Source organism: Schistocerca nitens, chromosome 6, assembly GCF_023898315.1.
Source record: "Schistocerca nitens isolate TAMUIC-IGC-003100 chromosome 6, iqSchNite1.1, whole genome shotgun sequence".
Taxonomy (NCBI): domain Eukaryota; kingdom Metazoa; phylum Arthropoda; class Insecta; order Orthoptera; family Acrididae; genus Schistocerca; species Schistocerca nitens.
The window spans coordinates 692,801,429-692,873,517 of record NC_064619.1 but is presented as its reverse complement, the minus strand read 5'-3'; positions in this window follow the sequence as shown (position 1 = coordinate 692,873,517).

Below are 72,089 nucleotides of genomic sequence, written 5' to 3'. Positions count from 1 at the left end.
ACATCAACACCAACTGGGACATAACTAAATCCGCAAATGCGAGAAAAAATTAGATTGTCAACCCATGTTGCCCAGGGATCTATGCACGGCACCCTTCGTGAGTGCCCTCCGTATGTCATCTTCCGTTAGGGGTTCCAATAGCGCCTCTGCATCCGGACCATCCACCTCCGTTTGCATCTGTCGCAAAATTTCTTCTCCTATCCGATTGTCCTTCCGCGTCCCAGTGAAAATGAGGCGGTAATGCTCCAGAAACCCAGCAGCAATGTCCTGTTGTGACCTCAAGGGCGGACCATTGTCATCATGGAGCACTTTGATCAAGGATAGGCGATTACGCGCATGTCCCTTGGACACATAATGCATACCAATACGTTCTCCATCGACGTTGTCCAAGCACCGAGCACGGATCGAAAGTCCCTCCAGTCGACGTCTCGTGATCGATAAAATGCAGGCCTGAATGCGATGGACTTCCGCTTGACGCTCGGGCGATTGGGCGCTGGAGGACAGGTCGCGGAGGACCATGTAGTAATAATCAAGTGTATCTCGGAGCCATTTCGCTTTTTCTTTGCCATTCGTTATGAGAGCTCTTCGTATCGCCGGTTTTGACTGCAGCCACCATGAAAGACCCGTACGGTGCAGCGGCAGACGGCGAGTGCATGTCTGCCAAGTTTCTTCGATACTCTGGCGACATTCGAGATCCACCAATAAGGATGAATTAATATAAGAACGTTGTGATTAAAATTCCTCTGGGTATTATGCCGCGTCATTGCTAAAAACTAACAACAATAATAAATTAAACCGACGTTGCGGCCGAATTTCAACGGCCTTCCTCAGGGCCGAAATGTCGGTTTTAGTTTATTATTGTTGTTAATTTTTAGCAATGACGCGGCATAATACCCAGAAGAATTTTAATCACCAAGGATGAATTAAGTTTCCATGAACTTCCACTCCTCAAGATCTGCTGTCGTGGGAGGGTTAGCGTGCATAAATATGCAAGATGATCCGTAAAAGCTGCGAGACAACGTTCTGCAGCCAACACGTGATCCCTTAGAAACATAAATCCGATCCAGCCTGCTCGCCGAGTGGCTAGTAAAAAACGTGTAGCTCTCTCGCTGCCCATGGATCTTTTCCCACGTGTCCATTAGTGCCATGTTCCGGCAGATCGTGTTCAGTGCGTGGCAGGAGCTGAAATTAGGAGTTTGATCCTTCGGTGGGAGAACACAGTTAAAATCCTCTCCTACTAAGAAGTGGTAATATATCCCATGGAATAGGGGGCCAATTTCCTCCGAGTAGAAACTTGCTAGCGGCCGTCGTTTGTGAGATCCGGAGGGTGCATAGATGTTGACGATAAGAATTCCGTTCACGGTCATAGCCAAACCCCGAGACGAAGGAAGGTAATCGAGGTCACACATCGGAATCCCTTCCCGGACTAGTATCGCTGTGCCACGTCCTCCATCTGGAGTCGGCGCTAGATAAGTGTTGTAACCACGCACGTCGGGAAAAGCAGCATTGCAGGTTTCCTGCACCAGCAGAATATCCACTTCTGTGGCGTAAATCATATCCCGGAAAAGTTGCATTTTGCAAGCGAACGTGCGGTGTTAATGTTCACTGTGCCAACCTTATACGCTTGGTCCGTTGTCGTTGTCATGCTCGTGTCATGTCATAGTGAACTCCAAGGGCTTTAGTCTACTATTCGTGCTCAAAAGGGTGCCCGCCAACGGGTTGTCCTCCGTTGTTTTCATTCTGTGGTGTGCATCCTGTAAGTGAGCTGTCATCTATTGGGGGTGCCAATTCCTGTATCTCTTCGACTGGTTCCGCCCACTCCCAGTGGTCATCAATCCCAGAAATGTCCTCTGATGTATTCCGATGTAGCTGCCGGGACAGCGGTGTCCCTGACTCCTCCATCGGCAGTGCTGGGTCAGTCGGTTTCAATGAAGAGGGACCGTCTGAAAGGCAGGACATCCGGTCACCATCTGAAGGAATCTCTGTCAGCGTCCTATAAAGGCACGTGTTCCGTGTCAGATAGTTCTTCGGCCAAGATAACTTCCGTGTCCCCTAGGCTAGGGAGGGACGTATCACCCTAACTATGGCGATGCTTTTTGCGACGCTTCGGCGATCGCTGTTTGCGTGCCCTGACCCCTACTGCCGTAGGTGACGCCTCATTGTGTCCGTAGATCGTTCGTTGGTCCGTCGCTGCCATCACTGTCTCGACCTCTTTCACGCCACGTGCTACATGCGAGAGCGCGGAAGGTTCCTCCCTCATATGACGTGACGTGGGTCTAGGGGCATTCTCTGTGTCACCTCCATGCTCTTGCATCAACACGTCCTTGTCACGCTCCGAACTTGGCAACACCTCCCGGCGGGCCACCGACACGTCCGTGATCGGCAGTTGTCTGGCAGCTTCTCGCTGTGGCAGTTGCATGATGGCAGTTGCATGACGCTGCGTTATATGCACTCCGAGGGGATATGTCCTTCTCCACCACAACCAGAACATGTGCGTGGCTGGCCATCGTAAGTAACAATAGCTCGACATCCTCCAATGTATAAATAAGAAGGGATATGTTTGTTAAGGACGATCCGCACCTGTCGGACGTCGTTTAACACGGGATAGGTGCCAAAACTTGCCCAGCGTTCAGGCGTATGACTGAGTACCGTTGAATATGGTCGCAGCGATTCAGCAACCATCGATTCTGGTACCCCAAGCGGCAATTCAATGATCCGAATGACTCTCACAAGTCTGAAGGAGCTACTGTTACATCGCTGATACGGCCATCAGAGTGTCGAAATTTAAATCCTCTTTGAGCAGCGACGAGAGTTCTTTCACACGCAGATTCATCGGTCATCTTGACGTACATTGTACTGCTTACAATGGGCAGGTGTATTCTAATTAGGTATGTAGCTGGTAAACGAACTTCTTCCCTCAAAAATCGTTCTATTTCGAAAGCTTTGGGTCTGGCATATTCGATGTCAAACGTAAACTGGAGTGTAGTCTTTCTAAAATAGTGTGCCATGGCGATCTAGTCAGACAACAACACGGGTGAGTGCTGGCGGTGTAAACACTTGACCAAGCGCGCCCGCGGCCGGAACAACAGGTCCGTGCTGCGCCACCGCCTAAAGCAGACTGACTCTGGTCGCCTGTTTTGTAAGCAATGCGCTTGACCATTACGCTACGCCGTTAACGACCAACAGAGTGCTGAATAAGGTATATAGTGGTGTCGGCAAATCTTTCGAGAGCATTTTCTCCTTTCCTAAGGCCCACTCAGGCGAAATATTTAAGGCACGTGACGTGGAGACCCACCTCCTTCTACACACGCAATTTGGGCGAAATCGGCGTGTCCCGATTGGCGACCTCCCCTTATCAATGCTGCATAACTGGCAAAAAAATTTCCGGACTAAGATTCTTCATACGTGTAAAGTATGATATCAAATACTATTACACTACTTTTAAACACTGAATTTACGATTATGTTACTTATAAAGCTTAAATTACATATTGTTCTAAAGCAATTAATGTAGGCCGAATCAGTGAATTAAAATTTGTACCAAGGCCGGGATTTACTAGGCAAATGCGGTAAGGAGACATCCATTAATTACGTGAGGGGTTTTCTGTTTTCTTTAAAATTTGAATCTCCCCTGCCCCCTTGGTGATATCTGGTCAGATGTAGTGGGACCCCCCCCCCCACCCTGTCCATGTGAGATTTACCGCGTTACCACGTAAAAATGAATTTTTTTTTATTTTTTTATTTATTTATTGTTCAGTGGGACCAAATTAAGGAGAAGTTTCCATGCTCATGGAACGAGTCAATACATGAAATTATAACACGATAGTAGAAACAGATAAAATGAGACATAAGAAACATATTCAGGCGACAAATCGTAAGTTTAAATAAAGAAAATCAACAATGTAACACTGGAATTAATTTTTCAGCTCCTCCAGGAGCTCCTCGACAGAATAGAAACAAGTGATTAAAAACAATGTTCAGAACGGACGGACAGACAGAGAGAGACGGATAAACAGGCTCGACAAAAACAGTATTAGCCTGTTTGATGGATCCCTAAGAAAATTGACCTTTTATTGATATACATATTAAATATCATTGAACCTTCACTTATTCGTACACTGCAGACGAAAGACAACATTGTTTGTACCTTTCTTCGAACTGTTTGATTTGTAGCTTCTCAGTCTCTTAATTTGTGGGATCATCAAGAGAACTCTTGTCGGTGAACATCAGCTTAGATTCATTCTATAGACAATTAACTTCTTGTCTGAACGTGTGTTTTCACTTGCCAGCATGCCACTTAACATATAAATTGTAAAGTTTTGATACAAGTTTATGTAGAACGCAATGACATCGACATTTTACGCGTTGCAGTGATTTCGACCGGCGCGGTAGAGAACTCTTGTGTGGCATTTCTTTCAAATCGGGGAATCCCTGATATGCACACTTGTAAAGCTTTCAGATCAGAGAGGCCATGAAGAATAATGGGCACTTTAATATTGTCTGTTCTCGGGATTTATTATGTAAAACAAAATGTTTTCTTTTACAATAAAGAATATTCTCTGAATTACAGAGTGGATGTGTATTTTCATTGCCCCCTCCACCGCCCCCCCCCCCCCCTAAATTGAATTTGGTAAGATTTTGCCAGACCGCTCCCCTCTCATTTTGAACTCACGTAATTAATAGACATGCCCTAACCGATGCACCATCCTGGCACTGCAGCTAAAAGACCTGCACGGATCACTTAAGTGCATCTCCCTCCCTAATACAACTTGTATTCGTATTGCAGACGCTTTCCAGCATTGGAATAGCGCCTTTGTGTTGAACGAAATGGGGATAATCCTGCCTGTACCTTAGAAATAGGTGATATATTAGTGAAATTATATGTTCCAAATAGATATTAAGTCTCACGTTTATCTATGATAATGAATACAAGCAAAAGCAATGAATTAAAATTTTTACCCAGGCCATGATTTGAACCCAGGCCTCCTGCTCCCAAATCAGAATTGAGACATCTAGAGTAATTCGCGCCAGGGTAGCGCAGTGTTTAGTGCACCTGCATAGTGAACGGAAGATCCGGATTCAAATCCAGGCTTTGGTACAGATTTCAATTCATTACTTCGGCCTGTTTTCACTATCACAGAAGAATTGAGGCTAAATATTTCTCTGCAGAGGATAATTGGAAATTTCCGGTAAACAGATTTTTTATGTGAGACAAAATTACATCTCGAAAACAGACTGTTGACCTTACCAAGGAGGAGGATATTAGCGAAATAAGTCGTATGCTCTTGAGTTCAGATTGTGAAATCGCGTATTCTCAAATCGATGAAGCCGATGAAGAGGACTGTATCGTTACAAATTTTAAATCCAAAGAAGAATCTGAAAGCGAAGAAGAATAATCAGATGCTCTTACAGGTCAAATTCAACGTCCCGTTGTGCCAGTTTATGATTCTGATGAAGGCAATCAGTCACAGCGTTTCCAAGGTTCTGATACGTCGAATCGTAAACACTCCGAATAAATTCAGTGGGAAAAATAAATTAAGTGCAATGGCGAAACAGTCCTTCTTTTTTGCAGTCCTCAATGAAATCTTGCAGTACGATTACCAGGAAACAAAAACGAAGCAAGACAGATAAAGTATTTTGCTTACAGTGAGCGTTAAAATATAAATTGAAGCTAAGAGATCCAAATACAACAGAAATACGGATGAAAAATATTAAATGGAGGCTGAACCTGACGAAAATAAGGCTTCATACACCGATATTGAAACCGAAACTCTTATAGTATTATTGTACTGTGCTGGCGTCATTAAAATGGGAGATGTCTTTACAAAACCAATTTTGGCCCAAACAGTGGAGTATTTCGCGCTACATACCTGAAGTACGTTTCAGATTTTTAGCGAATTGCTTCAGAGCGAATTGCTTCAGATATGATGATAGAGAGTGTAGTGCAGAGAAACTGAGTGACAATTGGTCCCGTGTCGGGAATTACTTGAGCACTCCGTACACAAACTGAAACAACTGTACGTACCTCTAGAATAAATCTCTATAGACGAACAATTAGTTGGGTGTAGAGGCTGCTTCCACACACAATGAGGCCCTTTTTAAGCTCTATTATGTGCTGATAACGATGCTGCCGACGTGTACGCATCATATCCATGTCCTTCAGCGATCACTCAGGATCTGATGCTGATCAGGTCCCTGAGATACCCTAGCAGGCCTACTAACGACACTACACACGAAGAACACGAACTGATGTACTACCTGTCATAGAACCGCCATGAACCGTGAATTTACTTTCAAAATCTTTTCTGAAAGAATTTACTTTATTTACGAGCGATTCATCAAGAACATTAACACATTTAATCACACTATGTGAGCGTGGAACTAGTTACCAATGGGTAACTGATGAAAACAAATTTCTTTCAAGAAATGGAAATTTTATTCCTAAAAACCCTTTCTCTTTTTTTTAAAAAAAAAGAAAAACAAATTTAAAAATTATAATCAGAAAGCACCCTCTAAATATCAAGTTACAATTTATTCAGAGGCAGAAATAACAATTTTTTTTGACAGTATGAGCTTTCGGGCCGAGAACCTTGCCGCTCCCTTTTAACACGGCCGTAGTCACGACCGGTCACAACAACCTCCAAAAGACTACACTGGTGCAAATCTGCAACACACCAAATTACTTTAAACTAAAAATTTTAACAACTCACACAAACACATAAACTATGCACCCCGTAGGAGGGATGGAAATGGTACAAAACACTCACATTAAACAAAATTACTTGCCACCGAAAGTGCAACTTGTTTTTAAAAGAAAACTCTTACGGTGGAAGGGTGGCAACTTTATATAATAAAATGACCATTTAAATAAAAACCCATGAAATGCAGCCTTACATAAAAATGTACAAACGTGCTCTACATTACACATATACCGCCTCTCAAGGTGATAGGCAAGATAAAAACATATTTCAGGAATTCGGCCTTTACACCTTAAGCAATAAATTCGTTAGCACCGAATCCGACAAACATGACAGAGGCAGCTATTAACGTATGACAGACCGACAGACAGACACTAACTGCCTAACAAATGCGGACGAGAGACAGACGAGCAAGCTGACCAAGAAAACAAGTAGAATTTAACAAGTAAAGGAAACAACACACCACGAATCACTTTGAGAGGCACCCACATGCCTTGCTCATACTGTGGCATCAAGCAGTCAGGCCTGCAAGATGAGTGGTCTGCCACTTGAACTAGAATAACTAGTAACATGAACTCTAGTACTCACAATTAAGTTACAAGTTATTCTCCTGTTTGAATATTACGCAACGGAAACGCACATCTGACTATTAGTAATTTACACAACTCTGACTGTTCACTACGCACTGGCAATACCACATTTTCTTTCTTATTTACCGGCTTTGATCAACACGTGGCCATCGCACTGAATATGGATGGCGCACACATTATAAATTCTGGGTATCATGACAACATACAATTCGAATGAAAAGGCCACCAATCTTTTTTCTTTTCACTATCTTATTTATTCCGATAAATTCTATAACCTAAACACACAAATTCTATAACCTACAACAATAACACATGAGAAATTCCGCCCAGTGGGCATGGCTTTACATTGGTGATTCTATATCTTATGGTCTCGTAATTATTTAACGCTACAGTGCACTTCCTGGATAGGATGGTATATCTTTTGCTATATCTCACACTTCGACTTTCACACCCATCATCACGAAAATTTCCTCCAGACCAAGTGGTACAAAAAGGAACATGCATAACCCACTGCCTCTGAAACTATCTTGTTACTCTCCCATGCCAACCACACATACTTAAATTTCATGAAATACATCACACTGGCAACATACAATACAAAGAATAGTCACAACGTTATAATCGCATCACTTTCAGCTTTCCCACTTCAATTAGTGTCTATCCCAGTTTCACACGACACTGCCCCACTTCGTAACTTTTCTTTCCTACTATGAACTCTGGAGGATATATGCACGTCTTCCTGTGCAATGCAAGCCAAGTGGCGTTGCTGGATAGACGGCTGACTCACCTTGCTTCTCTCTCAGAGTATTATAGTTTAAATCAAGCGTCACACGGAAACATAACACGCAAAGTAATATTAAGAACATATTCATCACACACGCGAGTCCTCAACTGATACCATGGACGAGTACTTCTCTTTATCCTTTGTCTCATACACAGATTGAGACTCACACAGTACTCACCACGTGGAAGTTCTCGTCTCTAATTTCAAGTCCTGCACACGCCATTTATTAAATATTTCCAACTTATAGTACACACGCTATTAATTCAGCTTAAGCACTCGGAAGTATTTCAGCTTATTGCTACACGTGGTTTCATTGTGACCGTTGGTCACTTCCGAATATTACTACGATTACCTTAATATTACCTACCTGACATTTAATTCTCCCCACAAAAGTTCCTGAAATAGAGAAATTATTATTCCAAACTACTCTTAAGTATTTCACATGCATACCATGTCTCCACTCTTTTGTCTTTACGGAGCACACCTAAGACAGGTCTTACCAACACTAGATCCAGCGGCAGAGTGCTGAAACATGGCCGTTCTTCAGGTCAGCTCGCACCTCTGTCGAGGTGGGGGCGCACCTTGGTACCGTATTGGTCAGCCACATTTCAGGCGCTCAAAGCTCAGGTAAATTTCATCTCTTTGGTTCCACCAAAGGTGGCCAATGTACCGTCTCAAAGATGATCACATATTGCACATTCACTATCTGTGGTTAGCAGACGACCATACATTCATTCATTTCGCAGATCTCACGAAACTGGATGTAGGGATTTATTTTGTGGGAGTGCACATGTGATCAATTAAATAAATAAATTGTCGTTCTTTCCTACACTGGTATCCGGCTTTGGTGTATTAAGTGAAACTGAGTTATTATTACAAGAATAACGAAGAATGTTGAACCTATTTTCAATGTCGGGCGGTACTGTACCCTTTCAACTTAACTTCTAATAAACTGCGATGTCTGGCGAAGACCTGGCGCAGCACCCCCAAATTCGCTCTCCCGAACCGTCCGCTGCCAGCCGCTTCAACGGACGCAGGAAGGCGCGCCGGTCTCCCGTCTCACGACGTCGCAGCTCGCACCGGACAGCTGATGCCGCGGGTTGACTCCTGTTGTTCTCGTGTCGGCCGCGAAGCCACTAATCCTCGCTATACGGCGCGGCCTACCGGACTCACGAGGCGACCTCACATGAGCCAACGCTCAAGACGGACAAGTCATCTTGTGTCCGAATGCGCGACCGACCAACCGATCGATTCGACCGCCAATAACCATTGCCTGAACAAACTCGAGCAGACTGGCAGCCTAACACATACTAGCACTCCGGACGACAGACAGACACTGACTGCCCCACACTGACCCGGCTGACCAACTGACCCCATACTCGCCCCTGGTGAGCTCATAGCGCCCCTTAAATGCACGTGAACAGGCTACCTTTCCCCTTTCACACCAGACGGAGACACCAAAGCTGCGATTGCCACAGCGGCGCCACCGCCAGAAACGGAGGGCGACTGCTTCACACTACGCGCTGCGGCGTGCTCTTCGAAACAGTAAATTTTACCACGGCTCAAACTGCAACTTCTTCTTCCTTAGCGTTTTTTCCGCGTGCTGGCACGGGTCTGCTGTTTTGAATCGTTGTCGCCACTTCTTGCCATCTTGTGCCGGATCAGGGTGAAGGCCTGAGCTCTTGAGGTACACTCCTGGAAATGGAAAAAAGAACACATTGACACCGGTGTGTCAGACCCACCATACTTGCTCCGGACACTGCGAGAGGGCTGTACAAGCAATGATCACACGCACGGCACAGCGGACACACCAGGAACCGCGGTGTTGGCCGTCGAATGGCACTAGCTGCGCAGCATTTGTGCACCGCCGCCGTCAGTGTCAGCCAGTTTGCCGTGGCATACGGAGCTCCATCGCAGTCTTCTTTAACACTGGTAGCATGCCGCGACAGCGTGGACGTGAACCGTATGTGCAGTTGACGGACTTTGAGCGAGGGCGTATAGTGGGCATGCGGGAGGCCGGGTGGACGTACCGCCGAATTGCTCAACACGTGGGGCGTGAGGTCTCCACAGTACATCGATGTTGTCGCCAGTGGTCGGCGGAAGGTGCACGCGCCCGTCGACCTGGGACCGGACCGCAGCGACGCACGGATGCACGCCAAGACCGTAGCATCCTACGCAGTGCCGTAGGGGACCGCACCGCCACTTCCCAGCAAATTAGGGACACTGTTGCTCCTGGGGTATCGGCGAGGACCATTCGCAACCGTCTCCATGAAGCTGGGCTACGGTCCCGCACACCGTTAGGCCGTCTTCCGCTCACGCCCCAACATCGTGCAGCCCGCTTCCAGTGGTGTCGCGACAGGCGTGAATGGAGGGACGAATGGAGACGTGTCGTCTTCAACGATGAGAGTCTCTTCTGCCTTGGTGCCAATGATGGTCGTATGCGTGTTTGGCGCCGTGCAGGTGAGCGCCACAATCAGGACTGCATACGACCGAGGCACACAGGGCCAACACCCGGCATCATGGTGTGGGGAGCGATCTCCTACACTGGCCGTACACCACTGGTGATCGTTGAGGGGACACTGAATAGTGCACGGTACATCCAAACCGTCATCGAACCCATCGTTCTACCATTCCTAGACCGGCAAGGGAACTTGCTGTTCCAACAGGACAATGCACGTCCGCATGTATCCCGTGCCACCCAACGTGCTCTAGAAGGTGTAAGTCAACTACCCTGGCCAGCAAGATCTCCGGATCTGTCCCCCATTGAGCATGTTTGGGACTGGATGAAGCGTCGTCTCACGCGGTCTGCACGTCCAGCACGAACGCTGGTCCAACTGAGGCGCCAGGTGGAAATGGCATGGCAAGCCGTTCCACAGGACTACATCCAGCATCTCTACGATCGTCTCCATGGGAGAATAGCAGCCTGCATTGCTGCGAAAGGTGGATATACACTGTACTAGTGCCGACATTGTGCATGCTCTGTTGCCTGTGTCTATGTGCCTGTGGTTCTGTCAGTGTGATCATGTGATGTATCTGACCCCAGGAATGTGTCAATAAAGTTTCCCCTTCCTGGGACAATGAATTCACGGTGTTCTTATTTCAATTTCCAGGAGTGTATTTATGCAGGGTGTCAAGCCATCGCTGCCTTGGTCGTCCTCCTGGCCGTTTCCCATTTACATTAAGGTTGAAGCTAGTCTTTGCCACTGTTGTCTCGTCTGCTCTAAGGACATGCCCGTACCAACGTAGGCGACTTTCTGTCATTTTCTCTACTGTTGGTGCAACACTGTATAGCCACTGAACTTCATTATTTGTGACATGGTCGTACGACGTTAATCCCGACGTCCACTTAAGCATTTTCGTCTCCATTGCTGCAAGTCTTTGCTTTACTTACTGTGTTGAAGGCCGCCATTCAGCTCCATATAGTGCAACTGGACGGATTTCCGATCGGTATACTTTTGGTTTGAGCCTGTTTGGAATTTTCTTTTCGCTTAGTACTCCATTAACGGGACGCCTTTTGATCCATGCGCTGCTAAGGCGGTTGGTTGTTTCTTCACTGAGATTTCCATCGGCAGGTACTTAAAAGTTGGGAGGTCAACACTATTGATTCTGATGCTTACAGAGTCATTTAAATCTGTGGAAAAGTAATGTGTTTTCAACACATGGAGCCGTAGTCCTACATCTGCAAGGCGGTCATTCCAGGCTTGGACTTGTCGATCATTCTTTTCTTCACTGGCGAGTAGCACATCAGCAGCATACAGTAACGTTCAGGGAATGGTTTTCTGCAGGTTTCTCGTGACGGTATCCATGACAGTGGTAAATAGGAGTGGTGAGAGAGCAGATCCCCGATGAACTCCCACGGAAATAGAGAAGTAATCACATAGTCTGGCAGCTGACTGTTTCAGGCTCTTCGGGGGATGGTGGAGCAGTCTGAACTACCTAACGAGCTCTACTGGTACTCCATGCTCTCGCAGGGCGGGCCAAATTAACTCGTGTGGCACTCGGCCAAAGGCCAGTTCGAGGTCGAGAAACACAAAGTGTAGATGTTTTGACTTCTCACAGTGCTTTTCGATAAACAGGCGAGCTGCATGGATAGCATCTGTCGTCCCACAACCCTTCACGAATCCATTGATTGTTGGAGAGGCTGGTAATTTGTTGGATCCTTTTATCGATGATGCGCTCGAATACTTTCACGATGTGTGACAGAAGGCGTATTGGGCGGTAGTTGTTACATTCAGCTGGACTTCCCTTCCGCTTCCCAATTGGAACTGTTGTCCTACATGTCCAGTCATCTGGAATCTTACCCTTTTTATTAAAGTAATCTGTCAACCACTCAGCTGAATCCCAATGTTTTGATTCCCTCAAGTCTGCGGGAAGATCATCTGTCCCCGTTGCCACTAATGATTTACATAACCACCGATGATGCGTACGTGGACCAAGTTACGTAGATAGCCCACTACGTCTTCCGTGTGCTTCACTCTATGCTGAGATGTGCTGAGATGCGAAAACATATTACGTTCTCGGTTCAGAAGTGTGTGCAGGTACTGTATCTATGTTAGAAAACATAGCGGAGGCTCAGTATTATTGTGAAAATTTCATTTCTTCTTCTCATGGACCAACGGAAACTGGACTAAGGACAATTGATTTACATCCTTAGAAACAGCAAAAAACCTTATAGAGAAGAATATTACCATAGATCGTACCATGCAAAAAAAGAGATGTTCCTCCACCAGTTCTCAGTAGCAAGGGGAGAGAGCCAAATTCTGCAATGTTCTGCTTTAGTGGACAACTTACCACGTTGTCCAACTGCCTCACCCAAAACAAAATAAAAATAGTGTTCTTATGCTATCAACTACGCATGAAAAAGAGGATGCACCAAATACAGTAGTTCTCCGTAAATTATTCAGTTTTATATCTCTACCAAAGGAGGTGTTGCAACTTTGAAGCTGTTAAGTCATTAGTATTCTTGCGTTCGGAAAACTCGTCGTTGGCCTGTCTGCCTACCCTACTACTCATCAAACATCAGTGAATATAGTTATAGGAGTTCTTACCTAAAAAAGTGGGCAGTGGAGATGATCAAATGACACATGTTAATAAGTTGGGAAAAACCAACTTTAAAAAGAGAACTCCGTCAAACCGTTGGTCGTATTTTAGGTGGAAGAAGCCCAAAGGATACCAGACGTATTTTCTGCACTAGAACTCGTGACCACAAATCGAGGGTTAAATGTGATTCTAGAAATTTAAATACTTTGGACCATCAATGAAAAGTGTGTACTTCGTATGTTCGGTAGCGTAATGTTTGCATCTGCACATTTTTCATTTTTTATGATTAAAGTGTTTATTGTATTACTGTGAAATAGAAAAAATAATACATTTAAAAAAATTTATTTCGGGTACACCAATACTCCAGTGTAGCATATCCGACGACAAAAATAAGGTTTAAGGTACACTGTCACGTGACACATGTGGCCGCGAGAAAGGTTAAAATAATTGTTGAATAAAATGTACGGGTCACTAACGATACGTGTCAAAGATAAGAAATCAAAGTAGAGTTCTGCAGCACATTGCTACAAACGGAGAGAGATTTCTCAAATTGAAAATGAAAGGCGGAGACGGAGCCCTCTGTTAGTATCTGGTAGATACGTGGAACTGGTAGGCAAGTTTCTGAAATTCTACTTGTGGATTACATTGTGCAGAACCCATACGCGGACCAAGCTAGAAAGGAGAAGGGCAAACTTGCTCCGTTTCAAATTTAATGCAACCTATGGATGTTGAAAGTTAAATGGAAACATCACTGTAAGAAACAAAGAAGGAGAAACCAGAACTATTATGGGAATATATCTTCTGCAGAATATCTTTACCATAAAAAGAAGAACACTAATGAAATCTGCCGAATGAAGACTGATATTTCAAGATTTTAAAGAGGTCAGTCATTTGAGATAGGTGCAAACTCGCATTTTCCATCGTTGGTTATCGGTAATCTTCTGTTCAATCCTTAAGCATTTAGGAAAAAGTATTCATTTGTTGCCATCCTTCGTGTCATTGTCTGTATTTATACACCACCTGGCAAAAACGTGAAACTATGAGAAAGAGAGGAGGAAATTAGACGAAATTTCATGGTTTGAGAAGATACATGATGTAATTCCAGTAACTGCAAAACAGAGTCAAATTTGCACTATGGGCCCAGTTATCAGTATGAAGTCACAGCCCCCCTGGCCTGGATGCACGCACTGATGCGGTTGGGAAGGGTGTCGTAAATCCGTAGCATCCTCTCCTGAGGGAGATGTCCCTCAAATGTTGTAACTGGTCCTCGATATTCTGATGTAATACTGGCACGTATTTGATGTCGGAGCTGGTTCTCCACATTGGGGACGGATCTCAGGGTATCGCTGGCCATGAGGAACATCACACACAGCTCGTAAGGAAACGTGCCATGTGTGCGGACGGGCTTTGTACTGTTGAAAAGTAGCACCGCAAGACTGTCACATGTGACGGCGCAGGTTGTGCGTGACTTACTGTTGCGCCGCCGGTTTTCCCTCAGCCGCGACCTGAAGTCACACTCGATGGTTCCCACACAGTAACGCCGGGAGTAATACCGTAGTGATTCCCTGAAAACCTTGGAAGAAAGGGAGTGCTCCCAGTGTCGCCGCCGTAATCGCCAATGATGGTCATCTGTCGCAGTGCAGAACAAAGTGAACGCAGTTCCATTCATGGGCGGTCCATGGGGCTCAATACGGCGATCCTCTCTTGTGGTGATCGGATGAGGTCGATCAGAAACTTCATAACGGGTATGCTTGCCCTCAGGTTCCCGTGCATTCCAACATTAGACCACTGTAATACCAAAATTCATCATGAATCTGGACACTGCACGGTTGGACCAGCTGACCAAATGGAGTGCCACAGCGAGGCCACTTTTATACCCTGTTATGAACGATAACGCTATCTGACACGAGTACACGGCATCTCCATTCCCTTCAGAGTGATCACGCTCCTTAGATTCCGTGTCAGGTCTGATAGCGACACTAAGCACGAACACTAACACATTAATGCACTACTTGTCACAGAGGATTGTAACTCTAATGATTTACGTAACCAACGATGGCGTGTACACAGATTAAGTTGCACTGACATTGAACTATGTCTACTGTGTGCTTCACTTTTTTTGTCAGGCATTGTGCAATATGTCACGTTTGCAAGAAATCCCAAAACATTTTACATGATTTAATTGATAACACAGTCTCGTGTCAGCAGTTGTGTTACTAGTAAAAATTATAACAACAACAGAAAGCTGCCGAATTACATCAGACTAAAAATCAATACCAGAAAGCTGCACTTCAGTACCGGGCTGACAAATAGGGGAATAATGCATCGGATCGGCAGTTTTTGGAGAAGTCACAACGAAAAGTAGAAGAACAAAATACCTAGTTATGGATGACCAATGGAACCCTAAAGAAGGAAGCGAAGGACAGATTTTTGCAGCACAGGAGCAAACCATGACAACTAAAGTCATCAAAGATAGAATCGACAGACCAGTTGAAAAACCGAAGTGCAGACCCTAAAAAAAAAAAAAAAAAAAAAAAAAAAAAAATCACCACTTTGAGCACTTGCAAAACGATCTCCCAGATTAATTACAAGTAAAGGTGAAACTCGTCAAAAATAATTCACTGCAATGTTTGCCAATATTACCGTCTGCCTGTGGAAAGGAACCGGTGGGACCATAAGCCAGAGAAAATGTTGATCACAAACATAACAAATTACTGTAGAACTTCCTGCTTCAGACATATATTGCTGGAACACAATACTCCAGGTATTACTAATGTGGATAAAATTAAGTATGGCTTTTTGATGTTGTTATCCCACGTGATAATAGAATCGACGAGAAACAATTGGTAAAACTTACCAAAAATGAGGACTTGAATCTCTCACTATTCTGGCGTAATATGTGAAAGCGGTCCCAGTGGTTGTCGGCATACAAGGAACTGTGAGAAAAAAACTTAGTGGACACATCAAAACTCTACTGGCACTTATAAAATATCCATCTTATAACTATAAAAAGTCACTTTGCTGGGCTCTGCGTGAGTTATCTGCCGACACATTCCGCACTCATAGATACTTTGGAAGTGTCGGACTAGAGATAATATACGCAGTTCAACATAGTGATATGTTATCATACAGTAATAATAATTTAAGTATAATACGAAAGTTGAAACTTCCTGGCAGATTAAAACTGTGTGCCGGACCGAGACTCTAACTTGGGACCTCTGCCTTTCGCGGGCAAGTGCTCTACCACCTGAGCTACTCAAGCACAACTCACGCCCCGTCCTCACAGCTTTACTTCCAGGAAATATCCCACAGGCTGTGGGTAAGCCATGTCTCCGCAATATCCTTTCTTTCAGGAGTGCTAGTTCTGCAAGGTTCGCAGGAGAGCTTCTGTAAAGTTTGGAAGGTAGGAGACGAGGTATTGGCGGAAGTAAAGCTGTAAGGACGGAGCGTGAGTCGTGCTTGGGTAGCCCAGGTTGTAGAGCACTTGCCCGCGAAAGGCAAAGTTCCCGAGTTCGAGTCTCGGTCCGGCACGCAGTTTTAATCTGCCAAGAAGTTTCATATCAGCGTACACTCCGCTGCAGAGTGAAAATCTCATTCTAAAATACGAAAGTCGTTTACCACGTATGCTGTAGTTCACCTCAGAACTGCCATCGACAGCCTGTACGATAGACGTAAGGAAGGAAGGTGAACTGTGAGACCAACAGAACGAATATATTATAGCGCCATAGTTGCATTTGGCAATGTGAATGACCCCATAACGTGTTAAATAATACTGTTGTGTATATCAAATGGAAAAACAGGAAGTACAACCCAGGGTAAGAGGGATGAAAGATCGATGTAACACAATGCGCGGGGTACTGACACTGACTTGCGTCGAGAAACTAACAACAAAATGGAAACTGAGATTAAAAAAATAAAAAAAAAACTGTCAAAGTACGAGGTGTGAAAAATACCGTGAATAATTTTTTTAGAAACAAATTAATTAGCTTACATGAAATTGGATTTAATCTTCTTCAAAGTTTTGTCACTGGCTAGCAGTACACTTACTCCAACGTTGTATCCTTGACTGGAAGCATTTCTGCAAGCCTTCTTTTGGAAGGGCCTACAGCTGCTCAGCAGGGGGCCTCTAAACGTCAGGAATGGCGTCAAAATGTTTCCTTTTAAGCACTGTTTTAATTTTCGGAGAGAGCTAGAAGTCACGTAGTGCTAAATAGTGTTAAATTTGGTGAGTAAGAAGAATATGGACAGGCAGGAACACTTTTTTGGCCAAAAACTCCAAGGAAAATCATCTCGCGGTTGTTTCCGCGTATAAACTTGGTTTTCTTGAAATCCGAGAATGATACATCTTAAGTAATCAGGTACTTCACTCCTACCGGTTGTATAAACCATCTCGACTTGCGACCGAGTTACTTTAAATTTTTACATCTACATCCATACTCCGCAAGCCACTTGACGGTGTGTGGCGGAGGGTACCTTGAGTACCTCTATCGGTTCTCCCTTCTATTCCAGTCTAGTTTGTTCGTGGAAAGAAGAATTGTCGGTATGCCTCTGTGTGGGCTCTAATCTCTCTGATTTTATCCTCATGGTCTTTTCGCGAGATATATGTAGGAGGGAGCAATATACTGCTTAACTCCTCGGTGAAGGTATATTCTCGAAACTTCAACAAAAGCCCGTACCGAGCTGCTGAGCGTCTCTCCTGCAGAGTCTTCCACTGGAGTTTATCTATCATATCCGTAACGCTTTCGCGGTTACTAAATGATCCTGTAACGAAGCGCGCTGCTTTCCGTTGGAGCTTCTCTATCTCTTCAATCAGCCCTATCTGGTACGGATCCCACACTGCTGAGCAGTATTCAAGCAGTGGGCGAACAAGCGCACTATAACCTACTTCCTTTGTTTTCGGATTGCATTTCCTTAGGATTCTTCCACTAAATCTCAGTCTGGCATCTTCTTTACCGACGATCAACTTTATATGATCATTCCATTTTAAATCACTCCTAATGCGTACTCTCAGATAATTTATGGAATTAACTGCTTCCAGTTGCTGACCTGCTATACTGTAGCTAAATGATATGGGATCTTTCTTTCTATGTATTCGCAGCACATCACACTTGTCTACATTGAGATTCAATTGCCATTCCCTGCACCATGCGTCAATTCGCTGCAGATCCTCCTGCATTTCGCATTCGGAAGGACGACGGTTCAATCCCGCGTCCGGCCATCCTGATTTAGGTTTTCCGTGATTTCCCTAAATAGCTCCAGGCAAATGCCGGGATGGTTCCTTTCAAAGGGCACGGCCGACTTCCTTCCCCATCCTTCCCTAATCCGATGAGACCGATGACCTCGCTGTCTGGTCTCCTTCCCCAAACCAACCAACCAACCTCCTGCATTTCAGTACAATTTTCCATTGTTACAACCTCTAGATATACCACAGTATCATCCGCAAAAAGCCGCAGTGAGCTTCCGAAGTCATCCACAAGGTCATTTATGTATATTGTGAATAGCAACGGTCCTACGACACTCCCCTGCCGGCCGGCCGCTGTGGCCGAGCGGTTCTAGGCGCTTCAGTCCGGAACCGCACTGCTGCTACGGTCGCAGGTTCGAATCCTGCCTCGGGCGTGGACGTGTGTGTTGTCCTTAGGTTGGTTAGGTTTAAGTAGTTGTAAGTCTAGGGGACTCATGACCTCAGATGTTAAGTCCCATAGTGCTTAGAGCCATTTTTTTTAACTCCCCTGCGGCACACCTGAAATCACTCTTACTTCGGAAGACTTCTCTCCATTGAGAATGACATGCTGCGTTCTGTTACCTAGGAACTCTTCAATCCAATCACACAATTGGTCTGATATTCCATATGCTCTTACTTTGTTCATTAAACGACTGTGGAGAACTGTATCGAACGCCTTGCGGAAGTCAAGAAACACGGCATCTACCTGGGAACCCGTGTCTATGGCCCTCTGAGTCTCGTGGACGAATAGCGCGAGCTGGGTTTCACACGGTCGTCTTTTTCGAAACCCATGCTGATTCCTACAGAGTAGATTTCCAGTTTCCAGAAAAGTCAATATACTCGAACATAATACGTGTTCCAAAATTCTACAACTGATCGACGTTAGATATAGGTCTATAGTTCTGCACATCTGTTCGACGTCCCTTCTTGAAAACGGGGATGACCTGTGCCGTTTTCCAATCCTTTGGAACGCTACGCTCTTCTAGAGGCCTACGATACACCGCTGCAAGAAGGGGGGCAAGTTCCTTCGCGTACTCTGTGTAAAATCGAACTGGTATCCCATCAGGTCCAGCGGCCTTTCCTCTTTTGAGGAATTTTAATTGTTTCTCTATCCCTCTGTCGTCTATTTCGATATCTACCATTTTGTCATCTGTGCGACAATCTAGAGAAGGAAGTACAGCGCAGTCTTCCTCTGTGAAACAGCTTTGGAAAAAGACATTTAGTATTTCAGCCTTTAGTCTGTCAACCTCTGTTTCAGTACCATTTTGGTCACATTCTGGACATTTTGTTTTGTTTTGTTTTGGCCCTCCTCACATTACGTTTCGCTTTGCGTAGTTTTTGTTTGTCTGCAAGGCGTTGGCTATGTTTATGTTTGCTGTGGAGTTCCCTTTGCTTCCGCAGCAGTTTTCTAACTCGGTTGTTGTACCACGGTGGCTCTTTTCCATCTCTTACGATCTTGCTTGGCACATACTCATCTAACGCATATTGTACGATGGTTTTGAACATTGTACACTGATCCTCAACACTATCTGTACGTAAAACAAAACTTTTGTGTTGAGCCGTCAGGTACTCTGAAATCTGCTTTTTGTCACTTTTGCTAAACAGAAAAATCTTCCTACCTTTTTTAATATTTCTATTTACGGATGAAATCATCGATGCAGTAACCGCTTTACGATCGCTGATTCCCTGTTCTGCGTTAACTGTTTCAAATAGTTCTGGTCTGTTTGTCAGCAGAAGGTCTAATATGTTATCGCCATGAGTCGGTTCTCTGTTTAACTGCTTAAGGTAGTTTTCAGATAAAGCAAAAAATTTCTTGAAATGTTCCATGTACAGGCCAGAAGTTGCCTCCATCAGCTAGTGGAAACAGGTCTTAAGCACCACTTCAAAAGTCTGATGACTGCGAGGTAGATATAACTTTTCACGGCTGAACTATTTTTCTAGATTTGTAGAGTTGACTGTTACTCATCCTGTATCGCTTGCTACCGTACCACATACGCCGCTTTTCTGATGACTCGTGAACAGCCATGGCTGGAACTTCTCCAGAAGGTGTTGGGATTTCAGGGCCTCCCAACAAGCGTTCCTTGCCTTGAAAGCTTTTCTAATACAGCCAATCTGTCTACGTTTTCAACACTTTGGAGCGCTGGGTGCAAATGTCCATCCCAGTGCAACACAAGTAATAACACAGCAGACGACTGCACGCAACTAACGCCGCGAAACTCGCTGGCAGTGTCAAAGTAGTCTCTTTGTTTCATTTTAAGTGTTCACTGCTAGGCTGCAGTATTCTCCAAATCAATAAAAGCAAGACGCCTTTCTTACTCCCACCTGATTACTACACAAGTCCTTACTAACACTATTAATCTTGTGCTGAAGTTATTGAAAGTGGAAAAATAAGGGACACCCTAAGTGTCTACCGTTGAGTTTTGGTTGAAATGTATTCTAACCACCACATAGCGGACATGCACCTGACGTACTTACCTGAAAATTGTAATGCATATGAAACCAGACGTTTGTACGCTGAATGATTTCCTAATAGACAATTAACGAACAATAGGTCCTTTCGAGGAATACATGAACGTCTTATGGAGACAAGTTCTTCCGAGAAAAGGAAATTCATTCTGAAACACCAAACAGCGTTAGGACAGCTGATTTAAAACATCGACTACTTGATCATATTGAAGACAATACTGGCAGCTGTAACAGAGATGTAGTAAAAGCTGAGAACGTGAATCTTATGACAATGTGAAAAGTGTTACGAGGGAAATTCCTTTATCCATACCATCTTCAGAGAGTACAAGGTGTTACTGAAACATATTTTCAAACCAGAAATTTTTTTGTACTTTCTTGTTGAGGATATCATACTAACCACTGATGAAGCAAAGTTTACCAGGAAAAGAGTGTAGAATTTTCTGTATATACGGCATATGAGACTCCTTCTGCAGTTCTGGAACAAAGACATCAACAACAGTTGATCATTAATGCGGGGGATGGTATAACTCGAAGCATATTGTGTCTTTCATTTCCCATGGGACACTGGAGCATCCATCTTGCAGTGAATTTTAAATGGAACAATTAAATGTTTTGGTGGAAGAAGATCCATTACTCTTAATTCAACACATGTGGTTCACGCTCAATGGGGCACCACCTAATTTTGCTCTGCAACCAACAACAGTTTTAAATCAGCGTTTACCAAGTAACTGGGTAGACCATGAGGAAGCAACATCTAGGTCTTCTCGATCTTCTGATCTCAATCCATTGGATTTTTATTTTTGGGGACATCTAAAGGATACAGTGTATTCAAGACCTATTTAGAATGTTGAAATTCTCCGCCATTGTGTTCAAGAAGTATTTCAGCACATCCAGCAGACATCTGGAATATGGGAGCAAGTAGGGCAATCCATGACGCGGTGTTTCGGTGTCTGTGTTATAGTTGATGTTAGGCATTTTGAGCACTTCATTTACCCATCACAATACTATATCTGAAAACAAAATAAACTCTAAGTCTGAAAACAAGAAGACGAAAAGAAATCAACAAGTAACAACAAAAAGCGTTTGTTACTAAGAAAATAAAAGATTGACCATATGTATATAGCAACTGTTTCTTTCTTTTGAAGTCCTCTATCCATTCTCTAGATGTTTTCCACGTGTTAAGTAACACCTCCTATATTGTGTCTGGTATGGCGTTGTGATATTGGGTGCATACTCATATTTTCTACCACAAGACCCGCATTCACATCTTTCCTAACACTAGTCGTACTAGCTTACACATTGTTATTCACATCCATTAAACTACAATGTTACAAACTTCCAGCCAGCCGGTTGCAAACAGAATTTAAAATTCTTTAACAAGTTCTCAACGCCAACAAGTAACAGCTGTTACTTACTCGTGGCCTCCACCACTGTAGTGCTCTTAGAGGCATGTTTACACATTGTTTTAAATTTTTACTCTATCTGTTATGAATCCAGGTGGAAAATGTTTTAGTCGTGGTTTTAACGTCTTGACTAGAGCGATGTCGCTCATATTTTCCTTTCATCCACACGTAAGGTAACAGTTTCTTCTGACGAAGGCACCCCCAGTTGGCGTTGAAAACTAGTTAAAGAATTTTAAATTCTGTTTGCAACCGGCTGGCTGGAAGTGCGTAACACAATTAATTACGGTTGCTGAGCACAACCATGTTCAAAACATTATTCACTAAACTGTAATTATGCTTGCGGATCAGGTGAGATGTTGGTCGTATTCATAACTACCTTTCTCATATCGCGGAAATAACTTTAGTTTCATGTGGCCAAAGCATGTGAAACTTAAATTAATAATACCGACGATAGATCTGAAATTTTTTCCAATTGAGCAGTCAAGTGATGAAATTGTAGGCAAACAAATATTGTGTAATACTACTTTAGTAGATGTGCATATTTGAAAAATATTAGCAAAAGATAGAAAGAAATGGCAGGTTAATTGACACTTTTTTAATGAATGATGACGTCGAAAACAGTTTTTCCCAGCGACCATATTGCAATAACTTAAACCAGGAGACCCGTGCGAAACTTCTTCACTTTTATAGTTTTCAATAATGACAGTATTTGGAACAAAAATAGTGGTTGGGGTAAGCTTAGTTCTGGGAATGAAGAGGAAACATCTTTCAAAATGAACCGAACGACTGTAATAATAATCATGAATTTATGACAGAATTTTGTGAACACACTTCTATGTGTCCACTAAGGTGTTTTGCATTCGGAATGTTTGTCCCGGCTTTTACGACAGGGACTGTCAGTAGCGCCACAACGTATAAATTTAACTCGACAAACATTTTCAGCCGAGTGGTTCTAGGCGCTTCAGTCTGGAACCGCGCGACCACTACGGTCTCAGGTTCAAATCCTGCCTCGGACATGGATGTGTGTGATGTCCTTAGGTTAGTTAGGTTTAAGTAGTTCTAAGTCTAGGGGACTGATTACCTCCGATGTTAAGTCCCATAGTGCTTAGAGCCATTTTTTTGGAACATTTTCAGTTACAATAAGTACTTTACAATCCCGCGTCCGGTCATCCTGATTTAGGTTTTCCGTGAATTCCCTAAATCGCTTCAGGCATATGCCGGAATGGTTCCTTTGAAAGAGCACGGCCGACTTCCTTCCCTGTCCTTCCCTAATCCGATGAGACCGATGGCCTCGCTGTCTTGTCTCCTGCCCCAAACAACCCAACCTCAACCCAATAAGTACTTTAAGCCGTTGTAGCAATAGGTAAATCACAATTCAAGGCGACAATGACAAAATGACAAATACGTTTGTCGTTTCGGGAAGTATATTCGTTTAGAAAAGTCAACTTGTAGGACGAGAAGAGATAATGGACTACCGCAGTGGTCACGGTTTTTATCTGTGACAATGATGTATACAGTTAATAAATGTTTTAAAACAAAGAAAGTGATGTTTGCAATAAGATAATACGAAACGGGAGTCTTATTTGTGATCAATAAGTTCGTGTCATGAAATATATGTGTGAAGCAGGGCATACATGATAGTTAAAGGTATCTTTTTTGTTAAAATTTTCCAGAAGTGAAACGTCAGAAGCCGGTTAAGAAATCTTCCTAACGATGCAGCAATCATATGTAAAGAAAAAGGGATGTTGACTTGGAAATAGTATATATGATAATGACGGCTGTGTTGTCAGTATCGGCATTTCAGTGCAAAAACGCATGAAGACTCTGCGAAACTTAAAAGGTGCTTTATTTATTTATGTGAGCAGATCTGTTGTTTCGAAGGTAAATCTACAGAAAGGTCTGCCTTGAATGTGCTCCTCACCGGCGCGCGAGTTGCTGAAGTCAAAAGCGCCTTTTCCCGAGACTGCGGTTACAGAAAACTTTGTGTAAAATAAAGAGCGAACCTCGACGGAGATCCGAATAAAGTGCATTCCCGTGTCCAACAGCTTTAGCAGGATTTGTAGCGCACAGTAAACTTTGTACTAGGAGGTCCAACAAATTAGAAAAGAAGGGCGGAAGTTACCCGCCGGGGCAGAGAAGTTGGCGGCGATGCCGGACGCGGCGGCGGCGGCGGCGGCGGCGGAGCCGTCAAATATTCATGCCGCGGCGGGCTACCCGAGTTCACCGCAGACATAATTCATTACCGTTAGCGTCAGCAGCCAGCGCGGAACCGAATAAATTCCGAATCAATGTGTCTAATCTCCTCAAAGGGATTATCGCCGTGATGGATGCCAAGTCCCCGGCGCGCCCTCCCCGTACTAAATCTTGATATATGACGCGTTAGTCGCAAAACCCGCTATCTGTCTCACGAAAAAGCATCATTGACGAGTGTTCCTCAAACGCACGTAACAGTAACATTAAAGTTACTGAATGATTCAGTCGGTTTCTTTAACAATTGCGTTCAGAAACTGAACCAAAAATTAGCGGTTCTGGCAACTACGTACTATATTAAGGGGAGTCGTACCGCCCTATCTCAACAACGTTAAGGGGCTCCGGAAAGGCTCAAAATCATGAAAAGTTCAATTTTTACTTTTTTGCGTTTTCTGAATCTGCAGACTATTACCTTTTAATAGATATATAATTTATTCAATTCCGAAGACTACAACTATTTTTAATTTTTTTTTGAAATGTGTTCTACATGGGCGTGACCCACTGTGGCGCTGTTAAACTGCTGTCAAATGGTGTTATTATTAACGTCCGTGTCCATCAGGTACATTTTAGTGATGTGAGATAAAGTATGTGTTGTGGATAACCTGTGATGGTTCAATATATATAGCTGGTGTGATTGTCGATTGTTTCATGTTTATTTACTCTGTCGTTATCTCGAAAATATTCGTAATTAATTCTGTTTCTTGAGTCTCTGTTTTGTTGAATAATGAGTAAAAGTAAAGTTATTAGAAATCCTCTGAAGGCTTTTAAGAAAAGGAGAAATGTTGGAAAGCCAAAGGTATGTGTTATTACTGTAAACAATAAAGACGATGAAAATCCCCAACATAGCTTGTGTCCCAAAGAAGAAGACAGTTGGTGTAAATATAACAAAGGATTGCTAACTGGTGAAGTGTACACTCATAAGCATAGTCTGCCTCATGCAATAATGGAGGTGATAAAACCTATTTTCAGAGACTTAGCAGCACCTGAACTGTTGAAAAAGTGTATTCACGGAAAAACTCAAAACCCCAATGAAAGTGTAAATAGTGTTATATGGTCGAGAATCCCCAAGACTGTATTTGTTGGAATAGAAACACTTCACTTTGGTGTGTATGATGCTGTTGCGACTTTCAATTATGGCAACATTGTAAGGTGCAAGGTATTTAGAAATATGGGAATGAAGATAGGTTCTAACATGGTACGAGCGATGCTTGCTTTAGACAAGGAACGCCTTCGGGCTGCAGACAGGCCTGTAAAGAGTGTAGAAATACAAGCAAGAGTAAACAGGAGGAGGAACAAGAGGAAGCTGGAGGAGGAGTTGGAATGCACTAAAAAGTTAATCCAATCTTTGTCGCTCGATTCCCAAAACTTTTATTTTCTCATACTAATTACATGTTTTCTAAGGATCTTCCAAACATATTTGTTTCAAACTTTCAGTAAATGTTACACAGTACCTTCTGCATAATTTAACACAGCCTTTTTCCAAAAAACTGTATATTTTTGAATATATAAATAAAAAATTGCAAAAAAATGTTGTGAATTTTCATTACAATTGAAAAAAATCATGTTTAATAACTAAACTAAAATTTTGTAAAATCCCTGTGTTAAGTTGTAGCCCATATTCCAATAAATAATCTGTAAAAAGTTCAACTTCCTACCTCAAATACTTTGTGAGGAAAGATGTAATTTATAAGCGTTATTTTAACATTGCAAGTATAGGGCGTTCCGGAGCCCCTTAAATTGGCTATACAGGGTGTTACAAAAAAGGTACGGCCAAACTTTCAGGAAACATTCCTCACACACAAAGAAAGAAAATATGTTATGTGGACATGTGTCCGGAAACGCTTACTTTCCATGTTAGAGCTCATTTTATTACTTCTCTTCAAATCACATTATTCATGGAATGGAAACACACAGCAACAGAACGTACCAGCGTGACTTCAAACACTTTGTTACAGGAAATGTTCAAAATGTATTCCGTTAGCGAGGATACATGCATCCACCGTCCGTCACATGGAATCCCTGATGCGCTGATGCAGCCCTGGAGAATGGCGTATTGTATCGCAGCCGTCCACAATACGAGCACGAAGAGTCTCTACATTTGGTACCGGGGTTGCGTAGACAAGAGCTTTCAAATGCCCCCATAAATGAAAGTCAAGAGGGTTGAGGTCAGGAGAGCGTGGAGGCCATGGAATTAGTCCGCCTCTACCAATCCATCGGTCACCGAATCTGTTGTTGAGAAGCGTACGAACACTTCGACTGAAATGTGCAGGAGCTCCATCGTGCATGAACCACATGTTGTGTCGTACTTGTAAAGGCACATGTTCTAGCAGCACAGGTAGGGTATCCCGTATGAAATCATGGCGGTGAATCGAGGAAGTACAGTACATACTGACGAAACTAAAATGAGCTCTAACATGGAAATTAAGCGTTTCCGGACACATGTGCACATAACGTCTTTTCTTTATTTGTGTGTGAGGAATGTTTCCTGAAAGTTCGGCCGTACCTTTTTGTAACACCCTGTATAAATTCCCCGTTTTCTCAGGAACTGTTGAGTATATAAATGTGGTGTTTTTATCACATGTTCTCCCATGTTTTGTGACGGTATTGCTCTACAGTCACTTTAAAATAACAACTGGAGAAAAGTTGATTTTTTTCCCTAAACATATAATTTTTTGGTGTAAATTTTCACAATTTTAATTTCTTGAATTTTAACTATTACAGTAAATACTACTAAAGTAGAGTACATCATTGTACTATCTATGTTATGTGGTGAATAATTCACCGATGTAGATTCAGAAGTTTCTGAGAAAAAGGGGCTTTCATACTGAAAAATGTCATGTTGAGAAAATTGCGTTTAAAGAAAAAATTCTAATATACAGCCAACTGATACATAAAAAATATGTTAGAATCCTCCTGGATGGTAGTCCTAATCTCCTCGTTCATCTTCCTCACCCAGTGCTGCCCTCCTTCTCTTGGATCTGGCTTCTTTTGAGATAATGTTTGTTGCGATCTCTGCCTTCATGATTCGCAGTTGGTCCAAGTCCATCACACTTTTACTGGTGTAACCTTTATGAAAGCCAAGATATTCCAAAACCTGTAGTCTTACAGAATAGGCATCGTTAAAAGTAAGAACAGCATCCAAAGCACCAAGTTCAAAGAGTGACCCAACAAACACATTTTTTGGCATCCTTGACCATACAACATTGTTAAATGGTTCATTCGCATTTTGTGTTTTGCCATTGAGACATTTCTTCAACAACTCTGGTTGGGCTAGATCCTGAAACACGGGTTTCATGGCAAGCATAACAGAATTTGGTATAGTAACTTTGTGCAAGAAAGTGTCTACTTTACTCTCCTCTTTTGCTTTCAAGTATTTACACCACTCAGTGGAACATAGGTTGTGTATTGGTTCAGCATCTGTAGACATATTGTGAAAATAAATTGTCCAAACAGCTCTCTTCATACAATCTAAATTATCTCTGTTACTTCTAATAGCCATAGCATAATATTGTGTAATATGATCTATTTGTTTATCAGTCAGTCGACGTCTTATACTTAGACCATCAGATAACTTGGTACTTCCCAACTGCTGTTTGAGTCTACGTAGTCTCGTGCCCATCCTCTTATGCACATGGTTAATGCACTCTAGTTTTGTAACTGACAAATCACCATAGGGTTTACTCTCTACCAGTGCCTTATACGATCGTGAGTCTCTATCCCCAAGAAAACTCATGTAGCGAACAGCACGGTCATGCTGGGAACGTTGGAAAATTTTCACTGCAGAAGTAACCTCCATCCCTCCACTAGTTCCTTCATTTCTCTGATAATTCATTTCATGCTTAGTTTGCTATTCAGTACTCTTGCCTGCTTGCCTACAACCCTGACAGTACATGGTCAACACATCAACATCCAACACTTTCCCACTGTCGATGCTGATAATAGATGCACATGAATTCTTTGACTGGAAACCTCTTTTTTTGCCAGGATCCGTCGAATTATATTTCTATGTCAGAACTACCATTTTCTGCTACAGCCTGCTCTGCTGCACTAGTCTTTGACTCCATAGCACACGCCTTGACACTACTTCTTACTATAGAGCTGTATTTGATAGATTTTGTGGCGGGACTGGGGAGGTTCGGCAAGACACAAAGAATCTTACCAGATTAATGGCCTTTTCCTATGCATCTAAGTCCATAGAAGTATGTTAAATTAGTGTAAAAAAAAATACATTCTTTACACACTTCTGAAGTCTTGAAAGTCTTTTTCCTTTTACAGTTCAAACACATTATTTGTAATGTGCACCCCAGACCATCGCGTTGAGAGATAGCTTTTCAGAAATTTCAATTTCCCCTCCAAATATACGACAACACACTGTTTCACACAAACCTGAAATAAGTATATGGAGATTAATAATGATATTGCAGTTTGTTTCATTGTCTGAAACTGCGTTGTATTTTACATCATTACCCAGCAGGTTTTTCTTGGAAGCACTCGGAGGAGTAGAAGGAGTGTCACTATTTACAACCAAATTATCACACCCTTCGGCGCTAACCACTCTTTTTACTGCTGCTAAATTTGTTCTGTAGAATCTGTTTTCTTTGTTTCGTATTTTTTAAACACTCATTTTGGTTTAGTCATGACGAAAACCATCACAGGAAACACAGAAACTAAAACGTGGCAAGTAGATAACTGTTGTTGTCAAACACAAACAAATATACAGTTCAAAGAGTTTACTACGAAGTACCAGCAGTGTAGGCAACTTATGAAACGGACAGTTCTCTACAAAACAAAAGAAACCACAGACTTCTAGACTATATAGTTCCAGAGAAAAATGCCAATATGCGAAATGATGGAAAACAAAATTCTCGGAAATGTCATTGCATGATTGTCACTTTGGGCGGCACGACTCCCCTTAAGAGCAACCACATGCTGATTTACCCCTAAGTCAGAACATTTTCGTACAAAAATCATCTCACCACAAGTTCAAAATTTCCCCTCTAATTAAAAAATATATTTACTCAAGACCATTGTTAGAGGATTGTGACAATTCGTACCAAACATTGTTTATTTATTTTGTGACTTATTAATTATCTAACATTCTGGTGGCACATCCCCAAAAGTGCACTGTCCATAACATATTACATATTTATTCATTTATCTAATACACAACTCATTTAATGATACAGTGTGTTCATCTTCAGTAAAATGGGTGTTTTTTTGTCTTTTTGAGAAATGCATGTTAACTTTGATGTATTGAATTTATTCCGACCGGTTTCGCTTTCTTAACCATCATCCAGGGAAAATAAAAAAAAATAATACGACTTTTAAATAATTGGAAACCGAAACCGGTCGGAATAAATGTGTAAAATTCAATACAGAAAAGTTAACATGCATTTTCTACAATATATTCATGCTTCAGACGGTCGCCTAAAAACAAAAAAATGGTTCAAATAGCTCTGAGCACTATGGGACTTAACATATATGGTCATTAGTCCCCTAGAACTTAGAACTACTTAAACCTAACTAACCTAAGGACAGCACACAACACCCAACCATCACGAGGCAGAGAAAATCCCTGACCCCGCCAGGAATCGAACCCGGGAACCCGGGCGTGGGAAGCGAGAACGCTACCGCACGACCACGAGATGCGGGCTGCCTAAAAACATCTTTTTTTTATTATTTCAGGGGGTACAGTAGTTATCGACAATGTTGGAAGGTTAACAACGTCCGCAATTGTTTCAGTTATTCAATTGAAAACAACAAATCAACAACGATTATCACAGTGTAGTGACATTTGAAGGGACAGTACACTGTGGCAGCACTATGTTCTATTGTGGTTTCTAAATTTCTCCTAATAAAGGATATTTAAGCAGGACTGCACCTAAATTCTGCTCTAACTTTCTATTCTGTGAGAGTGGAAAGTATAAAAAATTAATGTTCAAAACCCGCAGTTAGCATCTTGCTGTTGCCTAAGGTTACACGAATTAGATACATTCTTTCCTTAAGAAATTCAGTTGTTAATTTTTCTCAGTCTGTTACTCTGCGTAATTAGTAGACTTTGAGCAGATAAAGTTGAAACTTCTTCCCGCAACACGATGCAAGTAATAAAGAAAATTTAAGCTCTCTTAATTAAGACGGAATAAAGAGTAATGGTACCACTAGGTCTTTCTAAGTGGAAGAGATTAAAGGTGATGCGCGAGAACCAGCAAAACATCACAAAGTGCACTTGTAGTCCGGCGTGTATTTCGTCGGTACGGCTATTAAAGTAAATGAAACGTCCAGCTCAACTGCCTGCAGCTGCAAGCTTTGCTGTAACGCTAAGTGAAGTAACGAATATCAGTTAAAATTAATATTCAATTTGAATCTCTTGACTAGAAAACGGAAATATAGCATCGCAATGGAACAAACAAATGGTAAATATTCTAGTACGTGAAACTGCTAAAAAATAAACCATGGCGCAGAGCGTAAAACTGGAAAAAATAAAACAAATGCTATCATACTGGAATCAATTCGAAAATAAGAGTACAAGCAGTGAATAGTTTTACTTTATCCAGTATTAAATCGTTGAGCTTTTGAAACATTAACGCTCATTGCTCAAGTAATCGACATTCATTCGGCGAAAGTGCTTCCCACATTGTCTGCTTAAATATTTGAGTTCTGTTTGGTGTAGACATTACGGATGTGATTCCCCTTCGATCTTCGCTAAAAAGTTTCAGAACATTTTAGGGAGCTGCACATAACGTCATCTGCTTCTTTGGGAAATGATTTTATGGTTAGTTACAAAAAATGTTAAACAAAAGTCCGTAGCACTATACGATAACAGTGGCCAGTTTTCCGGTGGAAATGAAATGAGCGTTTGGCGTCATTGGCCGGGTGGACCCTTGCAGGGCAGGTCCGGCCGCCTTGGTGCAGGTCTTATTACATTCGACGCCACATTGGGTGACCTGCGCGCCGGATGGGGATGAAATGATTATGAAGATAACACAACACCCAGTCCCTGAGCGAAGAAAATCTCCGACCCAGCCGGGAATCGAACCCACGCCCGTAGGACGGCAATCCGTCACGCTGACCACCCAACTATCGGGGCGGACAGTTTTATGGTAAAAGGACGGAACAGAAGAAAGACTGTCTGTATACAAAATTTCGATTTTAATATTAGAATTGATAGAGGGGGAACAAAAGAAAAATTTGGAGTAGAAATTAAAATCCATGGAGAAGAAATAAAAACTTTGAGGTTCGCCGATGACGCTGTAATTCTGTCAGAGACAGCAAAGGACCTGGAAGAGCAGATGAACGGAACGGACAGTGTCTTGAAAGGAGGATATAAGATGAACAACAACAAAAGCAAAACGAGGATAATGGAATGTAGTCGAGTTAACTCGGATGATGCTGAGGGAATTAGATTAGGAAATGAGACACTTAAAGTAGTAGATGTGTTTTGCTATTTGGGAAGCAAAATAACAGATGATGGTCGATGTAGAGATGATGTAAAATGTAGACCAGCAATGGCAAGGAAAGCGGTTCTGAAGAAGAGAAATTTGTTAACATCGAGTATAGATTTAAGTGTCAGGAAGTCATTTCTGAAAAAAAATGTTCAAATGTGTGTGAAATTTTATGGGACTTAACTGCTAAGGTCATCAGTCCATAAGCTTACACACTACTTAACCTAAATTATCTTAAGGACAAACGCACACACACTTATCCCGGGGGAGGTCTCGAACCTCCGCCGGCATCAGCCGTACGTCATTTCTGAACGTATTTGCATGGAGTGTAGCCATGTATGAAAGTGAAACATGGACGATAAATAGTTTGGACAAGAAGAGAATAGAAGCTTTCGAAATGTGGTGCTACAGAAGAATGCTGAAGATTAGATGGGTAGATCACATAACTAATGATGAGGCATTGAATAGAATGGAGGAGAAGAGAAATTCGTGGCACAACTCGACTAGAAGAAGGGATCGGTTGGTAGGACATGTTCTGAGGCATCAAGGGATCACCAATTTAGTATTGCAGGACAGCGTGGAGGGTAAAAAATGCAGAGGGAGACAAAGAGATGAATACACTAAGCAGATTCAGAAGGATGTAGGTTGCAGTGGGTACTGGGAGATGAAGAATCTTGCACAGGATAGAGTAGCATGGAGAGCTGGACTAAAGACCATATCAACAACAACAACAGCAAGAGGGGGCGCACTGGTGGAATTATCAGAGAAGATAATGACCGTCCTAAATCTATTTCAGCACCCAGAAAAAAGTCAAGGAAAGTAATAAACACAAAAAGTCAAAGTTAATTACAGTGCTAAATATAAAAAATTAGTACACCCTCTTCAAGGCTTCCAGTTCACTGAGGGTTTGTTGTTGAAACAGTGAATACTTAGTACATGCAATGATTACATTTACAGATCAATACCACAAGCGGATTTGAGGTACCATAATCTCGCCTTGCTGAAACACCCATCTCAGAACGTGGGGTAGCCTTCACAGGCGGCAATGCAGTCGCTGACTTTGGCAACCAGTCGGTCGTACAGACGGGTAATTCTGTTCCGGAATACGCTGTACCTGGCTTGCTGGGCCTGTTGACGTAGTTGTGTAAGAATTGTTGGTCGATGAGTCATACTAGTGGCTTTTCGTTCCATCATATCCCACATGTGCTCGATTGGAGACAAGTCCGGACCTCGTGCTGGCAGGGAAGTTGCAGCACGTGTTGCAGAGTACGTTGAGTTTCACGGCAGCATTATCCTGTTGGAACAACACATCGCCTTGAAACTTCCTGGCAGATTAAAACTGTGTGCCGGACTGAGACTCGAACTCGGGACCTTTGCCTTTCGCGGGCAAGTGCTCTACCAACTGAGCTACCCAAGCACGACTCACGCCCCGTCTTCACAGCTTTACTTCAGGCAATACCTCGTCTCCTACCTTCCAAACTTTGCAGAAGCTCTCCTGACAACCTTGGTAGAGCACTCGCCCGTGAAAGGCAAAGGTCCCGAGTTCGAGTCTCGTTCCGGGCCACAGTTTTAATCTGCCAGGAAGTTTCGTATCAGCGCACAGTCCGCTGCAGAGTGAAAATCTCATTCTGAACACATCGCTTTCCTTCTACAAGAATGGCGGAAGAACGGGTGTAACAAAAATTCTGCACGTAGCGAGCTCTGGTTATCATCCTCTCCAGACACACCGTAGATGAACGAGAGTTGTAGCTTTCCGCATCCCGGACCGTATAGCCTAGAATGGGACCAGTGTGTCTTCGACGAATGCACTCTGCGAGACAGCATTCACCAGGTCTACATCGTAACCACAAAAGACCATCACTTGGGTGCACACAGGACTCGCATTCGGGAGGATGACGGTTCAATCCCGCATCCGGCCATCCTGATTTAGGTTTTCCGTGATTTCCCTAAATCGCTCCAGGCAAACGCTGGGATGGTTCCTTTGAAAGGACACGGCCGAGTTCCTTCCCTGTCCTTCCCTAATCCGATGAGACCGATGACCTCGCTGTCTGGTCTCCTCCCCCAAACAATCCAATCCAATCCACTGGCGTGCAGGCAGAATCTGCTTTCGTTTCTGAAGACCACAGCGCGCCATTCCATCTACCAAGCGATCCTCTGACGGCACCAGTGCAGCCCTGCACGTCCATGCTGTGGCAAGAGTGGAAGATAGGCTAGAGGTGTGTGTGCCCGTAGTCCCACTGATGATAAGTGGTCCGCAACAGCTTGACACGTCTGGGCTCACAAGGTCACTTATCCGTGCTGTGGTAGCTGTACGGTCCGCCACTGTTGTCCTTACAATAAGGAGGTCGTTGTGGGCGTCTGTGCTGCATGCAAGTCCAGAAACTCATCTGCAGGTGTTGTAAAGATAGCGTCGTTGTAAAACTGCCAAAGCACGTCCAACTGATGTGGCAGTTCTCCAAAGGGACCATCCTGTCACTCACAAGGCCACATTTGGGCCCTTTCAAATTCATTCGGTTGAGTGTAGGAAGCACGAGTGCGTCTCGGTGGCCTGTTTGCTTCTCACGTTTGCACCACGCTGAGCCTCCTTTCTATGAGCATTCCACGTTAAAGAACAGACACGGATGGCGCTCTGTTGGCTATGTCACTACGCTATGTGTTAGCGGACGATGTTGAAACCATTATCAGCACATCTACTATCCCCCACGTGGTATATTCCGTCATCGGAGCAAACTCGACGTTGTCTTTCCACATGTACTAATTTTTTTTTCTGACAGTGTATATTCTCTCATGCAACAAGAAATTTATGCAGGATGTGTGTGAAAGACGCATTGAGCTTGAAATAAATTTACAAAAAGCTATAGACAATTTGGAAATAATAGGAACGTCAACTAAGGTTTGCTGGAACTGATTAGAAACTTTAGATGAACCAAAATAAATAAACCAAAAACAAAGTCCGCACCCGGTAGCTGAGTGGTCAGCGTCACAGAATGTCAATCCCAAGGGCCCGGGTTCGATTCCCGGCTGCGTCGGAGATTTTCTCCGCTCAGGGACTGGGTGTTGTGTTGTCCTAATCATCGTCATTTCATCCCCATCGACGCGCAAGCCGGCCGGTGTGGCCGAGCGGTTCTAGGCGGTTCAGTCTGGAACCACGCGACCGCTACGGTCGCAGGTTCGAATCCTGCCTCGGGCATGGATGTGTGTGATGTCCTTAGATTGGTTAGGTTTAAGTAGTTCTAAGCTCTAGGGGACTGATGACCTCAGACGTTAAGTCCCATAGTGCTCAGAGTCATCTCAACCATTTTCTTTTCGACGCAAAAGTCGCCGAAGTGGCGACGGGAGGCGCTAGTCACACGATATTTACGTTCAACAAAACACAAAAACAAAATGAGTCAGGTCACAGTCCAAACACAGAGAGTTAAAAAGTACATGGTTGCACTAATTGAATTTCTTTCTCTGTGCCTTGTAGAACTATTCAAAGTCGTGTTCAGTGAAACGTAACCTTCTGAGGCTTTCAAGTAATCACAGTATCACTGAAATGTTTAGTGAAAAGGAATAGTAACTATACGTGTATTGCTCTTTGCAAGTTTCCCACTGATAATTAGTTAACGTTGCTTAGGTAGAGGACACAAGATAGCACTGTAATAAAGCCCAGGGTCAGTACAATGACCCTTAGAAGGTAGTGACATAATTAAGGAGTATAAGCCACACATCGTCAACAGCATCTAAATCTAAACTGAAGCAACATCCCCCCCCCCTCAAAAAAAGCGATAGTCTACCGACGTCTACGTCTACATCTAGTCCAAAAGCCCCTTGTGGTGTGTGGCAGTGGGTAGTCTAGTATCACTATCATTTCGCCACTTTCTTGAGGTCTGATTTCTCTGATGTTTCCTCGTGGAGAGAGAAGTACATAAAAGAAAATAGTACATTGCCTGACTCTGCTTGGCAAGTGCGCTGTCTGTATTCTAACAGCAAACCACTCCATTAGACGCAACGCTCCTGTTGTAGCGTCTGCCGATGCGGTTTGTTCAACATCTCTGTACTGCTCTGGCGTTCGCTAGACGATGCTCCGACGCAACATGCCGCTCTTCGTTGGACCTATCCTCTCTCTTACTCGTACCTGGTAAGGGTCTTAGACTGAGAAGCAGTATCGAAGAATCGTCGGAAAAGCGTTCTGTAATCCACTTGTTGCATGGATAAATTACATTTCCTTAGATTTCTTTTGATGAATCTTAGCCTGGTTTCTGAACCAACTTCAGATAGTTTTATTGTCGTCCCACTTTTGGTTGGTCCAGAGCACGATACTTTCAGATGTTTGCAGTGACTTAGCGCCAACGTACTGCTCGGTTTAAGTTGCGCTACTAGTGCAAATAAATCCCAACTTGCACTGATCTGAAAAATTGCGTCCTATCTTACATAAAATTTTGACCCGTGCAATTAATTTACGATGACAGTTTCACTGCAACATCATAAATGAGATTTACCTGAGCAGTTCACATTTACTTTAAACGTAAGGCCATACTGAGCGGAACTGCATTGCAGCAGAACGGCGGGGCACGACGACGGTCTATTTAGTACATCGCATTTCAACTGCAGCGGCGCGATAACACACAGCAAATTATTCACGGAAGTCGTTCGGCAACCGCCTAGAAAAATGGACCTAAGTGACATGGATGTGATGCTAATTCCTGTGTTACGTGAGGAAAAAGAAAGGCTGAAGCAAAAGGAAGCAAGAGAAAGACGAAGACTACGCCTACATAAAATTTCGAACTGACGATGTGAAGAAGGAAATTATCACATGATTCTATGAACAAACAGATGGTCTTGCTATGGGTTCCCCCCTGGCGCCAGGTATTGCCAACTTGTTCATGGAGCACTTTGAAGATGTGGCACTGAACACGGAACGCCATAAACCAAAGGTGTTCTACAGATACGTAGACGACACTTTTGTAGTGTGGCCGCATGCCAAGGAAAAACTACAGGAGTTCCTATGCCGTCTCAATGGCATGCATGACAGCAACAAATTCACCATGGAGGTAGAAGAGAATGGCTGCCTTCCCTTCTTGGATATTTTGATCAAGAAAAATCCGGACGGTACGTTGGGACACTCGGTTTACAGGAAGAAGGCGCACACGGACTTATATCTCAATGCTCGGAGCTGCCACCATCCAGCACAAGGTAACTCAGTACTGAACACCTTAGTACAAAGAGCCAGGTCGATCTCTGACAGGGAAAGTTTGCCGCGTGAGTTGGCACATCTGCGGGAAACCTTCCGTAAGAACGGCTACACCGAGACACAAGTAAGACGCGCCTTGCGTGCAGACAAGAGGCGGGGGGAGAAACTAGAAGAAGACGAAGCAAAACGTGTGGCGTTTCTGCCGTTTGCTAGACCGCCAACAGCCAGGATAGCAAGAATATTAGAGAAGCACTAAGTAACGACCATCTTTCGCGCACCGAAAAAGTCAAAGATACATTTGGCTCACCCAAAGACCAGCTGGGGTTGCTGACTCCGGGAATTTACAGTATTGAGTGCGAATGTGGGATGGAATACATCGGGCTGACACAACGATGTATCTGCCAGCGCTGTACTGAACACATCAGGAACGTACAGGGTGTTTCAAAAATGACCGGTATATTTGAAACGGCAATAAAAACTAAACGAGCAGCGATAGAAATACACCGTTTGTTACAATATGCTTGGGACAACAGTACATTTTCAGGCGGACAAACTTTCGAAATTACAGTAGTTACAATTTTCAACAACAGATGGCGCTGCAAGTGATGTGAACGATATAGAAGACAACGCAGTCTGTGGGTGCGCCATTCTGTACGTCGTCTTTCTGCTGTAAGCGTGTGCTGTTCACAACGAGCAAGTGTGCTGTAGACAACATGGTTTATTCCTTAGAACAGAGGATTTTTCTGGTGTTGGAATTCCACCGCCTAGAACACAGTGTTGTTGCAACAAGACGAAGTTTTCAACGGAGGTTTAATGTAACCAAAGGACCGAAAAGCGATACAATAAAGGATCTGTTTGAAAAATTTCAACGGACTGGGAACGTGACGGATGAACGTGCTGGAAAGGTAGGGCGACCGCGTACGGCAACCACAGAGGGCAACGCGCAGCTAGTGCAGCAGGTGATCCAACAGCGGCCTCGGGCGTCCGTTCGCCGAGTTGCAGCTGCGGTCCAAATGACGCCAACGTCCACGTATCGTCTCATGCGCCAGAGTTTACACCTCTATCCATACAAAATTCAAACGCGGCAACCCCTCAGCGCCGCTACCATTGCTGCACGAGAGACATTCGCTAACGATATAGTGCACAGGAATGATGACGGCGATATGCATGTGGGCAGCATTTGGTTTACTGACGAAGCTTATTTTTACCTGGACGGCTTCGTCAATAAACAGAACTGGCGCATATGGGGAACCGAAAAGCCCCATGTTGCAGTCCCATCGTCCCCGCATCCTCAAAAAGTACTGGTCTGGGCCGCCATGTCTTCCAAAGGAATCATTGGCCCATTTTTCAGATCCGAAACGATTACTGCATCACGCTATCTGGACATTCTTCGTGAATTTGTGGCGGTACAAACTGCCTTAGACGACACTGCGAACACCTCGCGGTTTATGCAAGATGGTGCCCGGCCACATCGCACGGCCGACGTCTTTAATTTCCTGAATGAATATTTCGATGATCGTGTGATTGCTTTGGGCTATCCGAAACATACAGGAGGCGGCGTGGATTGGCCTCCCTATTCGCCAGACGTGAACCCCTGTGGGGACACTTGAAAGACCAGGTGTACCGCCAGAATCCAGAAACAATTGAACAGCTGAAGCAGTACATCTCATCTGCATGTAAAGCCATTCCGCCAGACACGTTGTCAAAGGTTTCGGGTAATTTCATTCAGAGACTACGCGATATTATTGCTACGCATGGTGGATATATGGAAAATATCGTACTATAGAGTTTCCCAGACCGCAGCGCCATCTGTTGTTGAAAATTGTAACTACTGTAATTTCGAAAGTTTGTCTGCCTGAAAATGTACTGTTGTCCCAAGCATATTGCAACAAACGGTGTATTTCTATCGCTGCTCGTTTAGCTTTTATTGCCGTTGCAAATATACCGGTCATTTTTGAAACACCCTGTACGACTAGCACAGGCAAACAAGTCCGCGGCAGCAGAACATGACATTATCGAAAAAATCGAAGAAGCTGTGCAGCGCGAACGATTCCTGGGACTCTATCTTCAAAGGGGCAGTGCAGATACGCCCGCACAACAATTTAATAAACAGGGATAGCGGTTTTCGGCTCAGTGCAGCGTGGAATCCCACAATTGACAAAATGCGTCAGGAACGCTCCGATCTGAAGCGGCGTCCGCAGACAGATTGGATAACCACCGGGTCCCGATGTTGGGCCGTGCCGCCGTCCCCCCCCCCCCTCCCCCCCTCCCCACCACCGCTACCGATGCGGTACCCCTTTCCGAAGGAACGTGATTGGCCGGCCTACAGTAGCGGACGACGTCCAAGCAGCTATATACAGGGTAAATCAAAAAAATGTATACACACTTTGAAGCATCATAGAAATTTTATTTCCCGTTCTCTGATGTTAAATTTCTGGAAATGGAAAGCTTACAGTCCAATTGTAAAAGTAAATGTACATTGAAAATGTGATTAATGTTCAAACTGGTGGCCTTCAGCATCAATACATTTTTGAGTACGAGTCACCACTGATTCCGTACATCGTACCAAAGTGTCCAATGCACACCGCCTGAATCTCATTCCAAAGTGTGTCCAGGTTACGTGGTTTACGTTTGTACACCTCATCTTTTACTGTGCCCCATAAGAAGAAATCCAGCGGCGTGAGGTCTGGAGAGCGTCCAGGAAACTCGATTGGTCCCCTGCGTCCAATCCACTGGCGTGGCACATTGTGATCCAGGTATAGTGCCGGGGGGGGGGGGGGGGGGGGGGGGCGCCATCTTGTTGGAAATAAAACTCATCATTATCGTATAATGCACGAATGGAAGGGAATATGGAGTCATCAAGCATTGTTAGGTACGTTTCTCCAGTAACACTACCTTCAAAGCGGAAAGGCCGAATGAGTCCCCTTGCAGACAAACCACACCACACATGTACACCAGGCAAATTCACAGCCTTCTCAACTGTAATGTGATGATTATCTTCAGCCCAGTACACACAATTGTGCCTATTCACAGTTCCATTGAGTTTGAAGTGGGATTCATCCGACCAAATTATGTTACCCATAAATCCCAGTTCGCGTCTCACCATCTCCTGAACCCATTCACAAAATTCTAACCTTCGATCTGGATCGTCGCTCTTAGCTGTTGCACCAGCCTTGGAATGTACACACGAAAGTTGCCTTTCTTCAGAATGCGTACAACACTACTAGCACTTACATTACTCTCACGCGCCGCTTGCCTTGAACATTTTTGAGGCGAACGCTGAAACAGTTCCAAGACCGCAGTTGTGGAATCATCACTTGTAGCTGTACGAGGTCGCCCTGCTCGACCTTTATGCACATCACACACTGTTCCATGAATTTCGAATTTGTCTCGTAGACGTGTAATTGTTAACCTTGAAGGTGGTTCTGTACCATACTCACTTCTCCACTGCCTTCGAACCGCAGCTACACTCTCAAACTTCCAGTACCACTTAAGTATCTGCTTCCGCGCTTCAAAGCTCAAACACACGTCCGCCATGTTGCAGTTACTTCCTTGCCACTGCTGCCACCTGTTGAATAAACATAACGTTACTTTCTCACAGATATTTAACCTTGTAGAACGGGAAATAAATCGTCTATGACAGTTCAAAGTGTGTATACATTTTTTCGACGCACCCTGTAGATATGCAGAACGCAGCATCCCGACACTTCGCCAGAAGATGATGGGTACAAAACTCATTGAAACGTTGCGACAAGACGACGCCACCCCTCGGCTGATAACCCGAGAAGAATTCATCAAAGTATGACATGTTTTCCCACGGCTTAAAAATGCTCCAAAGAAATTACATATGTACTTTAGAATGTCTCAAGATAAATTCAGCGATTTAATACAAATTATGGAGTCCAATATAACAAAAGCGGATGCACTGTTCCGAAAATCAATAGGCGTGGTGGGAAAACACATGGTCACTATTACGATGGTAGTTTTTATTATGTAGATACTGATTATTACTCACCATATGTAGCATTTTGTGTCTGTAGAAAGCCATCCGAGGTTATGATATATATGGTTTGTTTATTCGGATCTACCTCAACACTGCTTTGAGAACTGTTGTCCGTTCCCATGGCTGTACCAGAAATATTATATTGGTGACTTACTAGAAGGAATCTGATTTCCCTGGATTTCAATATTATGAAGTCTTGTTATCATTGTATTTTGTCTATTGAGGAATTATTTATTGAAGACAGATATAGATGGAGTTGGTTCATGAAACTGTTTATTTAAATCATAAGATGCAGATGGAGCCGGTTCCTATGTTACCGCTCTGTCTCGTCTTGTGGATGATGTCGAGCTCCTCAGTAGATTGTCGTATTCTGAGTTTGATGCTATAGTATTGTAAGTAGCCTACTTGTATGTTGGCAGCGCCCTCTGCGAGAGATTCTGTGATGTACGTACTAGCAGTTAGCGAGTGGATAGGGAAGTGTATGGACATGATATTGTTGGTAGGACATGCATTGTGAAGTGAGATGGAATGATATGTTTATCAGAAAATAACCAAGGAAATGTATGATGATAAATGTATGGTTGATAATGTTTGGGCAGTGGAATTACTGACAGCTACATGATTTTTGGAACTGGATTTCACATGAAAAAGATAATATTTTCTATGAACATTGTTTGCTTTTGAACAAAATCTTTCTTTTTGCTAACCATATGCCTCCATATGCCTCCTAGTAGAATCTGTAGTAGTTAGAATCTTTTCATTTGGCTGGCTGTTTTTGCTACTTGTTGTAATTGTTGTAGTTCGTGTTATGAAGATTTTCTGTAAGGTAACTGACTTATGAAAAAGAATGGGGTTTCCACAGTCGGGATTCGTGAGTGAAATAAGTTTAGGCAATTAATAGAGGTCGAGGTAGTTTTATATTTCTTTCATTTCATACTTTTTAGATTTGTAGTACTGTTAGGATTTGTTGTAATTCAGTGCCATTCGTTTGTGTTAATCATTTGAAGTCGTGTTGTCAATGTATAGCAGTCATATTGCGTTGGGCTTGTACACTCCTGGAAATTGAAATAAGAACACCGTGAATTCATTGTCCCAGGAAGGGGAAACTTTATTGACACATTCCTGGGGTCAGATACATCACATGATCACACTGACAGAACCACAGGCACATAGACACAGGCAACAGAGCATGCACAATGTCGGCACTAGTACAGTGTATATCCACCTTTCGCAGCAATGCAGGCTGCTATTCTCCCATGGAGACGATCGTAGAGATGCTGGATGTAGTCCTGTGGAACGGCTTACCATGCCATTTCCACCTGGCGCCTCAGTTGGACCAGCGTTCGTGCTGGACGTGCAGACCGCGTGAGACGACGCTTCATCCAGTCCCAAACATGCTCAATGGGGGACAGATCCGGAGATCTTGCTGGCCAGGGTAGTTGACTTACACCTTCTAGAGCACGTTGGGTGGCACGGGATACATGCGGACGTGCATTGTCCTGTTGGAACAGCAAGTTCCCTTGCCGGTCTAGGAATGGTAGAACGATGGGTTCGATGACGGTTTGGATGTACCGTGCACTATTCAGTGTCCCCTCGACGATCACCAGTGGTGTACGGCCAGTGTAGGAGATCGCTCCCCACACCATGATGCCGGGTGTTGGCCCTGTGTGCCTCGGCCGTATGCCGTCCTGATTGTGGCGCTCACCTGCACGGCGCCAAACACGCATACGACCATCATTGGCACCAAGGCAGAAGCGACTCTCATCGCTGAAGACGACACGTCTCCACTCGTCCCTCCATTCACGCCTGTCGCGACACCACTGGAGGCGGGCTGCACGATGTTGGGGCGTGAGCGGAAGACGGCCTATCGGTGTGCGGGACCGTAGCCCAGCTTCATGGAGACGGTTGCGAATGGTCCTCGCCGATACCCCAGGAGCAACAGTGTCCCTAATTTGCTGGGAAGTGGCGGTGCGGTCCCCTACGGCACTGCGTAGGATCCTACGGTCTTGGCGTGCATCCGTGCGTCGCTGCGGTCCGGTCCCAGGTCGACGGGCACGTGCACCTTCCGCCGACCACTGGCGACAACATCGATGTACTGTGGAGACCTCACGCCCCACGTGTTGAGCAATTCGGCGGTACGTCCACGCGGCCTCCCGCATGCCCACTATACGCCCTCGCTCAAAGTCCGTCAACTGCACATACGGTTCACGTCCACGCTGTCGCGGCATGCTACCAGTGTTAAAGACTGCGATGGAGCTCCGTACGCCACGGCAAACTGGCTGACACTGACGGCGGCGGTGCACAAATGCTGCGCAGCTAGCGCCATTCGACGGCCAACACCGCGGTTCCTGGTGTGTCCGCTGTGCCGTGCGTGTGATCATTGCTTGTACAGCCCTCTCGCAGTGTCCGGAGCAAGTATGGTGGGTCTGACACACCGGTGTCAATGTGTTCTTTTTTCCATTTCCAGGAGTGTATATTGTAGGTAATAAATGAATAGGTTAAATTTGAGTTGTCTTTATCAGGGAAAATTCTGTAGATCAGTGTTTTAAAAAAATTAAAGAGGTAGTTTCAATATAAGTTTAATTTTTTGGCTTTAATTGTAGATCTGGTGGCATGCCTTTGCCGGAGTTAGCCATAACTTTGGAAAAGTAACTTCCCCTTGTTGTTGCCGGTGCAGTTGTAGCTGGTAGTGAATTCAGATAATTGTGGAGAATACTGGCTACTGATAGCTGATGCGTTCGGTTCTTTTTCCTCACGTTAATATTTTTGAATGTTAATAATGTTGCCGATGAAGAAGATAGGACTGAGTTTACTGGCTGAAGAAAAACTGCCATTACATCACGAAGCGAATCGGATTAGTAATATTATCATCTCTAATAACTCGGCGTCTTCACTGACGCTCTCTGTAACTCTCTCCTGAAGATATGGCCGTAACAATTCTTTTTGACTCTTGTGTTTTTATTTTTTGCTTGTCTAGGGCCATCTCCATTCTTGCATTTGCGTCTCTTTATATTTACATGATAGTGTCTCTCAAAGCTTTACATTTCTATTTTCAATAGTATCTGACAATAAAAATATAATTTTTTAACTTTGCTTGTTTAGGTTTCTTGCTATTCGTGATTCATTCAAGAATATTGCAGAATCTTTTCGTTTGGGGTATACAACCGTACAATAAATCGTAGACACTACACTTACTGCATTGTGGGAAGTGTTATCCAAGACAGTAATGATCATACCGGATCAAGAGAAATGGAAGAAAATTGAAAAAGAATTTTCTGAAAAATTTAATTAGTCTGTAAGACCTTCGGTACACACACCATCAGATTATTTGACTTGTCGCTCTAACGAAGTAGGTGAGTGTCAGCAGTATGTGTCGTGGTCTTATCGTGCCGTGTTTATCTTCTGCTGTTAGGTCAGACGATAGAAATGCCACTTGCACGCCTAGAGTAGCAGATTGACGGTGACCAACTTTAAACAGAACTTGATTAATTTTCACACACATTTATTAAAATAATAACAAGCATAACAATTACTTAACTTGGTTCTGTATGCTGTGTACAATTGACAGGTTCTGTATGCTGTGTACAATTGACAATCTGAAGTTCCTTTGGTCTTCGTACGTTAATTTTATTCTCACATATCTCTGATACTTGACAAAGTGTCTATACATTTATCTTCATGGCTATGTACAGGAATATGATAATCTTATTAGGTGCAGACTGAAACTTGACTACAGACAAATGCAGGCTAATGCAGACTGATGCAGACTAACTAATCGGAGGTCTGTACACTCGTTGTAATACCTCGAGCGTTCAGGTATCACTGCGCGAGTGTGATCCGCGAGGAGAAAAGGTTCTACGTTAGCAGCAATCTCATTGGCTGCGTTACATATTAATACGCGGATCGGCGGAAGCAGAATTTGCTCCGTTTCTAAGACAGCGCCATCTCGTAGTGCGGAGACGGACGAGCGCTGCGCCTGCGCTGTTGTGCTTAGCGGGGCGCGCTCTAGTGGGAAAGTTGTGTACGCGCTGACTACGCGGAACTATGTACACAACATAGTCAAACCGTATTGTTGCACTAGATGTGTACCACAGATATATTTTCTCGGCACCAAAAAGTGGTTCGCTATATTTTAATTACAAAAAGTTTATAGTGCTACTTGCTGTAGTAGATGCCGACTATAAATGGACATACGTGAACATTGGTGACTTTGGAATGAATAGCAACACGATGATCTTTTCATGGTCAGATTTAGCAACAAAACTGGAATCAAATACCTTGAATTTCCTGGCCCAAAAGAATTATGAGTCACGAGAGTTTGACTGCCTCATGTGATTGTTGCAGACGAAGCTTTCCCATCAATATCCTATATGATTAGACCGTGTCTTGGTACATAATTAGATGGCCAACCGATAAAAATATACGGTTACATATATAACAGAGGCTGAAGAGCTGCAGATAATGCCTTTGGAGTACTGTGCTAACATTTAAGATTAACTATGACAAGCGCTATCTCAATCCGAAACGCGTGGGCAACGTGATTCTTGCCACTTATTTTTTGCACAATTTTCTCAGATACGATACAGTGCCTTTTCTCAATGAGGTAACTGAGGACATGCAGTTAGGAGACCTTCGCCATATAGGAGGCAGTTTAGTTAGTAATGCTATCCAGGTGTGGGATAGATTCATAGATTGTTTCAATCCCCCCCCCCCTCCCCCCTCCAATGTAGTTTGTTCTGGAAAACGATTTGGTACACAGAGTATGTCGTCAAACAGAAAATGAGCAGCTGGTAAAAACGTAATAGTAAGCGTGTAGCACTCCATCTTCAGACCACAAGTGGCCGATCGGGACCATCCGACCGCCGTATCATCCTTAGATGAGGATGCGGATAGGAGGAGTGTGTGGTCAGCACACCTCTCTCCCAGTCGTTATGATGGTTTTCTTCGGAGCCGCTACTATTCGGTCGAGTAGCTCCTCAACTGGCATCTCGAGGCTGAGTGCACCCCAAAAAATAGCAGCAGCACATGGCGGCCCGAATGGTCACCCATCCAAGAGCCGGCCACCCCCGACAGCTCAACTTCGGTGATGTGTCAGGAACCGGTGTATCCACTGCGGCAAGGCCGTTGCTAATAAGCGTGTAGTCATAAAAAATAAATACTTTATCGTCCGTTTCACAAAATAAAAAGGAATGTGGGCATTTGCACATTATTTTTAACAAAAAATGAATGTAATGGGCCATCAGAGAAATAAATATGCAATTTACATATCCTTTACTTCCCCTTCTGTGCCACCTGAATGACGCCCAGTGTAGCGACACTTGCTAGTCCACACTACGCTACGACGGAACTACGCGACACCACACAGCGCGTCATAGTTGGCCAGTTTGCCAACTTTGCCTCTCAGTGAAGTGTCGCACGGTCTCACACGATTTCATACGAACAATACAGGGTCGCGTCGTGTCGCACTGCTCTACTGCAGTGCAGTTCCGCTCAGTGCGACCTTACCTTCAGCGCGCAACGGTAAACAGCGGGCACAGCAAATGGAAACTCTACTGAATATAAAAAAATGTCTCTAATTTTTCAGCAATAGCGCAGGTGTTTTAGCAGCTCGAATTATGGGCCGTTACTACGCTCCGTGGATTTGAACACAGATCTGTAATTAGAATAGTCAAATGTCAATGTCGAACATGTAGAGTTTCATAGAACGAAGTACAGTGCTTCTGTAAATTGAACTAGCGGCACGCCGTACCTTATTTGCTGGAAAATGTGTACAAAGAACGGGATACGTAATAACTAATCAGAGTAGTGGATGCTGTCTTTGATGTGAAATACCGTACGAAAATCGTGGGACGTTTCAATTAGCACAGCCAAAGGTTGCGTATTGGACTGCGCGATCGTACATTTGCTGGAAAATATCAGTCACGCCAACGCATTTAATAAACAAATAAATGGCCAAGGAAATTAAAACATTATTATTAACTTCGGAAGTGAGGTGAGCAAAATAATACATGACCTATTAACGTGGAAGGTAAAATTCAAATACGTAAGCATCACATGAACAAATTTCCGTTTAAGTCACTAACTATTTACGGGGGTCGTTCAATAAGTAATGCCCCACATTCTTTTTTAAAAAGCAGTTAATATACATAGACAAACGTCACTGTTGGTGTTTCACATTTGATGTTTGTTCTGCGCCCCGGTGAAGTTTCGATCGTTCTGTCAGATGTCAGAGCCGTAGTACAGCGCCAAAATGGCGTCTACATACGACTCACGCTACAGGCAGGGTGTTGTTATTGAATTCTTGTGTGCAAAGAAAGAAACCGTGGTGAACGTCCATATACGTTTGTGGGCAGTGTATGGCGATGCTGCAGTTGATAGGAGTACACTCGGGGAAGTTGCAGCCTCAGGAAATGCAGAAACAGAGCTCCATTATCAGCAACGCTCGGGACATCCTGTCAGAGCCACTGCTCCAGACATGCTGAATTATGCGGATGCTATTATTCATGCCGATCGGCGCTTCACAACTCGACAATTTGTTCTACAGTTGTCGGTCAGCATTGGAAGTGCGTCTGCAGTGATCAAGACTCTCCGATATTCAAAGAGGTGCTCACGATGGGTTTCACGAATGCTGACAGCGGACCACAAGATTCAAAGAAAGGCCATTTCATCGGAATTGTTGGAGATCGACGAAGAGGCCTTCTTGTCACGGATAGTTACGGTAACGAAAGCTGGGTGCACCACTTCGCGCCGAAAACACAAAATGCAGTTCATGGAGTGGCATCATCCTCATTCACCATTCAAAAGAAGAAATTGAAAACAACCCCCTCTGCCGGAAAAGTCATGGTGACAGCCTTCTGGGATTGCGATGGCGTCATTCTCGTGGATGTGATGCCAAGAGGGCCAACCATGAATTCAGAGGCATACGCGAAGACTCTGAATAAACTTAAGAGCCGTTTCCGACGTGTTCGATCGGACAAGAATCCAGCAAAAATCTTGCTCCAATATGATAATGCACGCCCACACACAAGTCTGAGAACCTGGGAACACATAGTCAAACTGGGTTGCCTCATCCAACCTACAGACCTGGCAACCTCGGACTTCCATCTCTTCGGTCCGCTTAAAGATTCTCTACGGGGAACACACTGTGAACATGACGAGAGCGTCTGTCATGCAGTTAAAACATGGCTACGCCTACAGGACAAGAGCCTTTACCAGCAGGGAATACATGCTCTTCCACAACGTTGGCGCACGGCCATAGAACGTGATTGAGAGTACGTAGAAAAATAGGACACGTACATGTTGATGTACACTCCTAGAAATGGAAAAAAGAACACATTGACACCGGTGTGTCAGACCCACCATACTTGCTCCGGACACTGCGAGAGGGCTGTACAAGCAATGATCACACGCACGGCACAGCGGACACACCAGGAACCGCGGTGTTGGCCGTCGAATGGCGCTAGCTGCGCAGCAATTGTGCACCGCCGCCGTCAGTGTCAGCCAGTTTGCCGTGGCATACGGAGCTCCATCGCAGTCTTTAACACTGGTAGCATGCCGCGACAGCGTGGACGTGAACCGTATGTGCAGTTGACGGACTTTGAGCGAGGGCGTATAGTGGGCATGCGGGAGGCCGGGTGGACGTACCGCCGAATTGCTCAACACGTGGGGCGTGAGGTCTCCACAGTACATCGATGTTGTCGCCAGTGGTCGGCGGAAGGTGCACGTGCCCGTCGACCTGGGACCGGACCGCAGCGACGCACGGATGCACGCCAAGACCGTAGGATCCTACGCAGTGCCGTAGGGGACCGCACCGCCACTTCCCAGCAAATTAGGGACACTGTTGCTCCTGGGGTATCGGCGAGGACCATTCGCAACCGTCTCCATGAAGCTGGGCTACGGTCCCGCACACCGATAGGCCGTCTTCCGCTCACGCCCCAACATCGTGCAGCCCGCCTCCAGTGGTGTCGCGACAGGCGTGAATGGAGGGACGAATGGAGACGTGTCGTCTTCAGCGATGAGAGTCGCTTCTGCCTTGGTGCCAATGATGCGTGTTTGGCGCCGTGCAGGTGAGCGCCACAATCAGAACTGCATACGACCGAGGCACACAGGGCCAACACCCGGCATCATGGTGTGGGGAGCGATCTCCTACACTGGCCGTACACCACTGGTGATCGTCGAGGGGACACTGAATAGTGCACGGTACATCCAAACCGTCATCGAACCCATCGTTCTACCATTCCTAGACCGGCAAGGGAACTTGCTGTTCCAACAGGACAATGCACGTCCGCATGTATCCCGTGCCATCCAACGTGCTCTAGAAGGTGTAAGTCAACTACCCTGGCCAGCAAGATCTCCGGATCTGTCCCCCATTGAGCATGTTTGGGACTGGATGAAGCGTCGTCTCACGCGGTCTGCACGTCCAGCACGAACGCTGGTCCAACTGAGGCGCCAGGTGGAAATGGCATGGTAAGCCGTTCCACAGGACTACATCCAGCATCTCTACGATCGTCTCCATGGGAGAATAGCAGCCTGCATTGCTGCGAAAGGTGGATATACACTGTACTAGTGCGGACATTGTGCATGCTCTGTTGCCTGTGTCTATGTGCCTGTGGTTCTGTCAGTGTGATCATGTGATGTATCTGACCCCAGGAATGTGTCAATAAAGTTTCCCCTTCCTGGGACAATGAATTCACGGTGTTCTTAGTTCAATTTCCAGGAGTGTATATTGTCACCAAATTTTGACTCTTGACAGTAAATACGTTCTGAGAAAAAAAATGTGGGGCATTGCATATTGAACGACCCTCGTAGTAAGGTAAACTGATGAGAAGTTTAAGTGACTTTACTGCAACGTTCTTTGGAGTAGTTCATTAAAAACAGATTCTGTTAAAGTCAGATTCTGTGAGCAAGCGTCGTAACTATTGTCTTCACAATGAAACAAGAACCAGTAATGGCACGTGGATCTGGACTACACTCTTGCTGTTTGAAACAATTTCACTACGTGAATCAGTTAAAATTTACTCACTGAATGCCACCACCTCATGAATGACTAACGAAATTGCCTACGCACAACCCAATTACATGAACCATCTCATCAACCAGCAACTCAGCAACCAGCCAAATTCAAGACCAAACCACGTCTTGTTCTCCTTGTAGCACACCCAACAGCAGAGTACTTGAAAGCCAAAGCCAACCCTGAGTGCTTTTGTGAGCACGTCCATTGGGCTGGACACCTGGAAATGCCGACCACACTACCCAAAAACGAACAGAGCAAAACTCCGAAGACAACCAGGGCTTGTAGTTGATACTGCATACAGAATCGTCTTTGGAGTAGGGCTGGGATAACTAGTTCACGAAGTAATGGAAACATTGAAACACTAAAATTAAATACTGAACACTGAGATTTTACAGCCAATTTTCAAGTGTAATCGAACATTTTGGCTGTCGTATACGACTTAGTACACAAAGATAAAGAGATGTGGGCACAGAGTCGTGCAGCAACTGTCATCGTAGGGAAGCTGGACAGGAGCATAAATGATTAGCGAACAAGTTAACACAACATCGGGAAGATTTACTTAACTTGTAACAACCGTATGAAGATTCATTACAAATGATGCAACATGATACAGAGTCCAGCTATGACAGTATCAATAAGGACGAAGCTCGCTGTTGTAGGCACGAACTACGGTGTTTGTGCGATGAGGCTCCAAGTGGAAGTGGGCTGAGTCTTTTTTTTTTCTTTATTAATTTTCAATTCCCCCCGAAGGGGGCGGGCTGGCAGCAGCTTACTACGCTGCTCTACAGCCTACAGACTTTTTTTTAAAAAAAGGAAGAAGAAAGAAGAAAAAACAGGCGATAAAATGGTGATTTAAAGTGGAAAATGGCGTAAAAATGCGAAAAGTTAAAACAGAAAGCAAAAGGGGACGGCAATGTTGATAAAATACACAGGAATCAGACAAGTAACATAGAAGACACACAATTAAAAAACATGGCGACAGTCTGGCTTCTGTTCGCAAGTGGTAAAAAGCACACCCAGTGACAGTATGATGGCTGTTCGCTACACTCCCCAAAAGACACAACACGGAGCACGCACTGGAAAAACACACTGTAAAACACTGCACGAAAAAGGCGGCACAAAGATGGCACTCCCGATCCAAGGCAGATGGAGGGGGGGGGGGACCTGGAGTAGGGGGAAAAACAAGGAGGGAGGAGAGGAAAAAACGAAAAGGGGGGAGGGGAACCAAGGAGGGAGAGGACTAATAAAGGGGGAGAAGGGCAGACGCGAGACGGAATGAGAGGAGGCAGAGGAGGGAAATGTAAAAGGACTCGGGGGAGCTGAGTCTCTGTACCGGTCATCCTATATCGTGGCGGCAGAGGGCACTCCTAGTCCACAGCCACTAGTCCGTATAGCGCTTGGCGTATTTTGAGTGTTACCACTTCGCTAGAAGACATAGATCACCTTCGGAAGGATCCCGAAATTTTGTATATGCGTTTTATGGACATCTAAACAATTTTATACCTGAAACTGACATAGTTTTAAGGCTGTAAAGAGCAAGGGTATTGTGCTTTTTCGCCACAGTATCATAGCTCACTTCCACTTTACTTACGTTTTTTCGGGTGCGGGAAAAGAACTGATAGCCAACTATACCTTTTTAGGTTTTCTATTGCACTTATTCATGTTATCGAATCTCCGTTCTAGTTAATTACGTCACAATGACACTGTATTGGGCGCCGATGTATCACAGGAAAGGGTGGGGGGATGGGGGGGTGTGGCTACGCATTTGTAGCAATGACAATGAAATCGTTACTGTAAATAAGCAGTTTACACCACCTATGAAAAGTAACTGGTTCTCTTTCCACGTACTTATCTTTACATCCGTAGCAACAACAATATTGCACCATGGCTGTTAGAACTACTAAAACGTGTAGAAACGTATGCAAAAACAGGTGAATACGTGTAATATTAAAGTTTCGCTGTTGCCACAAACTGCAGACAAGCAGCGACGTCCCCAACACCACGTGACTAGCCCGGTTTGATGTTGAGAACATGCGCAGTAGGCTATTCTCACGCCACAGATATTTATACTCTAAGGTGTGGCTCAGTGGGCGTGTTCCAATGGTCCTGGTGGGTCCTGCACCACCGCTGTCACTGTTGGACGGAAACTTGCAATTCCGTTTTTATTTTTCCTACTAGATACCGGTTTTGGTACACAGCACCTTCTTCAGGCCATGCTACAATCAAAAAATTACAGTACATGTATTTAAAATAATCATGAAATAAGAGATTACAAAATATTGCCTCTCTATGATAGCAAACATATGGTACAAACTGCAGCTTTAAAATACATAGATGGCCATTTACGACTAGAATGCAATGGTCATAGTTGTTTCTCAACTAGGTATGGCAAATACTAGAACTAAAAGTGAATGCTAAGCTTTAAAGAGACGCTCAAAGTAATGCTAAGGGTGAATCCTATGCACAGAGTTTCAGTTTTCTTCTTAAAAAAGTCTTATTATTAAAAATATAAGTAGAATAAATGTACCACAAAATATGAAATTTACGAAACAACATCGTAAAACAAAGAACAGAAAAAAATGGGTTGGTAGTAGATTTGAACGCGATATCATGTTAGGGTTATATTAGGGGCAAAACGTGTTTAACACATGCAAAACATATGATGACTTTGTACACACGTTTCCCAACCAGTAATGGTCTACCAGCAGACAGGACAGCATCAGAAGTGACATAACTGAAGGGAGGCGCTTCGCCATAATTTTTCTAACATTACTGGGCGAAGAACATGTATTTAACTGACTCACTGGAAGAATCGAACCTTATTTTTACAATAAAATTGTAACTTGCAGTGTCAGTAGAGAAAAATCTTATTAGCGTAAACAAAGATGCCGTCAGTGATTTAATGCATGTACTTCAGTAGATAGTTTCACTGTCACGCAACAGACATGGGTAGGAAGGGTGGAGAGGAAATACGTAGTGAAGGGAAAGGCATAATGACATTGAGAAAAGCAAAGGCATCGGTGCTGGTAGGAATGGTATGCGTCACAGCTGGGAAGAGAGTAGACTAATGGAACATAGCTGCAAGACATGTAGAGGAGGCTTGTTTCAGTAGGTCATCAAAAAGGAAGCTACCACGGAGGCAACAGAGAGTTCCTGAATAGTGGAAATTGGGAGCACGTACCTGAGAGATATAGAATTCGCGAGGTGCAGGGAAATTAGAGGGTGGTTCCGATCTGATTCAGTCGGTAATGGCAAAATATAATGGATCACTTACGAAATTACTCGGAAATGAGGGGCCATGTAAGACGATACAAATGAAGTAAAAGAACTGTACCAACCAACTATTGAAGTTAGCATACAAAACATGAGGGTGGTTGCAATTCTGCATTCAGGTAGCAAGTGAAATGCCACATCCAATGATTAATTTGAAGAAATGTAGAAGACCAGTATAAGAGGTCAAAGTTGTTCCAGTGTGTAGAACCAGAAGCAAGCTAATAGAGAAGCAAGTTCCCTTAGAGTTTAAGATACACTGTCAAGCGCTATGCTACTGCTAAGGCTATGTGTCAACTTAATATCAGTAATGGGTTGCCTAAGAGCAGACGGGGCAGTGTTAAATTTCACTGAAAGCATTGTAACAGAGGATGACGAAGAGAACAGGTTCATAAGAAATGAGACCACACAAGATAGCAATGAATAGCTAGAATACTTATAATGAGGAAACAAGTGTACTGGAATCGTGGTTCAGACGAAAATATTCATACGCACGAGAGGGTTGTACGATCCAAAGAGGTCAAAATAAAAGTAAATATTAAAGAAGGGTTAACTGAAGGAGAGGCGCATGATTTGCAAGAGGTACTGCTTAAACATCAAAATGCATTTTGGAAGAAAACAGTGACCATGAAAAAGTATATGTATTGTTTTCAAGATAAGCCACATGATGCATTTAAAGTTACACTGTACCCCACAGCGTTATCCAAGAGGGAACCAATGGGCAAAGAAATAAAAAGGATTCTAAAGTAATAATTGAGCATTCACAAAGCAGTTACTGTAGTGCCATTATCATACAATCAAAGACAGATGGATCAGTACACATCACTCGTCAGTTGAGTGAAGTAAGGTTCAAGTATTAACGACTCAAATTATACTGTGAAAAATTTTTATACTAAAATAGGATTCAGTTACATTAGACATATTAAGAACCACAGATAATGAACGGATCCTTTTGTAAGTAAAACAAAGAATTAAGAAGATTCCGTTCATAATCATGAGTGTTCTTAAGAAATAAATGCGGAATTGTATGAGTTCGTCCAAGCAAATGGAATGTATTACGCAAAACAAGGAAAACGGTCATGACGAAATAATGAAACAATGAGGATATAGTAATATACAGACGTGGTGACTGTGACGACTACAGGGTGGTCAGGTACAGTCTGAAAAGCTCGAAAAGCTTGTAAGAGTGTTGCAGGTTAGGTTGCGCTGAGAAATAATTTTTAAGAAAAAATTCGATGCGTTGTACCTATTTCGAATTAATTAGCATTGAAGTTAGCCAATCAGGCCTTTGTGCGCGCAAATGAAAGTGGCCCATCAGAAGAACGTAAACATCGGACGACTGAACAGTGAAGAAACGCTGTGTGGAGTGACGAATCACGGTACACAATGTGGCGATCCCATGGCATGGTGTGTGTATGGCGAATACCCGGTGAACGTCATCTACCGGCGTGTGTAGTGCCAACAGTAAAATTCTGAGGCGATGGTGTTATGGTGTGGTCGTGTTTTTCATAGAGGGGGCTCGCACCCCTTGTTGTTTTGCGTGGCACTATCACAGCGCAGGTCTACAATGATGTTTTAAGCACCTTCTTTCTTCCCACTGTTGAAGAGCAATTTGGGGATGGCGATTGAATCTGTCAACACGATCGAGCACCTGTTCGTAATGCACCAAAATAACATCCCTGTAATGGACTGGCCTGGACAGAGTCCTGACCTGAATCCTATAGAAGACCTTCGGGATGTTTTGCAATGCTGACTTAGTGTCAAGCCTCACCGACCGACATCGATAGCTCTCCTCAGTGCAGTACTCCGTGAAGAATGGCTGCCATTCCCCAAGAAACCTTCCAACACCTGATTGAACGTGTGCCTGCGAGAGTGGAAGCTGTCATCAAGCCTAAGGGTGGGCCAACGAATTACCGATGGAGGCCGCCACGAACTTGTAAGTCATTTTCAGCCAGGTGTCCGGATACTTTTGATCGCATAGTGTATCATCGTACTGCAAACCACACCGGTCATACGGACTCCACCATTGCTCGCTGTTGGAGACAATGGATACAGGAATGTGTGCATGCCTGATATGTAGCATCTGGACATACGACACTCACCACGAGGAGGGAGGATCGACAGGTTGTCTGCCACGCGCAAACACATCCAACGGCAGCGATGGGACCTATTGAGCAGGATGTCTTGCGTTCTATGCAACGTCCCGTGAGTGCTAGTACCATCTGCAGGTGGCTCCTTGACGCAGGACTCGCTGCACTCCGGCCATGACGACGTCTGCCACTTTCACCCTGCAAAGCCACGCCTGGTGTCGTCAATCACGAACATTGGGCCCTGCAGACTAGCAGCAGATCATCTTTCGTGACGAGTCCCGCTATTGCCTTGGAGACGACGTCCACCGGACCCAATTCTGCAGGCACAGTGCAGAGCGGCACAAAGAGCGGCTTGTGGTCTGCCACCACACTACCCACCAGCCTGGTGTAATGGTGCAGGGAGTGATATCGTGTGGTACCCGGTCACCGCTAACTTTTCTAACGCGTTCCGTGCGAGCTGCATGGTACGTGGAGGAGGTACGGCAACTGGTGTCTCAGCTTTTCGTAATTCCCAAGCCAATGCCATACTTCAGCAGAACAACACGTCCTCACGTCAGTACCCGTTGCAGCTGTGGATACTGTGCCATGAGCAGCCTCATCTCTTCTCTAACGAAATTGTGTCGGGTACTACGGAGCATGGCATCTGTACTCCACCGACCAGTCTGCGGGAACTGCGCCCAGGTGCAAATGACATGGGACACAGTATCGCTGGTCTACATCCGATATCTGTACAGCTACGTGCCATGACGTCTGGACGGAGCCTCGCGTCATACTAACCCATAATTCAAAAAATGGCTCTGAGCACTATGGGACTTAACATCTATGGTCATCAGTCCCTTAGAACTTAGAACTACTTAAACCTAACTAACTTAAGGACAGCACACAACACCCAGCCATCACGAGGCAGAGAAAATCCCTGACCCCGCCGGGAATCGAACCCGGGAACCCGGGCGTGGGAAGCGAGAACGCTACCGCACGACCACGAGATGCGGGCTAACACATTTTTTTTTTTTTGTCGTCTACCTCAAAAGAATTTGCTCCTTCATAGTTGAAAGAGTAGTCGTTTTGTACGTGTGGTACCATGAACCTACCCACCAACAAAGAACGCAGCCCACTGCCCTCCTGAGGGCCACTCTTACTCTCAGTGTATTATGTATGCAGTCCGAGCACTGTGTGTAACATTGGCTCGCTCCCACAGTGCGCACCTAACAAACTGTTTCAGGCTGACTTTATGTATATAGTGCAAGAGAAAAATATGCGTGGGAAGACGACGTCATTTTGATCTGATGAAGGCATACGCCTTCTGGGAGATATAGGATGTACTGATAATGCTTTCAACGTTGTCTGCCAACAGATAGGTTAGTGACATAGCTACCAGAGAGCCATTCCTGTCTACCTATTAAGAGGGAATGCTCATAGCCAGAAGGCGCAGTGTGGTGCAAACATGTGGAGTAAGCAGGCAACCATGTCACAGACATGCACTTCCTACAGCCAGCTGAGCGAGTTTGAAAGGGATGAAATAACGGCCTTACGAATGGCAGGATGGTCCTTTCAGAGAATTACCACACGAGTTGGGTGTTCTGCTTCACTTGTGCAACGATCAGTAGTCACGTGAACATTCTCACACCAGTGGACGAGGTTCTGGACGTCCACGTAGCACAGACGGCCGCCAGGATTTTCGTGCTGTAATCCCAGCAGTGGAAGATCGTACAGTTCCAACAACACAGATGAGAGGGCTTGTAGCCCAGACGTGTGAGCACTGGCTGTTGCGAACAGGTCGTTTGCAGTGCGACCACAGCCACGCGCACCTCTGCTGCTCATGCCACAGCGTCGACGTGCACGGGTCGAATGGTGCCGTCAGAGTGCGGCGGGGCGGATTCGTCTCTCAGAATCCATTAAACCAGGGGCGGGCAAACGTTGCACGCGGCTCATGAGCGCACAGCGCTGCACGTGTGCTGCTCGCGTGCAGGCGTCGACCGGGGCTGTGGCGACAGCCGGCAGGTTGCGGCAGTGTAGTGCCAGGCTAAGCTGCGGACGTTGATGCGAAGCGAGCACTATGTAGTGAACGTTGTATTTCAAGAAACGGAGAAGTGGAGATTTGCTATCTTTTAAAAAGTAATGGGAGAATCATTTTTTCTTTGTGCAAAAACGTGAAAATTCGAAATGCTTAATATGTGGCAGTATTCTCGCTGGTCACGGAAGTTTAGTATTGAAGGCCATTATAATAAATTTCACAAGGACGAATACAATTTATTGTCGGATTCTGAGCGGTTGGGGAATTGACTGAGCTTAACAAGACCGATCTGACGATACCAGATGAATCTGTCGTAGTTGGCCGGCCGGAGTGGCCGAGCGGTTCTAGGCACTACACTTTGGAACCGCGCGATCGCTATGGTCGCAGGTTCGAATCCTGCCTCGGACATGGATGTGTGTGATGTCCTTAGGTTAGGTTTAACTAGTTCTAAGTTCTAGGGGACTGATGACCACAGCAGTTTAAGTCCCATAGTGCTCAGAGCCATTTGAATTTGTCGTAGTTGCTGTTGTCACGAGAGATCTGCGACTTTCTCTCGTCATGTCTCTCATCTAACTGATCTAACATTTTATGGAGCACTATTTTCAAGTTTTCAGGACGACAACAATAATAGCCCAGCGGTATGTGCAAGTTATAAGACTGCGCTTAATATAGTGAGAGCTGGAAAACCATTTGCTGAATTAATAAGTCTCGGTGAAGAGCAAACGTAAGTGATGAAAATTTACGTAACTGTTTATGTTTGTCTGTATGTAGAAATTTGGTTCCAGATATTAAACGTATTGTAAACTCCACCTGTGATAATTAAATAAAACGTATCGTAGGTAATAGGTACTCTTTCAAACCATGATTTCTTTCAAGCACTCCTACTAACCTTATTGATTCACTCAATAAAGCAAGCTAGGAAACAAAACGCATTACAGAGGAAGGAACGAGCAGAAGGTATGGTGGGGATGGGAGATAAGCGGGTGGCCAGCTTGCCCCTGTGTGCACGCGGAACACCTGTTAACTGCACGCGTGCAAGTGCACTGCACATGTGCAGGATTCCTGCCCGCCCCTGCATTAAACAATCTGTCCACCTACCTGGATACGTTTTGGGTTGTCTGCCCCCTCATTCTGCGAAGTTAGATATGATTTAGCCGACAAAAGCAGCATTGACGAAAATTCGACTAAATGCCTACCATGCAAACGCCACGTAACTACAGTCCATGGGTAACATCTGAAAGTTAGTTAAACTATCTGGCGGTCTGGATTCTGGCATGAGTCGTTTGAAAAAAATATCTAAAATTTCCTTTAAGTTGTTTTATTTTCTTTAAAACGAGGAAAAAGGCACTCAAGTGCTTATTTAATATCCCGATATTAATTATGCAATGTTACTGACTGTCACTGTAACAAGTTCACACCTGAAATCAGCTAGAAATTATTTAGTTCGGCTACTTGCGAGTTAATGCATTCATTCAGTAGGATTCCTGTAAGTGCTCTCCACAACGTCTCATTATCTGCACGAAACATGCCACGCGGAGTTGGTTCACACGCAAATATATCCGTAAATAAAATACTCACAAGGCTCAAATTTTCAAAAAATACTCAACGCTGTAGTTCCTTTCTTGTCAACGATACTAGAACCGATCAAACGCGCGAATTTCTTCATTTTCGTTTAAAATTTGATCAGCGTGATTTAACATAGGCGCCTACCAGAAGACGGCTCCCAAGCGACTATCTCGACTCATAGAACTGAGGCACAAGCCCTACTCAAACGTGCGGGAAATAATGAATTCCTATTGGCTAGTATGTTAAGCAGCCAATCAGGTCATCTCGAGCACTTCTATACTCGCGGTATTCCTGATGTCAGCCAGTCAGAAATCTCGTAATTCTGGAAGTAAATAAAATTTAATGAAAAGAAAATGCGATTCCTTTTCACTAAATAAACTACTATTAAATTTAAAACTCAATCCCCCTTCTGGCTGCGTTTTACAAAATCAACCTCAGTCGGACATAGGTTACAAATTTCCCTATCGCACAACAATTTTCTCCGGCATGCATGAATATGGTTTTAATAAAATTATCACATTCTCTCTTTATTATATCCGCCATTCACCTTCTCAGGCTCTCCCAAAACACTCACACAACAAAAACACGATGAATTAATAATTTTCCAAAGTACTTTTTATTACGTCAGAAATCTGTTGTAATGAAACTGAAGTAAATTCCAGAAAATTTGATTATACACTCCTGGAAATGGAAAAAAGAACACATTGACACCGGTGTGTCAGACCCACCATACTTGCTCCGGACACTGCGAGAGGGCTGTACAAGCAATGATCACACGCACGGCACAGCGGACACACCAGGACCCGCGGTGTTGGCCGTCGAATGGCGCTAGCTGCGCAGCATTTGCGCACCGCCGCCGTCAGTGTCAGCCAGTTTGCCGTGGCATACGGAGCTCCATCGCAGTCTTTAACACTGGTAGCATGCCGCGACAGCGTGGACGTGAACCGTATGTGCAGTTGACGGACTTTGAGCGAGGGCGTATAGTGGGCATGCGGGAGGCCGGGTGGACGTACCGCCGAATTGCTCAACACGTGGGGCGTGAGGTCTCCACAGTACATCGATGTTGTCGCCAGTGGTCGGCGGAAGGTGCACGTGCCCGTCGACCTGGGACCGGACCGCAGCGACGCACGGATGCACGCCAAGACCGTAGGATCCTACGCAGTGCCGTAGGGGACCGCACCGCCACTTCCCAGCAAATTAGGGACACTGTTGCTCCTGGGGCATCGGCGAGGACCATTCGCAACCGTCTCCATGAAGCTGGGCTACGGTCCCGCACACCGTTAGGCCGTCTTCCGCTCACGCCCCAACATCGTGCAGCCCGCCTCCAGTGGTGTCGCGACAGGCGTGAATGGAGGGACGAATGGAGACGTGTCGTCTTCAGCGATGAGAGTCGCTTCTGCCTTGGTGCCAATGATGGTCGTATGCGTGTTTGGCGCCGTGCAGGTGAGCGCCACAATCAGGACTGCATACGACCGAGGCACACAGGGCCAACACCCGGCATCATGGTGTGGGGAGCGATCTCCTACACTGGCCGTACACCACTGGCGATCGTCGAGGGGACACTGAATAGTGCACGGTACATCCAAACCGTCATCGAACCCATCGTTCTACCATTCCTAGACCGGCAAGGGAACTTGCTGTTCCAACAGGACAATGCACGTCCGCGTGTATCCCGTGCCACCCAACGTGCTCTAAGTCAACTACCCTGGCCAGCAAGATCTCCGGATCTGTCCCCCATTGAGCATGTTTGGGACTGAATGAAGCGTCGTCTCACGCGGTCTGCACGTCCAGCACGAACGCTGGTCCAACTGAGGCGCCAGGTGGAAATGGCATGGCAAGCCGTTCCACAGGACTACATCCAGCATCTCTACAATCGTCTCCATGGGAGAATAGCAGCCTGCATTGCTGCGAAAGGTGGATATACACTGTACTAGTGCCGACATTGTGCATGCTCTGTTGCCTGTGTCTATGTGCCTGTGGTTCTGTCAGTGTGATCATGTGATGTATCTGACCCCAGGAATGTGTCAATAAAGTTTCCCCTTCCTGGGACAATGAATTCACGGTGTTCTTATTTCAATTTCCAGGAGTGTATGAAGGTATCCTGTTTGTTGTAGTTTCAATTGATACTTTAGATGACTAAATTACAGTCCCTACCTCGGTTTCACAATGCCAGCACAGTTATTACGTTTTTTAGGTAAAAATTATATCTCAGTAAGTATTGAAGTTATTGATTTGAAATGTTAACAGTGTCCTTGTGATATCCATAGAATTTGATATACTAAGTATGAAAAGATCGATTATTAATTAACAGTACTTCTTCAGATTCATAGTGTGTATGTGTAAGGTATGTTGTTGTATGTTAACTGGGGACCTAGAAACGACGGAGAGGCTCCGTCCCCGCCGCAGCCGCAGTGGTCCACAACCCCACGAGGACTACGGCAGTCCACTTCACCCCTCCACCGCCCCACACCGAACCCAGGGTTATTGTGCGGTTCGCCGGCCGGGATGGCCGTGCGGTTCTAGGCGCTACAGTCTGGAACTGCGCGACCGCTACGGTAACAGGTTCGAATCCTGCCTGGGGCATGGATGTGTGTGATGTCCTTAGGTTAGTTAGATTTAAGTTGTTCTGAGTCTAGGAACTGATGACCTCCGATGTCAAGTCCCATAGTCCTCAGAGCCATTTGAACCATTTGAACCAACTGAAGTTACATAACAGTCTCTTCAAACGTTCTGAGAAAATAGTTTCGAAATAGGTAGCCCACAAATATTTCTTGAATGTGTTTGACTAAAATACAACAAGTAATTGAAGTTTGCCTAAAAAGGAGTTCCTTAAAAGGAAACAAAAAAAAAAAAAACTGCTCCATGTGAAACCACCACACGTCGGGCAATGTGATCCTGACGAATAGACCCGAAATTACTTAGGGCAGGCCCAATATGTTTCTCACCACGCTCCTCGTTCCCTAAGCAACCAGTGAGAACACACCCAAACGCACAAAAATATAATGATTACCAGAGAAGTAATTTTTAAGTAAAACGAGTAAAACGTAAGTCGTCAGATTATACGCTAGCAGCGTAGATAACCGTTTGTGAAAAATCGCTGAAAGGTAATAAGGCACCTGGTCAAGGCAACCCTTATACCTGATAGCAAAGAAGTTCAGCGGCCAACCAAGATCCAATTCCATATCACGCCACTAGGCAGACAGGCTAAATACTCAACCGTCGCGCGGGACGGAAAATATAGGTGGAAGAAAGACGCGAAACTTTGGCTGATGAGGCAGATGAACCACACCTACGGAAACACAAGCCACCAATGTACAAGCAACATGATTTTCCCGGTGAGGCGCATAAGTCTGTGGACTCCAAATAACTAAGGAAAGTAGTAGTTGTTGTTGTTGTGGTCTGCAGTGCAGAGACTGTCTTGATGCAGCTCTCCATGCTACTCTATCCTGTGCAAGCTTCTTCATCTCCCAGTACCTACTGCAACCTACATTCTTCTGTATCTGTTTAGTGTATTCATCTCTTGTTCTCCCTCTACGATTTTTACCCTCCACGCTGCCCTACAATGCTAAATTTGTGATCCCTTGATGCCTCAGAACACGTCCTATCAACCGGTCCCTTCTTCTTGTCAAGTTGTTGCCACAAACTCCTCTTCTCCCCAATTCTATTCAATACCTCCTCATTAGTTATGTGATCTACCCATCTAATCTTCAGCGTTCTTCTGTAGGACCACATTTCAAAAGGTTCTATTCTCTTCTTGTCCAAACTATTTATCATGCATGTTTCACTTCCATACATGGCCACACTCCATACAAATACTTTCAGAAACTACTTCCTTACACTTAAATCTATACTCGATGTTAACAAATTTCTCTTCTTCAGAAACGCTTTCCTTACCATTGCCAGTCTACATTTTATATCCTCTCTACTTCGACCATCATCAGTTATTTTGCTCCCCAAATAGCAAAACTCCTTTACTACTTTAAGCGTCTCATTTCCTAATCTAATACCCTCAGCATCACCCGGTTTAATTCGTCTACAGTCCATTATCCTTGTTTAGCTTTTTTTGATGTTCATCTTATACCCTCTTTTCAAGACACTGTCCATTCCGTTCAGCTTCTGTTCCAGGTCATTTGCTGTCTCTGACAGAATTACAATGTCATCGGCGAACCTCAAAGTTTTTATTTCTTCTCCACGGATTTTAATTCCTAATCCAAATTTTTCTTTTGTTTCTTTAACTGCTTGCTCAATAGACACATTGAATACCATCGGGGATAGGCTACAACCCTGTCTGACTCCCCTCCCAACCACGGCTTCCCTCTCATGCCCCTCGACTCTTATAGCTGCCATTTGGTTTCTGTACAAAATGTAAATAGCCTTTCGCTCCCTGTATTTTACCCCTGCCACCTTCAGAATTTGAAAGAGGGTATTACAGTCAACATGTTCAAAAGGAAAGTTCTCGGCGTTTTTGTACAGGAGCTAATAGGGAAAAAAAAGCTAATAGGAAAAAAAGTGCTGGAATTCATAAATAATAACTATTAATATACAAGATATTTATTAAACTTTAAAACATACAGTCAAATTATAACTTTATGACAATTGCTAAATGAAAACTATTATGTTTTGATATGAGCGACACGTTTTCTTAAATAGCTTGGCCAGACACAGGAACAGGGAACAACAACAACAAAATGATGAAACGAGTCCAGTATAAAAGCAGCAGGTCTCAATCACGACAGGAAGCGAACCAGTCACAATTATCACGCTCACAGCGGGCAGGATGATCAGCCTTTACGAAAGCCGCATGGTCACGGCACCGAAGCAACGAACTGAAAGCAGCTCACAGAGGATACAAAACCGCTGTGGGATGGGAAACAGTAGAGAACTCGGAGCGGCCAAGAGACGTGTGTATGAAGGTACGTTTACACTGGGATACATGTATCGCGACATGTATGAGCGACATGTCAATTTGACATGTCGCGATACATCACCTCATACAAAAATTCACGGAACTTGTATGCGGACCCTCCAGCTCATACATGTCGCGTATATATTTTGTATATCGCTTTTTGGCCATATACGCGACATGTATGAGCGACATTTGAAGAACTCGCGCATGCGCAGTACTATCTTTTCCTGTCGTCTTGTCGACTGCCGCTTATTTCGACGATTAGCGCATGCGTAGTACCAGGCTCTTTGGCGGCTGTTTGAGTTTTGAAGGTGCCGACTGTCGTTTCGACGTTAATGTATCTGCATAGAATATCAAAAAGTGCCATATGCAACATTATTCTTCGTGTTTGCGAGGCCATTATGCAAGTTTTATCTCAAGAAGTGAAGGTAAAAGTTTTATATATATATATATATATATATATATATATATATATCAGAGTATGTAATACATTATATAATTTTTTCATGCATCTGGCACGTATATCAATGTTTTGCTATTATTCCGGCGGCCTCGCGTGATAATGTTGACAACGAATGCCGACAATCGTGTGTGAGACGTTGGCATTAGCAATCGCGCGACAATGCAAATGTTTTGTCATGAAATCTTCGTTTTACGAGGAATCCCCAGTGGCTAAAAAACGGAGTGTTACTGCCAACTGATCCTCTGGTGGAATCGCTTCCCGAAAGTTTGTGTTGGTTTTGGATACAAGAGGAGCCACAAGTGATAACAAACCGCGGAAATCCTCCATACTCATCCTAACATAATTTCTAAAATATGCGCCACCCTCTAGCGTTAATTCGCGAGAAACTCTCTGTGCCACCATCTACGCTTCCTCCGCCTTTTCTTCCTATCATCTTCCAAAAGAGCAAGTGTATCAGCACATAAAAATGTGAAATCTTCCAAATCGTCGTCGGAAGCTATCGCACAGTGATACATATCAACCAGTGTAAACGCACGCTCATACATGTATGAAATTGATACTTGTCAACTCATACAAGTCGCGATACATGTCGCAAAGTCGCATGTACATGTATCTAATACATGTGCCGATACAAATCGCAGTGTAAACGCACCTTGACGACGACCCACCGCCCGCCTCCGACATGTCGGCCAAAGGGTGTCCACTCTCGTTTCCGGTGCACGTCCCTTGTGTGCGGAAGGTGCTCAGCTAGATTGACTTGGAAGTCACACGTGCGGCAGAACAAACAGCCGGCCCGTTACCCGCAGACCTACACTGTAGGTCCGGCTTCACTGACTGCCTCTACACAGAGAAAAGGTCTCAACGGCATTCTAGGCAAACGCGCCACGCCCTGTTCATGCCAAAGATTGTGTTTCAGATATGTGACGCGAGCTGTCGATCGCGCAACAGTTCACCTCCGTGTATTACTACTTTCCAAGGCTCCACTCTGAACAGCTACTTACAGAAAAACTCCCGAACACTTAATTTTATATTCAGTGTTATGATGTTACTCTTTCTGAGAAAAGATTTTCTTGTTACTGCCAGTTTGCATTTTATATCCTTTCTACTTCGGCCCCGTCATCAGTTATTTTGCTACCCAAACTGTAAAATTTATCGACTACTTTAAATTTCACATTTCCTAATATAATCACATTAGCGTAAACTGACTGTATTCGCAAACAATCCTATCAAAGGAACATCCGCAACTGAACGTTATATCAGACGTTGAGCCGGTCGTTGTGGCCGAACGGTTCTAGGTGCTTCAGTCCGGAACCGCACTGCTGCTACGGTCGCAGGTTCGAATCCCGCCTCGGGCATGGATGTGTGTGATGGCGTCAGGTTAGTTACTTTTAAGTAGTTCTAAGTCTAGAGGACTGATGACCTCAGATGTTGGGTCCCATAATGCTTAGAGCCATTTGAACATCAGACGTTGAAAATAACTGCTACAGTTGTAAGGTTCTTTTATTTAGAACACGACCGGTTTCTGGCTCTTATACGCCCATCTTCAGGTGTCGTAACTTGGTGCTGAGACTCTGAGCGCCGCTGTATACGAGCACAAGACGCGGTGTTCCCTCAGCGAGCGCAGAGCACCACTGTATTCGATTATCCTTGTTCTACATTTGTCGATACTCATAATCTTATAATCTTTTTTCAGCACACTATCCATTTCGTTCAATTGCTCTTGCAAGACCTTTGCCGTCTCTGACAGGTTGAAGATGTCACTGCCAAACAGCAAAGTTTTAAAATTATTATTCATTAACTTCAATTTTCTTCCCAGATTTGTCCTTGGTCTCCTTTACTGCTTGCTCCCTGTATAGCCCGATAACATTGAGAAGAGGCTAAGGTTACAACCCTGAGTCACTGCCTGCTCAACTATTGTTTCCCTTCACGTCCTTCATCTCTTATAACTACCGTCAGATTTCTCTACAAATTGTTAATAACTTATCGTTCCGTGTGTTTTATCCATTCTACGTTGAGAGTTTCACGGAGAGTATTCCAGTCAGCATCGTCGAAAATTTTCGTCATATCTACGAATGCTATAAACATAGTTTTTTCCATTGTTCAGTCTATCTTCTAAGGTAGCATTTATTCAAAACTTAAGTGACATCTTCTATGAGTTTTTCCATTCATATAAAAAAGTACGCGAACATGACTTATTAATTATTGCTTCGGTGATATTCACACCTGCCAGCATTTACATTGTTTGGAGTAGGAATTATTACATTTTTCTTGACGGTTGAGGGTAATTCATCAGTCTGATATAGTTTGCAAACAAGATGGCATATACAGGGTGTCCCATTTATCTTGACGACCCTAAATAACTGTTTGTCCAGATGCAAAATGTTTCAAGCTCATGTTCTTTAACTGTCAGGGAGACATCAATCAGCATGATTGCCTTCGCTGTAGCATTATTTTTACAAAGATATGGGCAGCAGTATGACTTTTTAATTGGCACCCTATATTTTTTATTCGGTAATTCATTTCCTCTCCTAAAGACCTATTAAAAATGTATCACAGTGTACCATTCACTGAAACACAACGTTACTAATTACATAACATAACATAGTTGACGCTCCCAGCGCTTAGTGCAGGTACTTTGGGTAATGGAACACATACACGTGCTGAGGTTGACAGAGGATAAATGTGAACATAAGTATAATGCACACCCGTGATTCAGTCAACCATCGTCAGTTGAAGAGTTGTGTGAGTAGAATGTACACTAACGAAGAAAAGGTAGAAATGCTACTTATCTATTGGGGATGTAAGTGAGCAGAACAGTAATTGCAATACTGTTTTCTTATGTACGGGTACATTTAGTACAGTAGTTTTGTCCTTTTAAATAGTGTTGTGTAGAGTAGGGATGCAGTAAAGGCTGTCCTTCCTACAAACTGCATCGACATAATGTTTCTTTTGTTGTTGTTGCTGTTGAAGGTAGGCGAAATGCTACGTAGGCAGCGGAACTGTACAGAGAGCGATATCCTGACAATGACCCACCTTCCCGACGCATTTTTTCTTGTCTTGTTGCGACGTTTCAGAAAACGGGAAGTTTCAACCCACGACAATGCAATCCTCGTAGCACTCGCACAGGCGAAGCTGCCGAAGTTACTGTTCTCGCTTCCGTTGCTATGAATCCACATGTGAGCACACAGCAGTTTAAACACGAGACTGGCATTCCTAAAACCAGTGTACATCGTATTCTTACACGTCACCGGTTCCATCCTTACCACGTACACCTGCATCAAGAATTGCATGGGAATGATTTCCAGAATTGTGTACAGTTTTGTCAGTGGGGACAGCAGCAAATCCTGGCCAACCCGAACGTCTTCTCCAATGTGCTATTTATCGCTGAATGTTCCTTCTCAAACAAAGGACAGGTAAATACAAGGACCATGTGTTATTGTTCCAGCGACAACCCACGATAGCTTAGACAGGTGGAACATCAGCGTCAATGGAGAGTTAGTGTCTGGTGTGGGATGCTTGATTCTACTATTATTGGCCCTTATTTCATCAATGGTAGTCTTAACGGCACAGCGTATATCAACTTCCTCAGACGAATTCTTCCTCCTCTTCTGGATGAAGTGCCGCTAAGAACCAGAATGATTGTGGTATCAACACGATGGGTGTCCAGCACATAATGCCTTGTGTTCACGTCGTGCTCTGAAACGAAGGTATCCTGCCACATGGATTCGTCGAGGAGGATAAGTTACTTGGCCTGTTAGGTCTCCTGATTTTAATCCTCTGGACTTTCTTTGTGGATGCATTCAAGACGTTGTCTATCGCGATATTCCAACAACTGCAGAGGACATGCAGGAACGTATCATGCTTGCTTGTAATTCTCTCCAGCATGCAACACTGGAAGCAGTAAATAATTCTTTCATTCAACGAGTGCACCAGTGTACTGGTGTCCAGGGTCATCACTCTGGGCAGCTCTACTCCCGGGTGATTGTACAGGAGAGTACAGGAGAGTCAAAGTCAATTTTGTGTTATGTTTTTACTTGGTTTTCATTTGTTTCCTGACAACTCCACCAAATTGACGAGTTTGTGATCCTGGGCTCAAACTCAATATTGTGTTGTATAATTAATAACGTTGTGTTTCAGTGAATGGTACAGTGTTATACATTTTTGAATAGGTCATCAGAAAAGGAAATGAATTACCGAATAAAAAATACAGGGTGCTATTTAAAAAAGTCATACCGCTGATCATATCTTTGTAAGAAACCAAGCTACAATAAAGGCAATCATGTTGACTGATGTCCCTCTGACAGCTAAAGAACATGTGCTTGAAACATTTTGTAATCTGCATCTGGACAAACATTTATTTTGGTTGTCAAGATAAATGGGACACCCTGCATACTCAGACTGAAGTGATTACTGAAAATTTGTACCAAGCCTAGGATTCCAATCCAGGTCTCCTGCTCACGAGGCAGATGTGCTAACTACTACACCACCCTGGCACAGTGGCTTTACACAACTGCACGAACCACCCTATCACGCCTCCCTCCTCAGTCCAGATTCCTATTCATGCCTCAGCCCAGTTGATATTCCCCCATAAACTCAAGGGCGCTTCAGAATCAAACTAAACTGGGAATCCTGCCTGAGATGTGAGTGGGAATTTGGACTGTAGAGCGAGGCATGCTGTGCTAGTCTGTGCAGTTGTGCAAAGCCACTGTGCCAGAGGGACTTAGTAATTAGCGCCTAGTGAGCAGCAGACCTGGGTTCGATTCCCAGTCTTGGTACAAATTTTCATTTGTCATTTCAGTATATATATATATATATATATATATATATATATATATATATATATATATGATTGACAGATGAAAAGGTATCTAGAAATGTATAATATCACAAGATGGAACAGTTTCATACTTGAGATAACGAATAGTAAGTGTTTCTGCGGTCTGGCCTGGATACTAAGGCGTCTCTCGTCGCCAGCAAGTGGAGGTAGAGGCGGAGAAGAGAGGAGGAGAGGGGCCGGGGGGGGGGGGGAGCAACAGTTTGCCGATATAGCGGGGTGGGGGGGGGGAGGACTGCCAGGCAGTGCGCTAATGAGCGACCCCCTGCCCCCCTGCCCCTGGTCCCGCTCATCGGAGATCGATTCACGCCTCGCTTCGCAGGCGCCGCCGCAGCCGTCCTTTCTGGCCCCTGGCTGGCCATTACTGTCACCCAGGGACAGCCACTTGCCAGAGATACTCGCCCCGCAAGAAACAGAGGAGCTGCGACTCGCGTCTCAAATGTGTTGTCTTACAACTTCGTCAGTATCACGTCTGTGTGTCTCACGTGACCCGTTTCTAGACTACCCTGGTGGATGTAAGATATTGAATAGGGCACATACTAGGTGGACCCGTTTCTCTGTAATGTAGTAAATATAAAGGGTGTGGGATAGACCGTCAAAGAACTAATTTCCAAATAGTTCCTCTGTGGTGTCACCGCTAGACACCACACTTGCTAGGTGGTAACTTAAATCGGCCGCGGTCCTGTAGTACAGGTCGGACCCGCGTGTCGCCACTGTGTAATCGCAAACGTAGCGCCACCACAGGGCAGGTCACAAGACACGGACTTGACCTCGCCCCAGTTGTACGGACGACATAGCTTGCGACAAGACGTATCACGTCTTCCTCTCATTTGCCGAGAGACAGATTAAATAGCCTTCAGCTAGTCCATCGCTACTACCTAGCAAGGCGCCATGTGTATCATTGCTAATTGCTTACTACTATGCAAGAGATGTATTTCAACAAGAACAAGACTACATTAAAGTTAAGTATATTAAAATCTCTCTTCTTTTCTTTATAGTTTTCATCCAGTCTCCTGTTTCAGAATTTACGCCCGTCTGCGTTAGTTTCGCGTGCACCTAGCCACTCATTGTGTCGAGACCTTAGGGAATCGACACAACAATATTTTGGCGCCGAGGAGTGGTGCCGCGCCCACGTTGCAGTCTTTGTGTTATACTTGATCTAATTTGCTTGTGTCATGGCTTCGCCGCATTCTCCAGATGTACTGTCCGAATTTTTTCGCTTGCAGAATCAGCAGACGCAGGCGTTATTGGAAGCCCTTGGACAGCTCGTCCAGGGTCAACGTGCGCTGCAAACCGATGCGGCGGCAGCCGCTTCTTCGCTACCGCAGCCACACAACGCTGTCGCACCGCCATTTAGGCCCTTCGAGGCCACAACTGAAAGCTGGACTGAGTGGGCCGATCAGTTCAACTTCCACCTCACTGCTTATGGAATTCAAGGTAAAGAGCGGCAGCCGTTTTTGCTTTCTTGTGTCGGTGTGTCTACCTACCGTGTGATAGTGAAATTGTTTCCCCGACGCGACGTAGCAACTCTGACCTACGAGGAAATTTTGTCGGCTTTAGATGCCTATTTCAAAGAAACAGTTAATGTAGTTGCCAAACGGTATACGTTTTTTCGTACAAAACGTACGGCCGGTCAGACTAACAGGGAGTGGGTAGCAACTTTGCAAGGCCTTACTAGAGACTGCGCGTTTGCCTGTGAATGTGGCCTCCCATATTCAGATACTATGGTGCGTGATGCAATTGCACAGAACGTTTCTGATGTTCGCATAAGGGAACAGATTTTGAAACTAGTTAATCCCTCCCTGCAACAAGTGATAGACATATTGGACAGGCAAGACACACTTGACTTTGCTCAGGAATCATTTGAAACTTCGCCAGCAGTGTGTCACGTTAATCGGCCCGCCCGGCCCGCTGCACGGGACGCTAAGCGGCCCTCGCGCCCGACTTCGCTGCGGCCGCCTAGCTTGCAACCACGTGCGCCGCGTAAGCAAGCAAATGCAGTGAAATCTTGCCCGCGGTGTGCAACTAGACATTCGCGTGAAGATTGCCCGTCACGCCAAGCTATTTGCTTTTACTGTCAAAAGAAAGGACATGTACAAAGTGTTTGCCAGAAGAAGTTAAGATCAGACAATCGCAATAATTCCAGGCCTTTTGCTTCGCGCCGGAATCGAACCCAGGACAATCAGGCTCGTGGACCTTCGCCCATGGACATCCATGTAGTTCATTCCCACCCGTCCAGTGACACTTTAGCTAACAGTGACTGTGTTCGTCCCACCCAAAGTGTGCGTCGACGTCGCCGGAAATCCCGTAAAGTCGCAAGTGCTTCTGTACCTGTCTCAGTTCAAATTGCACGTGACAGTCGCTCTTGTCGTCAACAAGACAATAAACTTTTTGTGGACTTAGACTTTGCAGGAAAAGTGATACCATTCCAGCTCGATACCGGAGCTGCAGTTTCATTGCTTAATCACGACACGTACAAACAACTGGGCGCCCCGCCATTGCGTGCCGCAAATGTTACGTTAACTAGTTACTCAGGACAACAGATCCCTGTGTTAGGCCAGTGCAGCCTTCTTGCCGCATACAAGGGACAGACAAAACTTGTGTCATTTTATGTTCTTCGTTCCTCTAGTGCAGTGAACTTGTTTGGTTTAGATTTGTTTCAATTGTTTAATTTGTCTATAGTAAATCAGGTCCTATCCGTGAATCAGACTGTGCCTTCCGCCAGTGTTTCTAGTCTTTGTGAAGAATTTGCAGACATTTTTGCACCGGGCCTTGGTTGCGCTAAGAACTATGAAGCGCATTTGGAACTGAAAGACAACGCGCAACCAAAATTTTTCAGAGCGCGCAATGTTCCCCACGCATTG